Raw genomic sequence first — 72089 nt, 5'->3', positions numbered from 1 at the left:
CTTTTTGAAATTTTTTGCAGAAATAGACCCTGGGGTCGGCGCCGTAATATGTGGCGCCGAGATAACACGTCTTGGCGCCACAGATCACGGCGCCGAGGTGCCACGCACTCACAAGCAATCTAGTGAATCTTCGAACTCGCCTTTAATATTTTCGGACCTTTTTAGGAGACAATAATACTGTGAACCACATATCAAATATAACGGTAAGAATTAAGAACTAAAAATTGCATTACACAATGTAAACCATATGAATTACATCATAATACAACGTTAATGAAACACACATCAGACATGCAGTGGCATGGCAGAACCCGTTGCAACTACGGTAAACAGATTCTGAACTAAGCTAACATGCCTTAGGTAATTTAAAAAACACAACAAACACAACGATACAGCATGTCACTAGCACTAGGTAGTCTTAGTAGCCGTACCCCCATGTAGCAAACTGCGTTGAGCCTTCTCCGCAGTATCCACCCATTGCAGGTGGTGCAGGCGGTGGTGCCGGAGGGGCAGGGCCCTTCTTCTTGTGACAAGGGCAGTTGCAGTAAGGACTAGTGCATGGTTCATCCTGTGAAGCGGCAACATTGCTGGTATCATCATCTTCGTCGTCTTTGTTACCCTCGCTCACTTCCTCGTAATGGTTCACCTTGCATTCCAGATCAAAGATCTTTATCGAGGTACTCGATGAACTCATGAACTGAATCAATTGGTGCAGGATCGACCCACCTGGTAAAACCACAGTTTTCTGGAGCAAATGAAGACTGCAAAATAAATTTCATGTAAGGTGTCTCAATGAAGATAAAGAAATAAAACAACCGAGTATTACCCATGCGTGTGGGCATTTGAAGAAACGCCAACCGTCATCCATCCCGTCGGTGCACATCTGCACTAAGCAGTCATCACCATGTCTGCATTTTGGCCACGGTTCTCTACGGTTATCGTATTGTCGAAGAGGAGTTTCATTGGTAAATTCACTCTTGTGCTGTGGCGGAAACTCAAACACTGGTTCCGGAAAGGAATCAGGTCCAAGAGGCCCCTCCCATATTATGGGGTCTCTCTTTCTTCCCCCTTTTCCTTTCCCGAAACCGTAGTAATTCTTCCCGCTAGACCCAACTCCAGATATTGGGTATACAATGAGCTTTGGTGTTTGAGTGCTGCTGGGAGTTCACAAACTTTGGAGTATTTATAGGCGCACAAAGGTCTGATACTCGGAGTGTGGAGTGTAAATGCACCTGAAAACCTACATGACAACACAGTGAAGAGGCTAGCTGACCGAACACTGAAAAGGCTAGATTCAATTCTCGAACTGACTACTCGATGCATCTCTGTGCATGCAGAACATCTAAGTGTATGCAGACTCACAGCACTGCATCGCTGCCGCTCGGTCGATCGTGCCTAGATGCCGCCTTCCCCACTACACTGCTTTGAAGGTGAGCTGGTGTGGTTGCCGTGTTGTCACATCTTTTTGAAATGGTGAAAGGGCACTGCTATTGGGCTGTCGTCTTTTGTCACGTTTGTCTGGGCAAATAATGCGACATATGGGAAACCCATGATCGCCGTGTTGAGCAGTGGCAACCTGTAATCTCGTACTCGCAGCTAGATACACTATAGTCCCTATTTTGAGCTATACGATCGTGTCACGAAGTTTACTCTGTATGCGGTAGTCGTCATCATCGTCGGCGGAATCTCGGCCGCTAATACCTCCCGCACCTAACTTGTCCTTCATTAAATCACGGAAAAAATTCGCAAGAACTTCCCTTATTTCACGAGCATTATGGAACCCACAAACATAACAAATTCACATCAATAATATCTATAGAAAGAAATGACAAGTAAACTACCACAATCATAAATAACCATAATCCAAACAGTCGAAACAGTCCAAAATAACAATAGAGAAACAAGTGCCAACAACTAACCACCCCTACCATTCCGACCTCTCTTACGTTGTGCGTGTACGTGATATGTAGGGTAGCTATGACGGTCCGGTGGCCTCATGTCTCTGGCAGGGCGGCGTAACAAAGCCACAGGTGTATGCAAGTTGGGATCATCGTCCTGGGCAGGCGTAGCAAACAACCGTGTAAAGTCGTCCAAGGAGGCCGCGTCGTTGTCTTCAGACCACCCTACATATCACAAAAAAAATTTAAGCAACATTCAATAGGTGAATGCAATTTCGTACAAATTATACTGCGTACCCTATGTTTCAGGTGGTGGTGGTGGTGGTGGATAGGAAGAAGCTCATTCATATCCTCCTGTTGGCGGCATAGGGTGATACGAAGACGGCCCCGCTCCGGTGAACTGTTGTGATCCTGAGTATAAATAATAACGTATGAGCCTTCGACCATAAAACATAAACAAATAAAATTATGCACCACATATTTACCTAAAGTCCCTCCAGCTGGTGGCATAGAGGTAAACTGGGTTCTTTGAAATGGAGCCCCTTGCGAGGCACCTGGCCCTCCATAGGGCTGAGAACCGGGGTACCCGTACCCTATGTGGAGTCGTATTTAAATACTGCATATAAACATACGGATCGGTAAATATCACACCATACCTTTGTACTGTCGGTGGTATAAGGGAGGTTGCTGCCATGCGGGACCACAAGGAACCGACGTAGATGCTTGCGATGATCCGTAGGAATCTTCGTACTCCGTCCGCATACCAAAAGCCTGAAGGATGCCTCGGGCTCTATCACGTTGAGTGGTCCAGGCCTCGAGTTGTGCCGGCATGCTCATCGTAGACCCGCCTTGAATCCTCATTACATTCAGTGAGCAATCTAATTCAAGCAACCTACATGCCTCGAACTGCAACCAAAAAAACTTAGTATACAAATCTTAAAAGATCGAAAATGCCATCAACATTTACTCACCGCCCCAGCTAATGCCTCATCCCTGTGTCGTGCATAGCGATCCTGCGAAGTCGCAACATGCGGCTGTGGATGCATGTCGACATACGTCAAATGACAACGAGTCTTCGGTTCGTACCAGGTCAGGTACGCCCGAAACGAAGGCTTAGTGTGTGGACCGGTATCCTCAGCCAACTGCTCATCTGCATCATCCCACGCAGCCACCCATGGTTGTAATCTAGTGACCCACATTGTCGAGAAAGGATGTCCAGCCCTTAATAAACTGCACGTTAAATAGAAATTAGTTTCACGTTATTAGTACATGGGGACTTATACATTTTTGTTACCTATGATCGTGGCGCTGAACATGATCCAACACTGAAGACACAGGGAAAGACTAGCGTCGACCGAACTGCCTCATGACTCAATCCGGGCAGTGGGTCTCAACTACAACGTCGTACAGCAAAGCTGCAGTAGTCATCCATAGGCCCTGGTCCTGTGTGCACACCGAAGATATTCCAAGCGGTGCACATGCGGCTATAGCCGAAGGACTGTATGGCTCCCACACAATGTCTTCTGGGGTCAATCGATCAAATTCGGCAACAAGCTCAGGATAAGACCGCCGGGTCTGTACATGTGCCCATGTTTTCTGCAAAAATAAAAATTATGTGTCCATAAGAAAGATATTGAGGGAACAATATATGACCATAGTATGCATAGAATATAAATTTTATCGGGTCCATACCTGTCGAGACTACCAGAGAGTCCCCATGGTCGGTCTGTCGTCCTCCATGTCACCGTACATATCCGGATTGTACGGTGACTGGTCAATCATGGGACGACCGATAGCAATCCTCTCGTAAGACCAAAGCTGTAGCAGAATTGGGCACCCCGTTAGGATAGCATTCCTATCATTCTGCCGTGATGCTTTACAGAGTCCACGATATGTGCATGCAAGAACCGCTGAACCCCAACTATATAAGGGTATGGCATCCTCATCTGCATCGGCGATCTCCTGTGCGTAGGGCAGAAGCACCCTATCCACACAGTGGTCGTGTGAGTTGTTGAACATGATGTACCCAAACAACCACAGCAGATATGCCTCGAGTGATCTAGTCACGATGTACTCATCAGCATCGGCTGCCAACAGATCCGGCTGCAATGAAGTACGAACATTGAGAATAAGAAACACATGAGGTATTTCAAAGCCATAAAATACATCAACACATCGTTTTGTACGAAATTATACCTGAAACTGTAGGAGCCATGACTTGGAAGGGCTTTTCAACTGTGGGTGCTCATTGAAATCTTCAGGATCAATCGTGGTGGCAACACCTGCAAAACATTCCTCAAGATCCTCCAGCCACGTAGAAGGTACCACGCGGGGCCCGACAGCGTCTTCGGTGATAGAAAGACCAAGCAACATCGCAACGTCCTGCAGGGTCGGTGCCATCTCCCCACAAGGGAGGTGGAACTTGTGTGTCTCAGGTCTCCATCTGTCAACGAGAGCTGAAAGTAGAGACCTGTCTAGCTTCACCAAAGCACTCTCAGCAAGACGAGCCACAGTGAGAAGACCTGTCTCGCTCAGCCTGCATCATACAGTGCACAAATGTTAATACATTATATAACGAAATGTATAACGGATAAAAATAGAAAATAGACGACATATCACCTAGGCACCCATCGTGGGTCTACAGGATCCAACTCTGCAGGTGGACGTGGACGCAGCACGTTTAGTTCTTGGTGCTGAACCTTCGCAAGGAAGGACCGGTGACCCGAGTCTATTGTTGGGTCCAGCAACGCAGGAGTACCTCCGGCCATACTTACCACGTAAGATCAAAACAATACAATACAATCAACACACATCTAAAAATTTCTAATAGTTCCTTATATTTCCTAAATAATTTCTAAGATTTTCTAACAGATTTATAATAATTTCTATATTTTCTAACAATTTATAAATTTTCTAATATTATCATGCAATTTTTAAGATTAATTAATTAGATTGCTAATGTACTATATCAACGCTAATCACTACAAGTAACTACACCTAAATGTACACTAATCAGTCATAATAATAATTAAACTGATTGCTAATCTACTGTTTCAACAAAATATTTTCTATAATTTTCTACAATTTTCTAACATTTTCTACAATTTCTAATATATCTACTGTTTCAAAAAAATAATTACAACATAATCTATTTACAAAATGTAGAAAATTTAGTTACATACAGTCGCCGGCTTGAAAATCCGGCAGGGCTTCGCCGCTTTGCCTCTCCCTCACCCCTCCTCTCCTCCCTCCCTCTCTTTTCTTTTTTCTGGATTTTTAGTGAGGCAAATGAGGGGGGCGAGGGAACTTACCACGTAAGATCAAAACAATACAATACAATCACACATCTAAAAATTTCTAATAGTTCCTTATATTTCCTAAATAATTTCTAAGATTTTCTAACGATTTATAATAATTTCTAATATTTTCTAACAATTTATAAATTTTCTAATATTATCATGCAATTTTTAAGATTAATTAATTAGATTGCTAATGTACTATATCACGCTAATCACTACAAGTACTACACCTAAATGTACCACTAATCAGTCCTAATAATAATTAAACTGATTGCTAATCTACTGTTTCAACAAAATATTTTCTATAATTTCTACAATTTTCTAACATTTTCTACAATTTTCTAATATTATCTTGCAATTTTTTTGATTTTCTAATACTTCTCTAATAATTTTCTAGTATTTTCTAATACTAAATCTAACACTAAATGTACTATATCAACGCTAATCACTATAAGTAACTGCAACTAAATGTATCACTAATCACTCCTAACAATAATTGAACTGATTGCTAATCTACTGTTTCAAAAAAATAATTACAACATAATCTATTTACAAAATGTAGAAAATTTTAGTTACATACAGTCGCCGGCTTGAAAATCCGGCAGGGCTTCGCCGCTTTGCCTCTCCCTCACCCCTCCTCTCCCTCCCTCCCTCTCTTTTCTTTTTTTCTGGATTTTTAGTGAGGCAAATGAGGGGGGCGAGGGACAGCCAACACCTTATATAGGGTTTGGGGGGCCGGTCGCCCCGCAGGCGGGCGGCCAGGGCCCGCCGCACCTCTGCCGGGCGGCCTGGAGGGCTGGCCGCCCCGCTGTCGGGCGGCCAGTCCTCCAGGGACCTCGGCGCAATTTTTTTGTCGACTTTTTTTTGCAGATAAGTCCCTGCCGCCCGGCAGCGGGGCGGCCGAGGTATATTCATGTAAATTTCGAACACGAAAATATATTTTTGTAAAAAATGAAAATAAAAATAATAAAAAAAACCGCCCTACGCTTCGTTATTAAAATAAGCACTGCTAGTCCTGTAGTAGCTGTTAATGGCATAGACCTTGCAACAAGAGTAAGCACTGTCTGAAGAGACCGTCCCCGAAAAAGCCTCTTTTTTTTAATTACACAGTACAACTCAGGCACTCACAAAATATATATATATATATATATATATATATATATATATATATATATATATATATATATATATATATATATATATATATATATATATACTCGCACATCTATGAACACACGTATGCAAATTCTATCTCTATGAGCTTATTCGAAGATTGAATCGGCGAATCCTCGAAATTGACAAAGTCACAACACCATTAAATCTCAGAACATTCGCTTCCAAGGAAAGTCAAACCCAAGACCTCAGATACTACCGAGACTCTTGCAATCACTAGCCTACATGCCCTTTTGCCTCCTAAGCTTCGTTGCTCTTTTTGCAGCCTCGAAAATTTCCTACGAAAAAGAATCGGGAAGAGATAAACAGAGGACCTATTTGTCGACTTCTCCGGGTTAGTTTTTTGGATATGAATTATGAACATACAAGGTTGAACGGGTTTAAATCTTCAACACCTAGTAAGCCGGAGTAGAAGTGAAGCGACGCCAGAAGATCATCACTAAATAAATTACGTCACCTCCATTCATCAAACCATCACGTTCAAGCCTGAACACGTCATTAACCTTTTTTAAAAAAATAAAAATTTGATGGGAAAGGCTGACCACCCCTACTTTCATATTACGAAGATGCAAATCTCAAACCCGGATTGGATTGCAAAACATCATTAACAGTCGCAATAATGAGGACATATCAAGTGCAAACCAATCTCTTCGTACAAATCGTGCAAATTTCAATCTGGACCACCAGATCAACATCCAAGGGGGATTGGATAATTTTACAATTAACCGTTCACCTCTAATCATATTTTTGCAAATCTCCCTCCCACTCTCCCTGCGCACCCCCTTGGATGTTGATCCGGTGGTCCAGATTGAAGTTTGCATGGTTTGCACGAAGAGATTGATTTGCACCTCATATGTTCCCCACAATAATATGTGTTTTCTACCCTTTCTCCTAGAATAAGATAATTAATTTAAACATCATATACTTCAAAATGAAGATATATGGTATAGAAATATTTGTGCTATACCAAACATCCATTAGTTGGTATCCTATTTGATTTTGTAGACAGAACAAAGAAATGCTCTCTCTCTTCCTCTCTCTTCGGGAAAAGAAAAACATAGCCAAATCATGGACGCATGCACTGTTTGGGCCGCGTCAAATCAATCCAGCTCGCAGGCTTGCCATTATCCCAAGCAAGAGAAACGCCCAATTATTTATTTTCTAGATAAGAACACCTCACTTTCGGCAGGAAAAATTGGAAATAACATGTTTTCCTCGTACAGCAGGCAAGGGTCTAGTCAGCACTGGCAGCTTTTGACGTGTGGGCTAGGTTGCAAAGTTCAAAATTACTAAAAAAAATTCCGGCACCTGCATGGAGAATTAAATCTAGACGAAATAAAAAAACACATTACACAGTTTGCCTATAAATCGCGAGACGAATCTAATAAACCTAATTAGGCCGTAATTAGACGCTAAATTGCTACAATAATGCTACAATAACCAATCTCTAATGATGAATTAATTAGGCTCATTAGATTCGTCTCGCGATTTACAGACGAATTCTGTAATTTATTTTGTGATTAATCTATATTTAATACTTCAAATGTAAAAAAATATTCTTTCAAATATTTTACACAACGCAACTAAACAAATCCTACACCAAATTGCCAAACCAAGTTCAACGCCCTCGTGCCTACCTGCGCAGGCTATTTTAAATTTCAAGAAAACGTGGCCTGTCATCACCCCATGGACTGATGGACCCCTGGTCTCAGTGTTTCACATGCACACGCCACATGCCACATTTTCTGTCTCCTAGCCTTCAAAATAAAAGTATATGTATTTGTCATACGCTTATTCAATATTCAAGTAGGGCCACTTTAATTTGTGTATCAGCCCTTCCAACCCATGTAATGGGGACGTGGGTTCCCGATCTTCCGTCAGGTTCTGGATAACTCTCGTTGTAGGCGGAGTGAGACACACCGATCCGGCTTCAGATCCTAAGACCCGAATCCAGCAATCTTAGCACCACAACTCCTCTGGTTATCAACCGTGTCACAACCCGGTTGACCTCGCCAAGAAGGCTAATCCCTGCAAGCGCAACGAAGAACACAAACAAGAACTTGAAAGAAACGCAGCTCAAATGAAGTGACTCTGCAGATCAATGACTAATCTCACGAGTTGGGGTTTCACAAACCGATGAACGGCGTCAACTGTTCTTGACAGAATGAATCTAAGCAAAACCCAACTAACCTAATGGCGGCTGCTGTGTATATATAAGAGAGAGGCTAGGGGGGCGGCCAAGGGGGTGGCCGGGCAACCCTAGGGAGTACAAGGCCTTCGGGCCCAAAAACTGGTGTCGCTGCATCCAGGCAGATTCTGGTCGTCATGTTGTTTCGACGATTCCCATCGACTCTGAGCGTATTTTGATATGGGATCAGTTGGGTTAGAAAGCTTATCTCCTTAGCTTTCCAACGATATATAGAACGCCCAAAACGGAGCCCGTATGTGGCCTGGGCGTCCGTTTTCGTGAGGCCTGCTCCTGCAGTCCGAACCGGACTCGCGAATAAAACGGACTTCAATGTGGATTGGGTTTTGAACTCTATCTTCGCTTGGGCCTTGGTCATATACGTATTGGTCATGTCCTCATCACCATGTGTATGGACCTTTTTGTGCTACAGGTAGTTCACCCATTTATATGTAGGATAACAAGGAACAACCCGTGCTCCAAGTTAGTAATTTTAAGAGATACAATTGTTACAAATTTAGGAATAAATGTGGAGGCCATAACTAACTATTTGAAATTGCTTTTTTTTTCCTCTCACTTGTTCATATTCAAACACAATATTTACAAAGACATATTTTCTATCTTTATCCATCCGTGATATGCATTGGGTACCAATTACTACATATGTTTTTTTTTTCATTTTGAATCCACCTACATGTAACTTCAACATGTGTCTATATGAAACCTTAGCTTAAGACATTTGTTTAACATGAAAACAGATGTACTCATCCCTTTCTACATACATACATACATACATACATACATACATACATACATACATACATACATACACACACACACATACACACATACATACATACATACTATATGAGTAACTTGGGGCTTTTCTAGTAATGACATAGATAGGTAATTTAGGTGTATATTCAGAGTTACTTTATAGCATCTCAAGTCCTTTCTCTGTATGACATCAATATAAAAATAAAACTACCGTTATTGGATTTTTTTTAGTGCTCCAACAGTATCCGACCCCAATTTTTTTTTACTGGTCACCAAGAACCAGTCCCTTCCCCCTAAAGAAGAGGAAACACCTCCCCTCAAAACCCATTTTCCACAGTAATCTTGGAGTGTGGGATATTCTCGTGCGGCCCAACCTCGCATATCGTCACCCATCCTATGCAGCGTGAGCGCCGGTGGCTTGAGCTGCTCCCACCATCTGAATGGCGCCCCCCGGTCTATAGTGCTCCATCCCATACCCATCACGTTGTCCAAACCCAAGCGCCTGCCCTATCCCAATGCTACCTCACTATAAGTTGCTCGCCGGGGCTATGCATGCTCGCGTTGGTGTCATTACCCACCCCGACACACTATATTAAAGGAAAGTAGTAGGAAAGAAGAGAAGAACCGGTGACACCGAAGGCCTGACATGCTGCGGGAGTGAGATATGGTAGAGGGTATGTTTAGTGGAACGGTTGTATAGTGCCTCCTCCCACGGCCCCCCACCCAGCCACCTCCCTCCCCCCCCCCCCCAAAAGTGCCAAAAAGGTTATTGGGGCTCCCTAAAAAATTATTGTCGGAACATTAAATGGGAGCTACTCGAGATGTTATTTGATTATTTATAACAATGAACGGGGTGGATAAAAGATAATGTAGATTGATATTTAGAAAACTAATGTACGACCGGCCGTATATTAGTTTTTCTATTTATAACAATGAATGGGGTTATTTATTTATCTAGAGAGCCGGCAATAGGTTAGGCCTACCATCTGACTGCTCATTTTAGGGGAAGTTTCTAATCACGGTTTTCTATTTTGGTAGTTTCCCCACTCCGCCCAAAATCTGTGTCGCAGAATACACGATTTCAAACAAAAAAAAAGATCCGCAATTTCAATGTCGAGCATCCAAATCAAAATCAGGTGACACAGTTGCACTCGTTTCAATATGAGCTTCAAAACAAGATCACACACCACTATTTTTTAAAGATATAGTTTTGGTGTGAGAAAATATTTTTCAGTGTATTCTAATTTTCTTGTGAATTTTACAAAATCTGGTCATCATTTTACAAAATGTTGTTTGACTCGCTTGAGTTTAGTTAAGTGTATATTGATGTTGATATTTAAAAAATAATTGGATGATGTGATTAGAGGATGTTAGCAAGCAATTGTGTTGGGGTAGGTGCATGTTTAATTCATGATCCGTAATAGATAACTTTAGCAAATTAATTCAGCATTTTACTAATTTATGCTGGTATTTTTCTAATCTACATAAGAAATTGATATGTATTTAAAAAATATTGTTGAACATATGCAAGCGACGTTTTGTTTTGAAGGTCTTTTCGAAAGAAATACAGTTGTGAACTATAACTTTTTTGAAGAGTGAGAGTAGTAGAAATGAAAAATGCTTCTCCATAACCCCCCCCCCACCCCCCTCATGTGATTGTGGGACCGGAGGCAACTGGGAAGCTAGATGGTCAGATGGAACGTACGGCCGGTCTGTAACTAGTCTTTATCATAATATAATGCACTGGTAAAGCATGAGTAGAGCCCCATCGGCCATCGCCATATGTACCAACCCAACACCCCAAGTTAGACTGAGCTTTTGTTCCATTGAGTACGGATAGGATGGTGAACAATGACGAGGTGTTAGCCTAAATTACCTATACTAACAAGATATTCTGCTGATGTGTTGATTCTAGTTTGACATGACAATGTATAAAGAACATTTTTACCCGGGTTCGAATCCTTGACTCAGAATGGGTGCTCGCTCTTTCCTAGATTTATTCTAGAATTTAACCAAAGCTATTTCTCAATTGTAGGTGACGTACATATCGATAGCCAGGCGTCTGTAGTGAGTTCGTCAATCTCGATATCTATCAGCTCAAGCTCTTACAGGTGCTCATGTAATTAAGATTGCATGTGAGTATTCATAGAGGTAAGTGAGTGTCTAGAATAAATGTGTTGTTGGTACATAATGGAAGCTAGAAAAAAATTTATGGAGAGGGACAAAGAACAAGAGCTAGATAATGAGTTCCTCATAGTGGATTTTAAAATTTTTGTAGGCAAACTCATGAGATCTAATTAGTGATATTAATCAAGGGAAAGAGTCTAAATTACTCCTCTGAACTATAGCCGAATTCCGGATAACCCTCTAAACTATTGTTTAGTTCATTTTATCCTCAAAACTATGTTCTTTGGTTCAAATTACTCCATAATACAATTTGTCTTTTTCACTCCCCAAGCATAGGTGGAGTTTTAAGTTGAAATTTTACCTCTATTCCTTTTTGTTTGTCATTCGGGAAACATAATCTCCTCACAATCAAGATTTCCTAGCGACGTTTAAAAGGGATGGAGGGAGTATGTTAGAAAAATTCATCATTATTTTTATCATTATTTTGATAGGTTAGTATATTTAATAATAAATTAATAGTTGGAGTTCAAAATTATATGAAACATAATGATAAAAGAATCGTTACAATTTTTTTAATATGCACTGTGATATCCTGCTACCCTGCAAAATTTGAAATTAAAATTCTATTTTTGTAGAAACAAAAAATAGAAACTTTAATATGTGGTAAAATAAAGTAAATGACATGGGTTAGGGATAAATTGAACCAAGTTATAGTTTAGGGTATTCAGACTTCGACTATACTTGAAGAAAGTAAATTGAACTTTTTCCACACATTGGTGGTGTTCAACCATTTCTTATGACTTATTAGGTGGCACCAAAGTTGCAAATCAAACCGATTTTACTCAGGCTCAAGGTCAGTACAGGTATGAATGAATAATACCCATATGTCCGTATGTGACATGCTGGGGCCTTTGGTAGGCAAAGCACTGTCATGGCCTTGCGCTGTTGGCTTAGTGGTGGGGCGCCATCCACCGTCCATCTTTTCCTGGCCCGACTACCATACAAACGTTTGCAGTGGGTTCCTGCTCTGTTTGCCTTTTTCCCTGCCCTTCCAAAATTGCATGGAATCCACCTGGGGGAATCCAAGACCAACCAAAAGACCTTTCATTTTCACACCTGCACATCACCTTCCTGGCTTTCTATCTTGAACTTGGACGTACAGCTCAATAATTGGTGCTTATTTGAGTTGAAAGAACCAAAAGTTGCAGGGTTTCATACTTTTATGCAAAAGGCAAACTCACCGAATCCGCTATCCGACATATATAGAGGCGAGTTCATGCACTGATATGCCCACATATATTGAAAAGTACTGTAATGTCGACATCCCTGTGTTCTACAGAAGATGAGTAGTGTTCATGCCCACTATATGTGAGCATCTGCGTGTGTAATGTATTTTCCAAAAGAAAATAAGTTCTTATGAAACATAGTCTAAATAAAGTTACTTTAGGTGATACTCCTAGAATTTAAATTACTAGTACTCCTATGTCCCTATCAGATTCTTCCTAATTATATTCTTTTTTAGTTGCGGTCTTGTGAATAGATAACTCTAGACTCGTAGCTACCGAATCTGTAACTGTAGATTGAGTAGGCAGCTATAGGTGGTATATTTGGCAATTAGCGACATGAGATTATGATGGTGACAATGGAGATTCTGAAATCTTACCTTATCTAAAATCCAAAGATATCATCTCCTACGAAAATGAAAAAGGAAGAAGATAAACAGTTAGTGGCGCACAGAATATACTAATTTGCAAATAGGAAGGCGGTCTCCCAATTGGCAGCACGCTGATTCGTTTCCATACAAGGATGATTGATGAGTTCACCGTCCTGTGAATTTTGGAATCATGGACATTTAGGATTGAAAGGATAATCCTACAAAAATGTTCCAAGCACTCGCGATAAGATCGTCATTCCTATTTCCATACCCATATATAGCCCCTATGCCCCTGTTACAATTGCTAATTAAACAGAGTTGCAGACCTTTGTTTCCTCCCCCAAATAATATATGATGAGACAACTATTTTAATTACTAGCTGCAAGAAGAGAAGATGGATGTACACATTAGCACAACAACTTTCACACTAGCTGCCCACCCTTTTGTTTGTTTAGAACAAGAATTTCATAAATGGAACTACTATGGCTCCACTGTGTGTGTGTCAAGTTTTTCTTGATCTCTATTTGTAGAATTGAACTTTAAAAAATATCATAAGTATGTGTAATTTCTTTAATTTAACTTTAAATCTGGTTTACTTTATTTTAAAATTTCTCGTTTTCTTATGATATGATGATAAAAGCACATATCAATAAACTTAAATCAGCATAACAATAAATTTGAATCAATATATAGTTTCAAATGGAATCTATTGACGAAAAAGTTTCTAAAGAACTTCCATGATAAAAAAGAGAGCCGTGTGAATTCAGGTGCTGCACACCTTCCACCCTACAGTGGGTACATTATTATCTCAAAATAACCCAAAGGATGAAAATTCTATGGAACTTAAAAAAATTCACAAAATACATTAAGACTTGTGCGAAAGTTCATCTCAGAAATGGAATAGATATGCTTTAAACATGTGATATTTGACATATGGAAAACTTCCACGTTTTCCGTGAGCAAACAGACGTCTTCGGTCTTCCCCAAATATTTTTGTTCTCCAAAGTCCTCTTTTATACCCAAAAACTAATTTAGTGGGAAGTTAAGGAAACAAATACTGTATATACCCCCCTGGCCTCCGTTGAATTCTATAATTCACACCCGCACCTTCCTCTTCTTCTTCCCCGCCTCGTCGGTTATAAATACCCTCGTCCCCTTCTCATTTCCTTTCCCATTAATTTCCTCCGCTTCCGCTCCCTTTCTCCACCAAATGAACCCCCGAAAAGCAGGATAGGCGAGCCCCGGAGGAGGTAGGCTAGGGTTAGGTTCACCGCTCCCCCGTCGCCTGGGCGAGTGGCGAGATGCCCGCCCCTGGCCCCGCTGGCGCCGCCGCCTCACCGTCGCCGCTGCCGCCACAGCTGCCGTCGCCGTTCGCGGAGCTCGTCAAGAGCCCCTCCGGCCTCGAGAAGGTCGTGCTCCGCGGCTCTCGCAACTGCTGTGTCGAGGTACCCGATTCGGCCTTCCCCACCCCCGTCACACGGGACGCCTCGCCGTTTTGTCTGGTCTGATGTGTGCGCGGAGTGTGTAGGGGCACCGTGCGCGCGGGGTTGCGATTCGGTTGGATTTGGGCGCCGTCAGCGCAGATCCGGTGGGAAGTCTGCTGATCCGCGCGGGGTTTGGGCGGAATTGATGAGGTTTTTGGTGTTGCGGTGTCTGATTTTGCCTCGCCGTGCCCTGTTCCGGTTGGATCATTATCGGCGCATTGCATGATCCCCGCGTTGCGGGCTTGGAATCGAGGGAGTTCATAAGTTATAACCGTTTTATGTTGTTGTTAGGAAGTACCGTGTAGCCCTGGGAGGGGTTGTTGTGATGGTTAGTGAATAGTGACGCTATGCGTGATCAGAATAGATAATGCTTACTTATTCGGGTTGGAAGAAATTTACATCAGATGAATTCGGATGTATCCTAGTTATCTGTACATTAACGGGCAACAGTTTTATTCCTTATGTTGTTGGTTTGCTATAACTTGTTCTTCGGACCAAGTAATGCCGAGTAGTCGATTTTTTTCCCCTGGATAGGATCTGTTTTTAGTTTTGATACAGGAGTGAGCAATTTTGTTAATTGGGTCGCATATGTATTAGACATAATCCTTACTGTTGCTTGTTTTGGTTATTCCACATTGATGCTTATATGACACTATCCACACACATTCCATAATATGGCAGCTTTACCAAATTGTTCATCGAGGAAGTAGTCTCATATGTTTTTGAAGTATCCATGTATGTAATTGTTTGCCAATTAAATTATCTATCTGAATCATATAATTTTGGATGTACATAATCTAAATCATCTTATAATCAGCATTTTAGATTAGGAGTTTATATGCTAAGGTAACTTGAATATGACAGTTATGACTTGCTGATGGTCTTTACATTAGTATCAACCAATTGTAGAAAGATAAAGGGCAGCAGCAAGGAATATAGCAACTGTGTACAATTTGTAACTAGTTTTACACTACCATTTGCATAACATCTGTGTCCTTTTTCTTTTTTGCCATTATCAATTTGTTCTAGTAACTCTAGATGATTAAATCAAGTACTGTCTATTCTTAGGTCTATCTTTATGGAGGTCAAGTAACATCATGGAAGAATGACAACGGGGAAGAGTTGCTTTTTCTCAGCAGCAAGGTACATGATCCTTTTCGTTGTTGCAGATGAATTTATCAGCTGGTACTTACATGAAAAAATCGTGTTGTTCTTCCATTCTTTAGTGTTGGAAGTTGAGTTTATGTCTCGTTTTGATCTGCTTAGTTTTTTTTGTAAGGTGGAAGCTGAGGCCAATTTGATTATTGTTTAGCTTTTGTTTTTTTCCTGTATCACTGCAGTATCTGACATACTTTCATGCCTACATGTCATCCTTAATTCCTGAACTTTGAAAGACATAAGCAATTCAACTTTTGCAGGCTATTTTCAAACCTCCAAAAGCCATTCGTGGTGGTATACCCATCTGCTTTCCCCAAGTATGGTAACCTTTATTTGTAATGGCTTCATGCGTGTTCAGAAATTGACTGGCCCTCACCAAAATGCACCTTGTAATGCAGTTTGGAACTCATGGAAATCTTGAGCAGCATGGGTTCGCAAGGAACCGGTTTTGGACCATTGACAATGACCCACCTCCTTTACCAGCAAACCCTGCTATTAAAGCTTATGTTGATCTGATTCTAAGGCCTTCTGAAGAAGATTTAAAGATCTGGCCTCATAGGTTTGTTTTGCATCACATGATGATGACTTATTTTTATCCCTTAAATCCTTAATGTATATAGTTCACATCTGATTGATATTTCGTTTACAGTTTTGAGTTCCGCTTGAGAGTTGCTCTTGGACCTTCTGGAGATTTGAGTCTCACCTCTCGAATCAGGAATACCAACACTGATGGAAGACCTTTCTCTTACACATTTGCATATCACACATACTTCTCTGTCTCTGACATAAGGTATTTACTTGATGTTTCTCATTTTACTTCTCATTTTCTTTTGAGTATTTGGTTTCCCTTGAACTTTTCTATTCCATGCTTTAGGATCTCTTAAGTTAAAGATGGTGATTTGTGTGTCATGTAATGTTTTGTGCACTTGTGTGACCTTTTTTTTATCCATGTTACATGGAAGCCTGCTAGATGCCAATGTAACTTTTGAATTAAGACAAAGCAGATACATATATGTGTTCTCCATACTTGATATGGTTGTTTCTCATAATTGAATGCTAGCCCCAATACAGTTGCAACAATGTCAGGTTGCGATGGTAATCCTGCATCTGTTATAATGTAACTCACATTGAGAAACTAGGTTCTGCTTCTATATTTATTTTGGCATTCAGAATCTTCTCATGAATGTTTCTATCGGAGACTTGTGCTGTGGCTGTTTTATTTCTTACTTGTGCTTAATATTGTATTAGTGAGGTGCGTGTTGAAGGGCTGGAAACAATGGACTACCTTGACAACTTGAAGGCAAAGGAGCGTTTCACAGAGCAAGGAGATGCTATTGTTTTTGAATCGGAGGTAAGTATTTAGCTCATGTTAAACACCTATAATTTCACCTCGCATTCAACTAATTTGATGTGTTCATTGTCAAGGTTGATAAAGTTTATCTTGCTGCACCCTCAAAAATTGCAATAATTGATCATGAGAAGAAAAAAACATTTGTTGTGACAAAAGAAGGGCTTCCAGATGCTGGTAAGCTTTACTTAATGGCAAATCTTTTTTCTTTCTATTGAACCGATTAAGCATGGTTGCTGCAAGATGCATCTATTAAGCATGGTTGCTGCAAGATGCATCATTCTCTTTCTAATGTGCTGTCTTCTATAGTTGTTTGGAACCCCTGGGACAAGAAGGCTAAAGCTATGCAAGATTTTGGGGATGGAGAATACAAGAACATGTTGTGTGTGGAACCTGCAGCTGTTGAGAAGCCTATTACTCTGAAGCCTGGTGAAGAGTGGAAAGGAAGACTTGCCCTCTCAGCTGTCCCTTCCAGTTACTGTAGCGGACAATTGGATCCATTGAAGGTGCTTCAGTGCTGAGAAACCTCATTTTCTGCGTCTTGTACAGGTGATGTTATGTTTCTGCTATATAATAATTTGGATTCATTGCACTATAAATGCCAGCGTCACCTGCTAAGGGGATTTTTATTTTGGTGAGACTCCATGAAATTCGAACATTTTGGCCATGAACAGGAAACATGTTTTTGATCCAAATACTGGTTTTATTGTAGTATTTTAGGATAACTAGTCTAATCTGGCCGCTTGTAGAAAGATAAAAAGTTGCTGCCATCGTATAAAGCTCCCTGTTCATGTACTCGTAGCCCGACATTTGAGTTTTTACCTTGGCCTTCTTTTCCTATTTTATGTGGGTGACAGGTGGGTCCATGGTTTCCAGATAAAGAAAAATCAACTGATTCTGGTTGGGGGTTGCAAAAGCCAGTCCCCAAAATGCATCATTAAATACACTAGCAGTAGGCTAGGAGCACTAGTATCAAAGCAGTTTTTTACATCAAAACTTCTTATTTTGAATTTTCATATTTGGTCAAACCATTTGATTGAGATCCTGAATGAAATTACTGGAATTGGCAATGTTCAAAAAAGCGCTAGGCGGTATCTAGGCGGTGACCCACCGCCTAGGGATTAAGCGGGATTAAGCAGGATTAGGCGTTTCAAGGCGTTGTTCTAGGCGGTACAATATAATACGTATACTTCACCATATACTCTAAAAAGAAAAGAAAAAATAAGGAACTAGTGGGCTTTGAATGGAAAAGAAAGATCCAAAACAGCCCAAATAGCCCACCAGCCCACCTCCCCCACCTTATCTTCCACCTGTGACCCATCGTCTCCCCATCACCTGGTTCGACGCGACGACACCTCTCCCCGTCGTCCTCGCCGCTCGCCCCTGCCTCCTCTGCCCCGCCGCCCCTACCTCCGCCGCCGCCGAGGTTCGTCCCCTGCCTCCTCCTCCGCGCACCTGCCTCAACCTCCTCCGCCGCCGCCGCGCCCGTCCCCTGCCTCCTCCTCCGCCGCCGCGCCCGTCCCCTGCCTCCTCCGCCGCCGCTGCGCGACATCCCTGCCTCCTCCGCCGCCGCAGGCCTCCTCCGCGCACCTGCCCCCAACCTCCTCCTTCGGCGCCGCCCATCCTGACCTCCGCCGCCACCAAGGGCGCCTAGGGGACTGCCTACCCCCCTAGGCCAGGCGGGACCCCTCCGCCCAGCGCGTAAGCGCGCTTAGGCGGCCGCGGAATTCCGCCTTTTTGAACATTGGGAATTGGTAAAATTTGATAATTCTGGTGGCAATAAAAAAAATTGAAAAATGGTATTTTAGTCCCCGCCTGTTAGATTTTATCTGTTGTTTAGGCTTAGAAGTTATCAGGGGAGCAGTAAAGTGAAATTTCAGTTGAAATGTCACATGGCTGTTGCATAATGTTTTAAGTTGCACTTGCAAAGGAGAGTTCTGTACGGTAAAATCAGCTTTTGTTTACACAAAACAAAGTTGCAGATAAGTTGTCATTCTTACTTAGGAATTTGCATCAAAAGTCTGCCACATAAGTTCAATGATGCCTGATTCTTGAGTTGGGGAGACATGTACTTTTTTGTTATGGAGCTGCTTGCCTACCTACACAGGCAAAGGCAAACAAATCCCTATGTTGTTTGTCTCCTTCACCTTGGAATAACCAGGAAACCAAATTTATGGCTAGACTTAGTTTTGTAACTTTTGTAAATTGTAGTGTTCAAATACGACTACCAAGAATTGTTTGAATTCCTCCTGCATGACAAGCGCACGCACCACCAATGAACCGCAAATTTGATCACTCATGAATTATATACTTCGTACTGCTAGATAGCATCTATGATATTTGAACATCATCATCCTTATCATGTGGTTGATTTTCATTCTGCAGGAGAACTTCATTGCCCTTCTTATTTGATGCTGGGCTGGCGTCAACGCCGCTTCGTCCTTTTGCCATTTTCATCCCCCATATTTCTGTCCTTTTTTTGTATCTAGAATTTGAGTTGTAGGTTACTTCTGAATAACAGACTCTACCAGCTGCTTTGAGCTTATAATGGGATCTCTCCTCGACGGTGAATGATATCGGTGGACACAATACTGGCATCGGTGTTGTAGTTTCATAAATCATTGCTGTGCTGCCTAAATTCCCTTGCGTTTTGTTCGGTGCTTGCCTACCTTTGACAGTTGATCATCCTTGGGATCTCTGGGATCATCAACCTGCCTGTGGAGGACGGCATCCCATCAAGTATAATTTCATTTCCGTTTGTACGTATCTTTGTTTTTTTTCTGAGGTCAGTGTGGTGGATTGATTTGGTTTGTGGTTTAGGAGGGCGTAGGGACAGACAAGTTCCGTTTGGCTCTTGACACCGCACCCGTAGATCTGAGATTTCCTTTCCTTTTTTTTTTTGAATCGGGAGAATTTCTTAAATTGTTCTGCAAAATTGGATGCACCCGAATACCCGATGGTGGTGCAAGTCTTGCGGTACCGGGGCCAATTGGCCATTTTCGTTTTTGTGAGGGCGTCTGCAATGGAGAGAGCTGGTGGCAGGGAATCACTGGCCCCGAATTGTGGACATTTCCCAGTGTACTTGATGTTGAAGATCACAGGTTGCTTTCTGAAGGATCCAGCGCCCGCCTTGCTATCAGATGCAGATTTTTAGCGTGCTCACGCGGTGACGCCCTCGTTTCTCATGTAGGTAGTGATTGGAATGTGGCTATGGGGCCGGACAAAAGGTGACGAAGGTGAGAGGGAATCCAATTCCAATTTGACCATGCTCGAGCTCGATTCTGCCTCGATGGAGCTCGATTCTGCCTCGATGGAGCTCGATTGAGCCATACTCGAGCTCCATGGATGGAGCCTCGTCAGAGATCGATTCAGCCTCTCACCGTGCAGCACCTGCTCCGGGACAGCAGCAGCCACCACCGTTTTCCTAGCGCCCGTGCGACGGCTGCATAAGGGCGCGGTCGCCGCCGCCCGCTGTCGAGGCACTCACAAATCCCATGATTCCGTCGCTGCTACTTGATCAGCAACGGCTAGCGGAACCACCGGCTGTGTTGAACCAGTGGTCAGCCCTGGCCCTGGCCCTGGCCCTGACCCTAACAAAGCGCAACCAGGTTCACGAGCTCCGAAGGCCATCTCGATGTGCTTCGCTTGAATCGAGTGATATTAGCCATGGCAGATTTCAGAGAGAGGCAGATAGCATAGGAGAATGGAACAAGCACTAGAAAGATGAAGATAGGCAGCAAAAGGATAAAAACAACCTGTGGGTGCCTATGAGCAATAGTTGAATCTAACGAATAATTAAAAAAAGATGCCAGAGGCTACGTATCAAATTAATAGATACAAAATAAAATACAGACAGTGATTTCCTTTTTTATACTTGCAACCAGTGGTTAGAACATTCAGAGCATGAAGCAACAGAAGAATGGACGTCGGAGAATGAGAGAAATAGGATGGTAATTCCATCTTCAATCAATACAAGGTCATCATATTGTTGACGCCATTCAGGATCAACACACGAACGCACTCGAACGTGCGGCGCGAAGAGGCAGCAGGCTGCAGCGCCTCCTGCGTAGACTGGTCAGACCGGTTCATTGGAGCGGTCAGACCGGTCACCGCCGGCAGATCGGTGACGAAGCCTACGAACGTTAGCCCGGGAAGACCCGTCGGGGCAGGCGCACGTAGGGTTGTTCTAGGGTCGGCAGGCCACCTAGAACGCCCTCAATCGACGTAGAGACGACGGAGAAATAGCAAATAGTAGATTGGAAAAGCTAGGGCAAGAGAAGTAAAAAGATAAAAATTGTATTGATTTGATCGATTGGATACCCTAATCGGCCGTGACCCTTTATATTTATAGAGTGGGGTGGACTTATCCAGCAAGAAATCCTATTACAGATCTAAATCTACAAAGAGTTCTAGTTATACTCGGATTCCAGGTAGACCGGTCTGACCTGTCAGACCCACCGGTCAGACCGGTCGGTGTTGCCAGACCGACTACATGGTCCAGACCGGTCAGACCGCTCTCAAGCACCGGTCAGACCGGTCTGTTCGACCAGTTCCAATTTTGGTCGTCAACATATGCCCCCCTGTTTTTTGGTGATGCTAGCATGCCAAAAAAACAAGCCTCTGGACCAAAATTGTCTAAGGACGATGATAAATATGCATCGGCCATATTTTGTTCTAAGGGCGATAAATTCTATCGGCCATATCTTGCTTCTTTTTCAAGCTGATGATGAAACAACTTGCTTAGGCCTCCATACCTGCTTCATGGTCACCGATCTTGCTGGTACAACCTCTGCTTGCTGTTCCATAGACTCCTTCTTGCGCATCCGCTGCAGCCTTCTCTTTTGGGTGTGAGACAAGCCTGAAGGGCACCACCTCGGCTGTAAATACTTGTTGTCTTGCTTTATGTCTTTCTCACCCTCCTTGCTGCAATCAGGTTTGCTTTTGACCAGATTATTGCTAGCAACAATCAGTCTTTGAGAGGCACCATAACTTTGATATATAGAAGAATATTGAATAAAATATAGATATATATAAATTTTACTATAATCTATAGGTGTGTAATAGTACGGATACGACTAGAACCATAGAGCAATCGGCCCACCAAATGAATATGGCGCAAAAGCATTATTACCATGTTGAACATGAGAAGCCGATTGCTCACGATGCTCCGATGATGGATTTGTATCTTTAGCCTGATCTTGTCGCTTCTTCTGTTTCTGAGTAGCTCTTTTCTCCTCATATTTGGCCAAGAGTTGCTTGAAACTCGGCCTCTCCTTTCTGTTGTTTCTGGAATTTTTTTTAGAAATCCCAGATGGACCGGTCGGACCGGTCTCCAGACCGGTCTGAGCAGATCTGGCATCCTTCTTCTGTTCTTGCCCCCCGAGCGCTGAATTCTTCAATGAATCTTTAGGGACCTTCTTTGCTGGAGCTTCCTGATGAGATTTTGAAGGCTCAGACCTTTCTTCACCAATAATTATATTTTTTCCTTTTATTGATTCGGCTTGATTTGGCCGAATTAACACTTTAGGATTACTCAATTCAAGCACATGTGTATGTGCAGGGAAAGGATTCTGATCCACCTTCATTTGTGGAACAATTATTCGGCCTTCGTTAACAGCCGATTGAATTTGCCTTCGAAGCACATTGCAATCATTAGTCGCATGAGAGAAAGTATTATGAAATTTGCAATAAGCTCGCCGCTTTAATTCTTCAAGCGGCGGTATGACATGCGACATCTTGATGTACCCATTGTTATATAATTCATCAAATATCCTCTCACATTTGGATACATCAAAAGTAAATCTTTCTTGCCGATCTTTATGAATCGGCTTAAGAGAACCGCAAATGCAAGGTTTATCATTAGAGGACCAAACAAATTCAGCGGTATAAACATCTTTACCTTCATCGTCCGAACAATTGGAATCACACCCGAGCACATAAACAGGACGATTAAGTTTTTCATTGGGCTTTTGAGAATCTCTAGCTTCTTTAGCTCGGCTTTCATTAGCCAGAGCCTTTTGTAAGACTTGACTAACATCTAGAAATTCTTGTCCCTCTAGCTTTGCTTTATGAAAATCAAGTAAACCAGCGAAAGCTAGATCAGCTAAATCTCTATCAGAAATTGTCAAACTATAACATCGATTTCTAGTATCTCTAAATCTTCTAATATACTCAAAAACACCTTCATGTATCTTTTGCTTAACCGATGTGAGATGTGACAATTTCAATTCAGTTTCACCACTAAAGAAATAATCATGAAATTTTTGCTCTAAATCAGTAAAAGTGAAAACTGAATTGGGTGGCAATGAAATAAACTATGTAAATGCAGCACCCGATAGAGATAAAGGAAATAACCTCAATTTGTAAATATCATTAGTGCTATCTTCACCACATTGTATAATAAATTGACCTATATGCTCCAATGTAGTTCTACTATCATCACCAGTGAATTTAACAAATTCAGAAATTTTAAACCCTTGAGGATATGCAACATAATCGTAATTCTCAGAGTATGGCCTTTGATAAGATCGGCATTTGGCTTTAGGCTCTATACCAAAAGTTTACCGAAATATCTTAATCACCTCCTCTTTGATACTACCTGATCCAACATCATCGGCGTTAAGCCGATTTGTGATCGGTGTACTACTAGGTTGAGCAAAATTCGGCGGTGTGGAATGTCGCAACGAACTTGCTGCCCCATATGGCACATTGGCATGAGGTGATGCATTATAATTAATTCGGCTTTGCTGATTAGCCGAATTAGTCACAATAGAATTATTAGTTGGAATTGCCGAACCACGAATTGTCTTATCGGCATTAGATGTAGACGCATTATTACCGACAGACTTCATGCCAAGATGTATTTCAATTCGGCTAAAACGATCATCAAACATATCATGCATATTTTGACCAATAAATTCCAACTTATTATTCACATGAGAAGAAACAGCATCATCTATAGCATTAGCTATTTCAGAATTAAGAACGGGTTGTTCGCTCTCATCGAATTTTACCTCAAACTGCGAAGCATCGAAGTCGGCATCCGTCGTGACCTTCCCTTGTCGGTCGATGGAGAAGTGCGAGATGTACTGCTTCATGGCTTCTTCCTCCAGCTTCTGGATCTCCTTCTCTTTCTCCTCTCTGATCTTCTTCTGGATGTCATCAAGAGCCTTCTGTTGTTCGGCCGAAAGTTGCTGAACAGTCGGCCTTTGTATGTTGGCGGCATCAACATCGCTAGGTTTAGGAATTTTACCGGCCATGGCAACCGATTGACTCTTTCCCTAGCGGAGTCGCCAAAAAGTATGTCGCCTTTCGGGATCAACACAGGAACGCACTCGAACGTGCGGCGCGAAGAGGCAGCTCGCTGCAGCGCCTCCTGCGTAGACCGGTCAGACCGGTCCCTTGGAGCAGTCAGACCGGTCGCCGCCGGCAGATCGGTGACGAAGCCTACGAACGTTAGCCCGGGAAGACCCGTCGGGGCAGGCGCACGTAGGGTTGTTCTAGGATCGGCATGCCACCTAGAACGCCCTCAATCGACGTAGAGACGACGGAGGAACAACAAATAGTAGATTGGAAAAGCTAAGGCAAGAGAAAAGTAAAAAGATAAAAGTTGTATTGATTTGATCGATTGGATACCCTAATCGGCCGTGACCCTTTATATTTATAGGGTGGGGTGGATTTATCCCGCAAGAAATCATATTACAGATCTAAATCTACAAAGAGTTCTAGTTGTACTCGGATTCCAGGTAGACCGGTCTGACCGGTCGATGTTGCCAGACCGGCTACATGATCCAGACCGGTCAGACCGCTCTCAAGCACCGGTCAGACCGGTCTGTTCGACCAGTGCCAATTTTGATCGTCAACACATCATACCCTGCATCCAAACAAACAAGAGCTTCACAATACAAGCTAACTTAAGCCAACCAGATCAAATATTTGCAACTTGCATTGATTTAGCCTATACATGATCATCTGTTGGGTCGGGTCGGGTCACTTCGGGTTTGGGGTCAAAAAAAAAATTGGCCTATGCCCGGCCCATGACATGGTCGAGTCGGGTTCAGGTCGGGTCGGGTTGGCCGGCAATTTTGTGTGTAATTTTCGGATTGGATCGATTTTTTTTAGTTTCGGGTCAAATATTTCAGCCCGTACCCGACCCGTCACTTGGTCGGGTCGGGTTTTTTTGGCGGGTTGGATCGGGTTTATCGGGTCGGGTGGCCCGTGATCAGGTCTAATTTAGCCTGGTGAAGACTGACCTGGTTTAGTCTTAGTCTGGCTAGAAACTAAGCCAATCATCCAATCACTACCGTAGTGCTTCCGCACCAGTGTTTCTACTTTCTTGTGGAAGCACTCGTCTTGTCAGCTGATGTTGAGGAACGCAATATTTGCACACAATAATTTTTTTCCTTCTAAGATTAGTGTAAATGAGGATGACATGATCATGTTATTAAATTGTATGATACATTAGCAACTTTGCTCACTTGACAAGCTCTCTATAAAAAGAGGGAATATGATCATTTCATCCCATAAAATCCAAGGGGATCAGTTATCAAGCCCCACTGAGTGACTGCGTTCAATTTGTTGTTGGTCAAAACAACATGCTTATTCCACATTTATAAATAGAAAAGCTATTTTCCTATTTGTTACTTATGGCTTGTTTCTGCTTGCTTTAGGCTCCTAATGTAAAAAGTAGAATTAGCGATGGCAATTTTACCCGCGGGTACCCGATCCGACAGATGAGTGTAAGGGTATGAAATTTTACCCGCAGATACGAGTACGAATATAGAATTTTACATGCGAGCCGCGGGTACCCAACGTTGGGTACCCGAAATACAATAAATAATCTAGTAAACTCATATCATTCGCAATTTTTATATTTTATTTTCTTGTGATTGTATGAACTACATAGACGAATAATAAGATTGTGTGAACTAATAAATGTGAAAATGACATTGATATTTTACTTATATTTGTAGTGAAGTGTATGATTAATGTTGCATTTTTTAGATGAAATACTTAAGTAGAATTAAACGCATTTACTTACTTACAACTACAAAATAGATGTTAAGAAAAAAATGTACAAAATAACCGTTCAGTTCTCTAATTAACTAATGCTTTGTGTTTGCTTGTATGGATACCAAATTCAAAATGTACTAGTCTATACAACCGAATGAAAGGTTATTTATGCTATTATTAATATAACTGACGGGTACCCGAAACCCGACCCATACCTAGTGGGTACGTGTACGGGTGTAACATTTTATCCACTAGCCTTTGCGGGTATGAGTATGCCTTATAGTTTAAGATATTGTCACGGGCGGGTATTTACTCTACTCACACCTTAGCCAAACCGTTGCCATCCTTAAGTAAAATGCATCGCCAGATATCTTCAAATTTAGCTCGGGGTTTTATCGAGATTTCCAAACTTTTCACATATCAAATCCTTAAACTTGCTAATCATATCACATGAGGTAAAAATCACAGTTGCTTAAATATAATCAAAAAGTTATATAATTTGTTCCAATACAAAATTATATACACAATAATACGTGCAAAAGAAATTCATAAGAAATTTACTTGTTACAAATATGGTTAAATTAAAAAATTATATGAAAGTGTACAAAAATGAAACTCATATGACAAGATTTTTATAAGTGAGAAGAAATAAAAAGGATAAATTTAGGAGCAAAAATATTTTAGCAAAAAGTTTTGAAACAAAATTTCGTAGAAAATATAGAAGTTGAGCATTACGAGTCAAGTTTGAAGACTGGCGGTGCATTTTACTCTAATGGAAATACAATATCTTCCTTTAGTCTTTGGCTAAACATAAACTCCGCGTGTTCTTTGAATATGTGGTGGCAGGTGGCTACACAAGTCTGGATCTCTATTGCAGTATCACAACAGAATGTACAGGCACACCGACGCGAAAAGAAACATGGTTGTGTTTAACGTGTTTACTGCCGTCGTTGCTCCTTTGGGATCTTTAGAAACTTTGGATAATCTGTGTTTTCAGTAGTGACAACAGGCTCGGTTTGCAACAGCTCTTGAGATCCATGATCGCTTTCTTCTGAACCTCAGAAATATGTGGGAAATCTGACATCTGTGAACCTGTAGTCTTGTTCTGATGATCTGTTGTTTGAACTGGAGTGGGCATGTGTGTGTGCTTGAAAGAGATACTCCAATTCTAACAATGGTGCTTACACTACGGTATGGCCAGCAGGTCAAGATAACAGGTGCTGTCCCAAACCATTTAGAATTAGCGCTCGGTGAGTAAAATAGAAAAAGATTAAATTTCTCGACCGACGCATACTATGCTATTATAAAATACATATAATGTATAATATATACAGTTTATATGCTAATTAATATATATAACAGTAAAGGGGATTATTCAAACAAATCAAATTTAAAACTCAAAAAATTTAAAATCTCGAGTTACTATTCACAACACTATTCAAATTCGTGGCACTATTTAAAATACTAGGTACTATTCAAATTCAAAATATGAATAGCAAAATTCCACTTGCCAAGTGGATGAGCCACTTCAGAGGGTTTTGCTTAGAATGAAAATTCACATACTATTCTCAATAGTATTTAGGGAATATTTAGCAACTCAGCGAGCATAGCATTGCTTTCACACTACTGTTTGCAGCAGTAATGTATTGCTAATTATGTGCCTAATTCTTATTTATGAATATGAATAGCGCACGACCACTCACCAGGGAGTGGCTCTCGCACCCAAAATTCAAGGGTACAATTTAAGAACTCTATGCTTATATGGTGGGTGGAGCACTTTGCTTTTATGGTGGACATGCGTGATTATTATATGGGTAATTAGCGGATTATGAGTATGCAAGCGATTTTCGAGATCTTGGTAGGTTGGCGAGACCAAAAATTCACAGCCGGTCGTGCAACTATGCTTTGTGTCAATCCTACTTGGTACTCACCGCATGGGTCACTTGCTCGCTTCAAAACCTGTCCTGCCCGTTCTTCAAAGAAAGACTATAAAGAAAATATAAAGAAGGATTATGAATCAAAAAATAAATATGCCAATATCTGATGATGATATGTTGGATATTCGTGGTCATGGACAAGACCCAGAGTATTGAGGATCACATACTACAAAGGTTAAAATATATGAACTTAATATCATGCAAATATATTCCGTGTTGATAAAGTATTATCTACAAATCCTTCATGGGATATACATGCCAAAAGTTTGCTTGATGTCTGCGACATCAATCATTTGGGCATGGAAGACTATTATATACAGAGAATATCACATGAAGAAAGTGGATAAGGCAAAAAGAATAAACAGTAAATTCTACTGTAGCCAGGACAATTATTGAAGATAGCAGCACCGTCCAGCAGTCTAGGCAACAGTAAAGGAGAATAATTGAAGATGCCAGGTGTCCATATGCTTCCTCAAGCCAGAAGGCTCCTCCCATGTATAAAACGAGAAGCTAGACGCACGCACTCGACCCTGGACCAGAAGAGGAGAGAAGACACCGATCACCCCGAAGACATTCACCTCCACTCCACTTATTTAGTAGCCACTCCACTCTCATTGTAACATAGAAATAATGGAGCATGCTGTAATCGTCCTGCGCTTGTAAGGTAATCCCTAAGGTTTATGTAAGTGCTTGGGGTTTCTCCAAAGGGAAAGCCGTATGTAAGTTTGCTCAGTGGAAATGGATTAAGCTTTCCTGTGATTTTCCCCACTTTCCTTTAAGCTCGTCCATATGAGGCGATGTCTATATGCTAGGGACCCTAGAGGAGAAACCTCTGCGTTTGTTGTTCTTGTGTTAGCCTGGTAGCGGCGTTTGTAGAGAACCTTGTGTGCGCAGAGAATTGTTCCCTTCGAATGGAACTGCCTGAGGAGGCGATAAAGCCCCAGTCTTGTGTGTACGTGGCTGGGGCTAGTGAGGGAGAAGAATGGGCAGACCTGGTTCTGAAGCGAGCCAGCGACGCAGGCGGTGAGTATCGAGTAGGATTGACACAAAACATAGTTGCAAGACCGGCTGTGATTTTTTTGGTCCTGCCAACCTGCCAAAGATCCTGAGAATCGCATGCATACTCATAATCCACTAATTACCTGTATAATAATCACGCATGTCTACATAAAAGCAAAGTGCTCCACCCACCATATAAGCATAGATAGTGCTTAAATATTAGCCTTGAGTTTTGGGTGCCAGAGCCACTCCCTAGTGAGTGCTCACGCGCTATTCATATTCATAAATAAGAATTAGGCACATAATTAGTCATACGTTACTACTGCAAATAGTAGCGTGAAAGCGACATTCTGCTCGCTGAGTTGCTAAATATCCCGTGAATACTATTGAGAATAGTACCTGAATTTTCATTCTGAGCAGAGCCCTATGAAGTGGCTCATCCACTTCGCAAGTGGGATTTTGCTATTCATATTTCGAGTTTGAATAGTACCTAGTATTTTGAATAGTGCCACAAATTTAAATAGTGTCAATTGAATTTGAATAGTTCTGTGAATAGTAACTCGAGATTTTAAATTTTGCGAGTTTTAAATTTGATTTGTTTGAATAATCCCCTTTACTAGTATCAGAGCCTGATTATTAAATTTTGAATTCAAGGGAAGTTCATTACCTTATTAAAACAAAGGTATTTGTGAATATCTAAGATTTGCTTAAAAACGGAAACTTCAGAAGGTGAAATTAAATATTATGAGTTTAAACTAAGTAAAATACCAGAAGAATATAATACATCTATGTTGTGTGAATGGCCTGCAATTAGAGAAAAGGAATTTTATTTCATAAGAAAGATAGCTAATCTAAAAAGGATGGCCAAAGAAAGAGAGCTAATGATAAGAAATCTAAAGCGTTAGTAGTAAAGAAGTGGGAAGTAGAGTTAAACCTAAAAAGATTCACATAATCATAAAGGCAAAAGAAATCCATAAATTCTTAAAGATAATATTACGATAGATAACGCTTTAAATGAAGAAAAACAACTAGAGTCATAAGCTTTTAGAAAGTTATGAAGATGAGGAAAATAATGCCCAACAATACAAAGATTTTATAGACACTTTAGATGATGCAGGTTTATATGATTTAGATAATGCTATGGATGCATTAGAGATAAATACTGAGAGAATTAATATTTCAAGAGAAGTGAAAACTGAACTAATGGATCAAGTAAAGGGGATTATTCAAACAAATCAAATTTATAACTCGCAAAATTTAAAATCTTGAGTTACTATTCACAGCACTATTCAAATTATACAGACACTATTCAAATTAGTGGCACTATTCAAAATACTAGGTACTATTCAAATATAAAATACGAATAGCAAAATCACGCTTGCGAAGTGGATGAGCCACTTCAGAGGGCTCTGCTCGGAATGAAAATTCACATACTATTCTCAATAGTATTCAGGGAATATTTAGCAATTCAGCGAGCAAAGCGTCGCTTTCACGCTACTATTTGAATGTATTGCTAATTATGTGCCTAATTTTTATTCATGAATATGAATAGCGCGCGAGCACTCACCAGGGAGTGGCTCTGGCACCCAAAATTCAAGGCTACTATTTAAGCACTATCTATGCTTATATGATGTGTGGAGCACTTTGCTTTTATGGTGCACGTGCGTGATTATTATACGGCTAATTAGCAGATTATGAGTATACGTGCAATTCTCAGGATCCTTAACAGGTTGGCGAGACCAAAAATTCACAGCCTGTCGTGCAACTATGCTTGGCGTCAATCCTACTCGGTACTCAGCGCATGCGTAGCTAGCTCGATTCAGAACCAGGCCTGCCCATTCTTCTCCCTCACTAGCCCAGCCACGCACACACAGGACTCAGGCTCTACCGTCTTCCCAGGCAGTTCCACCCGAAGGGAACACTTATCTGCACACACACAAGGTTCTCTACAAACGCCGCTATCAGGGCTAACACGAAAACAACAAACGCAGAGGTTTCTCCTTTAGGGTCCCTAGCGTAGAGACATCGCCCCATATGGACGAGCTTAAAGGAAAGCGGGGAAAATCACAGAAAAGCTTAATCCATTTCCACATAGCAAACTTACGTACGACTTTTTCTTTCGGGAAACCCCAAGCACTTACACAAACCTTAGGGATTACCTTACAAGCACGAGACGATTACAACAGGCTCCCTTATTTTGTATGTTACAATGGGAGTGGAGTGACTACTAAATAAGTGGAGTGGAGGTGAATGTCTTCGGTGATCGGTGTCTTCTCTCCTCCTCTGGTCATAACGCACGAGCATATTTGCTAGTAAACACTAACAAGAAAATCAGCATTGAAACGACAAGAAAATATGCAAATGGCAACCAGATATTGCACAATAAGTGAAGAATTCTTCGTGTTTCTATGAAAAACAGAGAAAGCCGGACTTTAACAGACTTCTTTCTTCAATATCAAAACTGAGAAAAACCCTTTCTGCTCGGACTTATTTTCCTGCTACATTTAGCTTGCTTTGACTGAGTATGAATTGATCGAGATGGACAGTTTGGGGTTGAAAGGAATGATTCATTCTAGAAACAAAAAGATACAGCGTAGTCCTATGTAAATATAATGAAACTATATGTTTCTGTAAGAACTCTATGAGCTGACAGAAGAAGCGAAGGATTTACAGATCGGGCACCAGTTCTTTTGCCCAAGCCACTGTTGAATGCAAGTGACATGGTAGTAGTGCTTGCATGCCATCTTGGCCACTTCCACACCAGAAAAATACTCCTCCTGGAAATATTACATCAAAAGGAAACGACAATAAGACGCCACTTATACTGAATATGTATGTCTCTAAGATATGCTGTGCCCAGGGGGCAAGTATTTTGAGTCTCAGTAACCAGCTATACAGCAGGCCACCCTCGTGGTAGCTGGTTTTCAGTGTGATTTCAGTATTTCACCCCTAATTTTTGTAATGCAGTCCTTGATAATTTTTTTATTTATGCCAAAAAAACGTCTTTTTTTTAAAGTAATCCATTTTCTTTCTCCAGCCAGGGGTACAACCAATAGAAAACTTCCTGTCGGTAACCATTATAGTATTCACTGATACTTTCTGACTGATAACTATCCTGTGCTCAAGTGTGTTTCACAGTAGTATCATTGTGAATGCCCAGACTAAAGTTATTCTTTCAGAAATCCAAATGGGTAAACCTGAATAGCTTCCGAGCACCTAATGCTACTTAGATGGTGCATTAGCATTGTACTTTGATAATTTACATCTACCAACGCTAGAACCACGGTATGAAAATAGTTGTATATTTGAACAAATGGTTACAGTAAGGAATGTAGAAAGTAATCTAATCATGCCGTAACAGTATATGAACATACCTGACATATGATGCATTTGAGGTCACCATCTTCATGGATTGTTGAAGTTGTGGGCACATAGATGCTTCTCTTCAAACACTCAGAAAGTGCACCATCTGAAAGGCCAGTGCTTACAGTACCGATTCTCTCCCCAAGAGCAAGTAATTCCTATAGCATAACATATTCTAGTTGATCACAAAACCCCCCAAAAAATGCCAACATTCTAAACGAAATAGATTTGATAAATTTTTTGAATATAAATATGGATGTGGGCTTCAGTAAACATTGTCAGACTGAAGAATATATGTACCTCATAAGACATGTCATCAATGTCCATTCTCATTCCCCTATGCTGATCGTTAAAGACATAGTAATCTTCAACCTGCAAGGCATAATGTCATTACTAAGAACACACTGTTCAACATTACTGGCAACATGAGTTGCCTCTGTCATCGTCTCATTAACATCACTCATTGAGAGATTAAAAGACAACCAAAGTACTAACTACTAACTCAAGGAATCAGAATAGTCAGAACACCAATATTTCCTATACAGAGGTTAAGTGTAGGAAAATGGCGGAGGGGTCTTTGAATTTTGAAATGGTAATGATGAAATTTACTGATGGACAGTGCAGCAATTGTATACCATTAAGGTCAGAATTTGAAACAATGTATATAGTAGGTTGACTAGATACCGCACCACCCTAGAAGGTGCCCATAGTTTAACTATTTCAGTGAATGCAGAAGAGCTGCATTTCTGATGCAGATATATCTAAAATGGGTGGATAATTAACAATGTGTATGGTGATATGTATAAGAAAATGTACCTCTGCACTTTCATCCATATCAAAGCGCCAGTATTCATTGGAATCATCCAAACTATCCTCCAATGAAGATACTGGACCTCTCTGAATTCCACTCCTGTGTCTGAACAAGCTTCGAGAAAGAAACCTGCCTGACGGATCTTGGTTGGAGTTTCTTGGCACATCTTCCCTAGTAGTTCCACTACTGTCTCTGGTTCTATGCATCCTAACAGCTTCGGCAACTCTTCCTCCATCCTTTCTCATTCTCGAGGCTGGCCGACATAGCGATCTTGAAATTGATCGGCTACTGCTTAAGGAACCAGAGTTGGATGTGTTTGATGGTGATAGGCAGGGACTACTCCCTCCACTGAACGAGCGCTTTCTTGATGCATTGACCCTTTCTTTCAACCGGGCAAGTAGATCACGTCCGGCATTTTCTCTTCTTCTTGGTTTATTACCAGCCTCACTAAAAGTACTTGCTGCATTCCTGCTGGTGTTTCCATCATAAGAAATACTTCCTTGAGGGGACATCCTGTTGGATTTCCTCAAAACATGTGATCTCTGAGGACCTGATGTTTCCTTAGTTGTCTTGTGCATCTTCCTGTCTTTGTTCGGGAAAAGCTTACTGCTGCATCCAAGTCGTGTACAACATGCACTGGCCTTGTGGTGCGGACTTTCCTCCCTGAAGAGAAGAATTGAGCCTCCTTTGGTGACAAGAAGGCCACTGGCTGTTCGCCTTCCCATGGCTTCATCCATATCAGATATTCAACTGAAATAAGAGGCAGATTGAATTACTGAAAGTTGAATATTTCAATGTCAGCCAGGTCATAATTAAATTTAATTGATGACACAAAACTGTTTTAAACAGATTAATTACAGTGGGCAAGAGAATGACACATTGAGAGTTCGAGACCACACATACTATCAGCATACTAAAATCAGGCATCTTACCTGTTCATATGACAGAAGATAATAATGAACTATATATAATTTGAGTCTGAACCTACTAGGCACACGAAAAGAGTGCAAATGATGCATAACCAACAAAGATAGAAAAGGGATGCTCTTAAACCTACACAGTTCAGCACACAGGAGTATCTGAGCAATACTGCTTTTCGTGTCCAAAACTTGCCAGCATTAGCAGGAAGAATAAATGACTTGATGAAACAAGGTATTTCTCTCGTCGAAACCAAGGTATCAAAGAGCCCAGGTCAGGGGTCACATATATAGGAGCTGAAACATAAAAGGTAGCAACCATTGACCAGTACTTGCTGAATTTTGCTTGCAAGAATAACATAAAGACTGCCCAAACTTGTGCAGCACAACCAGAATGACATTGACGTCTACGTGCACACAATTGGGCAGCCTAGCCTAATCAACTCCATTGTCAAAAACTACCTTTCAGTTAGGTAAATCCTAGGAACAACTCTACATGTGAATTAGGTACTGAGGTGCTTCCTACAACCGTGAAGCTTATGGGAGGATGAAAAACCACCAGAAATAAAGTTACTGGTAGCCTGGCGCCCCTTCCCTCCCTCCCTCCCTTTCTAGCTGACATTATTGCCTTTGCTGAAAGGTGGATCCACTTATACCCACACTAGCACGCCAAGCCAATGCGGATCAACGATTGCGACGTGATCCGCAAAGCACCTGATGTATCCCCAAACATGTATGATAACTTTACATCTCGGCGCCGGAAAAAAGACCGATGTTAATAAATAAAGTAATAGGGAAACGCAGGATTATGCAAAGGCTGGAACTATAGAATGGCAGAAAAGCAGGGGAAGTCCTAGGTTCCAATGAGGGTCAAAGGATGGACAGGAAATAAATGGGAATCAAACGAACAAACCCGTAATTCTGGGATTATTCATGAGCCCAAAAATATCCAGGGAATTCCAAGGCATTAACCGAAATGGATCACCTGTTGTTCCCGCATCCAAGGGAACGCGGAGGAACAGCCGTCGTCTCTTCTCCCGGTTGCAATTGCGAGCCAGAACAAATTTCCGTGGCCGGGACGGGAGAAAACGAAACCAAAGAGAGAAATAAATAAAGCGGCGATCGAAAGAGAAAAAAAAACAGAGACCGATCAATCGATCGAAGTGTCCGCCGCTGTTTCGGCGTGCGTGAACCAACCCTCCCGGAATCGCCCGCCCGACAGGAACAAGGAGAAAACAGGCAAGCAGCTAGACAATCCCGATCCTGCCGATCGAGACAAATCGATCGATCGCCGGGAACAAAGGAAACCCGTCGTCGTCCAATCAACTAATCTGATCAATTGGGATACGACAGACGGGGGCATCCACATTCGTCGTCCCCCTTGGAACCCACCATCTGATCAATCAGTTCCTCCCCCCGGAACGAGCACAGATGCTTTGCCTGCCGATTCAAGGCGAGGGCGAGAATGATCGGCGGCTGAAGAGAAGAGCGCACGTCCGTCCGCCCGTCGTTCGTCAATCTCCAGCGGCAACCACTCGCCGAGGAACCTTCGAGGGAGTGGGAGCGGAAAAGGAGGGAGAGAAATATCCGAACCTTCTCCGTCGCGCCGGGGCCTTCCGCCTTCCTCCTCTCTATCGCTCCTCCTCCGTCCTCGGCGAGGAGAGAGAGACGAGCCAACCCAGCCCAATTTAGAAGAGCGAGAAGAGAGAGAAGAGGCGCCTTCCCGTCGTAGTTGGCCGCCATCAGATCGGGGGAGGAAGAAGCCAAATAAGCGAGGGCGGAGGCGCGCTCGGCGGCGGCGGCGGCGCTGGGTGCTGACTGAGCATCAAGGCACGCCCGCTGACAGGTGGGGCCGGTGCTGACTGAGCACCGAGGGGCGCTTGCTGACAGGTGGGGCCTCCCGGGCCCACAATCCGGTGATCGATGAGGTTCGAGGGCGCAGACGGCGTTGCGGCCACGTCATGCGGAACAGGAGAGGAGGAGAGGGTTAGTGGCTTAGTGCTGTGCGAGTGGCACGCATACCTCTCGCATTTCGTCTCTTCTTTTCTTGGATTTCTGTAGCACATCTAAGCATCTGTTAATGTTAGTTGTGAATGCAAATGTCTTCTAATTATGTTAGTCTTCGGTCAGAGCAACGATCATGGCCGGCATTCTCCCATTTGATTTTGATCAGAATTCAGCCACGAATTTGAAGGGGGGAAAATAAGGAATTCAGTTGGTTCGTCGTTTGAAGATGAATTTAAAGGACACAAAAGGTTTGGCATGCATTTTCAAAGTCATGATCACGCATTTCATAGCAAGTCAATATCCTGTAACAAGAGATGATCAAAATCCAAGATTTTTGAAGATGAACTTTCAAAATCAAAATATTTTTGTAGTACATTAGGAAAAGATTCCTAATATGATCATTTTCAATTGCTTGAAAATCAAATTATGGCCATTTTGGGCCTTGTCTAAACGTACAATCGATGTGGCATGTGTACTCCGTCAAAGAGCATAGGGCCCACACGGAGTCAACAAGCGACCCGATCCATATTTTAGTGTTGCTTAGGCCCTGTTTAGTTCGCGAAAAAGTTTGGGTTTTGACACTGTAGCACTTTCGTTGTTATTTACAAATTAATGTCCAATCATGGATTAATTAACGTCGTTAGATTCATCTCGTGAAAATCAGTCAGACTGTATAATCAGTTATTTTTTTCAACTATATTTAATACTTCATGTATGTGTCGAAAGATTCGATGTGACGGGTACTGTAGGAAAAATTTTGGAAACTAAACGGGGCCTTACTTACAAATGCTCTTCATTCGAAACAGGACGGCCAGACTGACAACACACTACACCACTAGCATTACTATGTATATGTACTTCCCGTCAACGAGTTGGTTATATTTGGCCGTCTCTGGGATGTTTCTTTCTTGCTTCCATTTGGACTCCCGTAGCTTTTTCGATATTTTTTTAGACATTGGGAAACCGGCCTCAGCTTTTTCCATGTTATGTATTACTACTCATCATGTCCACTAATTCAGAGGTATGCAGATGGTCAGATCAGCTTTAGAGAGGGTGATGATGCAATGAGAACTGGTGTTGACGTTACCAGAGAATGTAATCAGAAGGGAATTGTCAAATTTGGATACAGCAACATGCTCCTAAAACTGTTTTGAGTTCGCTTGCAAATTGGACATGGTCAAACTGATGAGATCTACAGTGGTTGTGTGGTTTGGGTTCATGTTCATCTCCTGGACTTCTGGGTTTTGCATCCTCCAGTTCCCGATGTGTTTTTGCAAATGTGCTCCAAATTTTTCTAGAACTAGTACAGATGTACGTACCACAGCCACATATTTAATTTTCTTCCATCAAATAACAATATCATTTATTTTCCTTCCAAAAATAATACACATCTTTCTTTTCCTTCTATTAATAATGTCAATTATTATTCTTTCAAAATAGATAATAACACGAATTATGGGTGAATGCATGTGCAAAGAAAAGAAAAGTGTGTGCTAAAGGAAAAGTAATCGCGGCTGCAGGAGGTGGATATAGAAAATTGCAGGTGTAAAAAGTATTATGATTTTGGTGGAAAATATTTACGAAACCAATCTCTCCCTCCCTTTCGTACTTTTTTGCCTGACAAATGGGCCTCCATGAGGAATATGATGGATCTAAGTTTGGTGAAAAAAATTTCAATTGTTGCAACTTTTTATAAATAGATAAATTTTACTCCCGGGTTTTTGTAGGCTGCAGTCTCGCATGGTGTCAACTCCTCGGCTCCTTTTTGGCAGCTCGAGTAGTGCACTGAATGATATTTTTACTGAATTTTTTTGGTGATACTAAAAATTGATTGTTCATCTCAAGGATAATCATCAGCTGTTTTTCTGAAACAGATAATCATCAGCTGTCGGGAAGGTAAAAGACGACTAGACGAGCCTTTATCGCCCAACGTCCAATAGAAACTACCAACAAGCTAGTCAGTAGTCAGTCAGGTCATTCTGTACCAATATTTTGGGCATATCAGGGCTACGGAGGAGACTATTTCGAGCCCAATTAGGTACCAAAATCATTCATTCGCATCTTCCTGCTCATCTGCGATTCCTATTCTGTTTCGAGCCCAACTACGCCGTCATGAACACTTGACACCAACAAAAATATGGAAATGGTTACTGCTCAGGAAAAGGGTTTTTCACTACGTTGAGGAAGCCCATGGGCTTGATTTTTGTTGGAAAGGAGAGGCCCACTACCTACTTCGAATATCACCGCAGCCTTTGCAAGCGCTTACAAAATTGTAATCCATCACCTCAAGCGCGTCAGATAGACCACTATGAAGAATCATCCCAATAAATTTCTGGCGTCAGATCTCCGACATCAGATCTATTTTCTTTTCAGGAAAACTTTTTTCTTCACAACTTTCCTTTTTCGAAAGTTACAGCTTGTAACAGCTTGTAAATACAGCTTTTAGGCATGACTTTTTACACACACCTTGACTTTTTATACAAACCTTTTGAAAGATAAATTCTTATCATAACTTTTACGGTACATACAACTTTTACAGATACAATTTTTCCGTATAAGTTTTTCCTAATGACTATGCTTGAAGAACAATTTTTAGCACAACTTTTATGATGCATACAATTTTAATACATAGATTTTTTTTCAAATAATTTGTGGAGGACAATATTTTCGCACAACTTTTGTAAAGTTGTTACGTACAAGCTTATCTACAATCCTTGGTATATTTTTTAGAATGATTTTTATGAATACTGGCAAGAGAACTACATAAAAAGAAAGTAAAAAAGGGAAATCTGAAAAGGAAAGGAAATGATAACACCTGCTACTATGGAACCTAATGGGAAAAATTGAAATAAAACAGAAAACAAAGGAATACTTGAGCCGTCACGTGGGAGGGGGAGACACCTCTATCGCGGCTGTCACGTTGCACGCGGAATTCCATTATGGTGATCGCGCGTGAGAACGCTTCCTGGTGCGCGACGAGCTCTGCGCGCTCTCCGGAGTCCAGACTCCCCGCACCCACGTGAGTCGTGACATTAAGGTGTTTCTCTTTTCTTTTATTATACCTTTTTTCATTACATTCCATAAATAATTGTGCTATCATTTTTTTCTTTTCAGATTCTTTCCTTTTTTACCTTTTTTCTATCATGTGTCTAAGTTCTCTTGATAAATTCTTATAGAAGTTGTAGAAAAAAGTATATAGTTATATGATGAACTTGTACGTTAAAAGATTGGGCAATAAATCTTTCTGATAAAGTTAACACCATAGAAATTGTGCAAAAAAGTTGTCCTCCACAAGTTATTTGAAAAAACTATGTACCATAATTTTATGTATTGTAAAAGTTGTGCTAAAAAGTTATTTTTTGAGAAGGTGAAGAAAGAATTATACGTAAAAGTTATGATGAGATTTTATGTCTCAGAACATGTGTGTTATAAGTTATACACAAAATTATATTTACAAGTTATAACTTTCCAAAGAAAAAACTAATTGATTTATACGCGTAACTTATGCATAACTTTCAAGATATATACAATTTATACGCGTAACTTATGCATACAACTTCTAAGCAGCATTTGATTTATACGTATAACTTCTCCCTCCTAACTTGTTACATAATAATTTTGCATAATTTTTATGATGGATATAAATTATACATATAGCTTTTGTTATAACTTGGATTCGAATTTTATTGGATAACTTATGTATATCGATTATGCACGTAAAGGATCCACATGAGTACAAATACTAAATGTTCCTATGCCAAAAGAAAAAAACTAATTGAATGGAAAAATGAAAAATGAAAAAAGAAAAGAAAAGAAAAAAAATCAAGTACGAACCTGTTGTGCAGTGGTGCGGCGGAGTGGGGTGCGATGCGATGTGGGGCACATAGACCGGACCTGTCATCCGTCGCTCGCTAGGATGGCTCGGGACGAGCGACCACGAAATTGGCGGCTGACTACCCTTGTGGACCGCACACCGCAGAAGCTAAAAGGGGAAAGGAAATATCACGAAATCCAAAAAAGGAAACTTTTGGGTATTGTCGGAAATTGATTGTTGGTTGGCCTTCTGGAGCGCGTGCGCTAACTAGCAAACCCCCGTTGTACGCCAAGAAGCGTTGTACCGGATTGGATTTGCAGTCATCCCTGTATGGGTGGATTGCTGTCTTGGATGTGCTACCGGAGGCTCTAGGGAAATCGGAGAAGAGAGCACTCATTTTGGGTGGGTTTACCACTTATATGCCTTTAGCAATTATCCTCTCCACACTTGGCTACCCAGCGTCTACCGTAGGCATAATAACTGGTACACTAGAGGTGTGTCCTTCCTGATCCTCTCGTAGGGACCCAGGACAAGGTAGGCCGAATAATAAGGTAAGAGAAGGAAAAGAGATGAGCAATATCCATAGAGGTCCCCTATAATTCACGTAATCGCTGGGGATAGCGTTAGCAGGGGACACGGTGAGCTGAACTATCAGAACTAGTTCTTTACAACTCGTGTCCCAAAGCTCTTAACCCCTTCCTCTTTTTGCTCATCAGAGTTATGGTAAGGGGGAGAAGGGGAAAGGCCCGGCCCCTTTCCCCAATCCCTCCCTTATGTTTAGGAGCGGGATCTACCCAAGAATGATCTGTCGGTGTTGGGTACAGATACCCTTTTGTTGAAGGTCGTTCGGGTTTTTTCTGGGAGTATGGCATGGGTTACATACTTTAGCGCTTGGTATGAGCCTCGTGACTATCGATGTGGCTGAGAGCCCTCACAACCCAGTCACAACGACGCAATTATCAGCAGCGCGCTCTACCATTGAGCTAATAGCCTGTCGTGCGGGCCTCCCAAAGGGAGGCCTGCAATCCCCAAACCAGGCCATAATCATAAATGGCAATGCTGAGGTGGCGTAGTCAGCCCTACAGGGTACTGCTGACCTTGTACGATCCCTCTCGAATGGAAAAATCCAATTCAATGAGGATTTGGTTCACCCCACACGTACCCATCATGGATCTCTTCCCGGGGCATCCAAAAGGAACCTTCTTCTCCTCAGCCATTTCATTTTGGATTAAGAAGATGTGAAATCGTCCTTCTCTCGATAAAAACAGTGCATTATGAGGTGTAAAGTGGGAGAGAGGGGATGTGGGCTTGAAGTAATTACCCTTAACCGTAAGGAGGGGGATGCCTAAGGCTAGGCTTTGCATTGCATGAACCAAATAAAGATCAACCAAGAAGAAATTGAATTAACAGGGGGAGAAGGATCAGATATATGATATTTGCTTATAGTGGAGAGATGTGTCGATTTCTGTTCCTGAATCTGAATGAGCTGAATGGACTTGCTCCTCTGGATAATGATTTCTCTTTCGCCACGGCTGCAACAGTTGCCACGTTCTTCTTTTCCCCGGTTACCTCAATTGCATAACGTTGCAGGACGATCAGGAGAACTACCTCCCTCCTCCCAAGATCAGCAACTGTCATATATGCCCAACAGATTCCTCGGTTAGCATGGTGGAAGAATAACCTCACTTTCAGAAGAAACCCAGGGCCCTTTAGAGCTGGGAGACTGGCACCAACTAGTGGACAGATGCAGCATCAAATGAAGAACTGTCAGAAGAGAGAGATGCCATGAGTGGACCGAATTCATATGAGACACATCTAAAGTCCAAACTAGCTAGCATGCTTCGTGTGACTATCTCATACGTAGCTTGGTAGCACCCAGCTCGCCAGCAATGACTTCAACGCGCAGCCGCGTACTGTGACTGCGGCAACGTCAGCGGCTTCGAATACACCAACGATCTCGAGGTCAGCACCTCAGTCCTCAGCAATGGCGGCTCTTCATGGTGTACAGCTGCCATACGTACGTGTATTGTCCTCTTGTTGATCACTTGATCTTTTCCTTTCGAAGATTGTTCATGTCTTCCAATTTCAGAAAGAGATCAGCTTTTGCATTGCCCGTACGTGTATTATGTTTATTAGTTGCTTTTTGACTCTGCTAGAAAAGGGGTTAGAGTTACGAATTTGTTAAGGTATACTAAATTTTTTTCTGAGAGTAACTCTAATAACATTAAACATGCTATCTACTTGATTTGGAGAGAATCAGGAATGATTTGGAGATGGAATAGGAAAGAAAAATGATGAGCATATGAACTTATCATGCCTTGCAATGACAGAATGACACAGCAGAACAAATTGAAAAGAAAACCAACTCTCACATAGCTTAAAGTCCAACAATTTTTCTTAGAGATAGCATATAAGCGTATAACTCAAATAAGCTAACAATCATCATATATACTACCTCCGTTCCAAATTATAAATCATTCCAAGAATCTTGGAGAGTCAAACCATCTCAAAGTTTGACCAAAATTATAGAGAGAAACACAAAAATTTATGATATTAAATAGGTATACTATAAAAATATAACTAACAAAGAATCTAATGGTTTCTTAATTGGTATCATAAATATTATTACTTTGTTATATAAATTTGGTCAAACTTGAAAAAAATTGACTCTCCAAAATTTTTAGAATGATTTATAATTTGGAACGGAGGGAGTACTTAGTTGTACCAAAATAGGTCATATTGAAAAAATTAAATTATTTTCTTCTCATATTGTAACATAAAACGCTGGTGTAAGAGTACCGAAGGACCGCCAATAATGTCAGCATTGGGACCGGGATAGTTGAGGGTGGGATAGATCGGTAGGGGGAGGTGGCCAGTATGGGATTGCAGTGAAGGTACCATCAGGCATCAGCCATCGATGAGACTGGCAAAAAAAAAAGCCGTGCATGTTTTGTGCGATGTTATCCGATTGTCACGCGCTCTTCTTCCATAAAAACATCTTAGTAGGACATGACAATGAGTGAGCTCCTACTCGTGGAGTCGTGGTTATTTTTTTTTCGGTTTCAACTTGCACGTGCCTACAAATAAAAATCACTAAAAACGTTATAGTATCATGGCTATTAACCGCTACGGATTGTTCTTATCACCAACCGCTAGCTATTAACCACTAATATCCAACAGATTAGGTAAAAAATCTAACTAAATGAAGAGGCAACAGACTAGGTAAAAAAATAAAGAACTTTCCAAAAGGTGTAGTAATCACACCAGTCTCTCCCTCACCCTCTACCTCATGGCTCCTGTGAAGCTCCCGTGAAGCTTGACGACGACTCCACTGTGGAACCATCGCCGCCGCCAGAGAACACATAGAAACTCCAACCACCAGGAGAGGACCCGACCACTCCACTTCCGACACCAGCGAGGACCCCGGAGGGGAGGGACTGGTCCAATCACCGTCGAGGCCGCTACAACAAAAAATAATTTACCTCGATTTTTTCAAAAACCTTTAAGACGGGCAGAAATTTCGACTCCAGTCATTTTTTATTACAGATTTGCAAGATGTAAGGCGACTTATTTTCTGTGTTTGTGTAAGTCGATCGTTAGAGCGTCCGACCTGTGGGCAACCAGTCAGTGGTTTTCTCTATCAGTGTCAATTGTTGTATGTGAACTATGATGTACGCTGAGTGGGCTAGGTATCTGTTTGCTTATTGTCCATTCAACCAGTGTGTCGATCCTCTCTCTCCTCCTACCGTTCCTCTCCATGCCCAATCGCCTCCATGCGCCCTCGCCGAGAACCCACCCGCCGCCCCGTGTGGGATTCAGATCCTCTACAGTCCGGCGCCGCGACGTGTGATGCCCCTGTGCGGTCCCTCCACTAGCAGCTCCTCATGGCCGTCTCAGCCTGTTCTGTCCCCACCTCGGCCGAACTCGGGCCTCCTCGCCGCCGTCGGCGTTGGGCCTAGAGATGTGTTCGAGGTCGAGCTCTTGGAGTGTGTGTGTGTGGGGGGGGGGGATCGCAGGACATCGGTAGCCGGAGCATGGTGGGGCGTCAACTCCATCGGTCACGAGTACGCTTTCTCGTCAACTTCTTCTTTGTCTCCCCTGTTCTCTTGTTCCTCTCTCGCGAGGAGCAGTTAGACTGATGGGCTGGGATTTGTTAGGATTCGAATCGAGATTGTAGTTGTTCGATTGGGTCTTGAAGTTGTTGAATTGAGATGTATGGGGCTTTGATTTGAGGATTATCTATTGGTTAGGGTTCTAGGTTCAGGGTCTTAGTAGTTGTTGAACTGAGATCGACGAGTGGGGTGTGAATCGGAGACCTAGGCTGCTGTGTCATGGACCTTGATGGCAATTAATCTCCAGAAGTCAGGTTTCAGATGTTGGGGATTCTCTTCCCCTGTGTCTGTCCATTATTCCCCATGTTATTTGACGAGTATAAGTCCTATGGTTGTATCAGTTGCCCCCTTATTTTTGGTAATTTGATCTTTGCAGTAGTAGATTTGTTGTCTATTTGTGTTAGATATGAGATGTACAAGTGAGTTGCACTTGCATGTGTGCTGCTAGGGTTTGTTTGCTTATCCTTACTGACTCTGCATAACAACTATGACATGCATTGAGTTGGCCATCAGTGTCCAGCAACAATATGTCTCCATTTCTCATTTCTTTTGCTAGTTTAGTGGTGCCAATTTTTTTTGTTAAAATTTTTCCAAAACCCGCAGTAATTGTATGATTAAACTAGCAGAGTAACAACATTCATTAGTGTTGTGATATGTAATTCCATGTCGTTTTGTGATCGACAGCATGGTTGATTATTTTGTGAAGTTCATATGTTGATCCTCGGTGTGCAATGGTTTTTTTCTAGGTGAAAACTAGATATAAATTTCATACTTAAGCATCATCATTTATTTATTAGGTAAAATAGTATAGTAGGCAAAGAAAAACTCTTTTTCATGCACGTCTCTGTAGTTGTGATATGTGGGACATATCTTTGTGAAATATCTTAAGAGCATCATTCATAAAATATGTTGTATATGGCTGTAGTCTTTTGACCTGATGAAATTTCACTTTCATTTTTTTAAGTTGTACATATCATACTAGTCTCTGGTTGCATCTTGATTTAACTCGATATAGTCACCATGTTAATTATCTTGAAGTCTTGTGTAGTATGTTGGAACATTATATTTCTTGTTTGATTACCTGAAAAAAGTCATAATCTAATCTGTTCTTTTTTATGTGGATGTTTATGTGTTGAAAAAATCATTCTATCTGTTAAACCATCATGGTTATAACGTGGCAATACTTATGTATGTTTGCTTTAGGAAAATCAAGTTATGCTGTTGTTTCTTAGGTTATGCTGCTGTGTGTTGAAAGACTCATTGGTATGCTGCAATCCTTATTTTGGATCGACATTTAATGTTGATTCTGATACTTTGAAAGATAACTGAATGAAAGCAACCTTGTTCCTGGACGCTTACTTCAAAATTGTTTTTTTACTGTTAACACACTTTCGTGTGTTGTTTGTCTTGTTTTCTATGCCTTTAGAAAGGCATCACCGTGAGCATAAACATATTTCTATGTGCATTTAAATACTCTTTTACTTATGTTCAGGATGTGCATGGATCTGTTTGCAAGGTGTGCACCTCTCATTGCAATTTTGGTTAGGCTTATATGTGATTTTGAATCCTGAACACCAGAAACCCTAAACCAGTGCTTGTGATGCACTAACTGATCTTAAATGTTGTATTTAATTTGTCCAGTTTCAATTTATATTTTAGCCACCTTATCACCTCTGCTTGTAATGAACCATCATTGGCCTCAAATATCTGCAGTCTGATAGATGTTGTCAAGGTTGTAGTTTTATTAGCCTTTTTATTTTCATTAGATTAGAATTTATCAGAAAGGGAGCCTTGGCGCAGCGGTAAAGCTGTTACCTTGTGACCATGAGGTCACAGGCTCGAGTCTTGAAAACAGCCTCTTGCAGAAATGCAGAGAATGACTGCGTACAAAAGACCCAAAGTGGTCGGACCCTTCCCGGACCCTACGCAAGCGGGAACTACGTGCACCGGGCTGCCCTTTTAGACTAGAAGCTACCCTTCCCAGACCCTGCACAAGCGGGAACTACGTGCACCGGGCTGCCCTTTTAGACTAAGTTATCAAGGTCAGAGTTTTATCTGCAGTCTTACAGTTTTGGGTTAGAGGAAGTACCAGGTGAAGTATGTTTGCCATCTGTTTATCTCCTACCCCTACTTGCATTGGCATGAAATATCTGAAATGTTGTATTTAATCTGTCCAGTGGAATTTGATATTTTGCCAAGCTGCAAGCTGCGTGTAAGCTACCTACTCTTATTCAACTGAAAACTGTTATCTATGAGAAATATTGTCAAATAGACCATAGAATTTGATGTTTTCTTTTGTTCAGCTATCAAACTTCTTAAAAATACACTTGATGTCTCTTGTTTTATTGTTTCTCACAATTTTTTGTGTAAGTAAAAGAGCTTTTTTGCAAAACTTATTGCATATCTATTATTGTTGCTATTTTTCCACCGGAGAGTGTCCCTTTCTGCAGCTAGATTTTTTATATATATGCTAATTAGCAGGCTATATCTCTTAGATTAGCCCCCTCTGGATGACTTCAAGGTCTGCCACTTATCTAGACTAAGCAATTCATTTTCATCTAGACATTTGTTTCATCCACCAGCCTGCAAGCTAACATGTATTTGATTGTTGGTCTAGTAGTTTATAAGCTAAGGAACTACTATATCTAGTTTTTTTTATTTGCCATCTATGTTTGTGATGCTCCATCTTTCACTTGGATTGTCTGCACTCTGATCTGAAATGTTTCATTTAATTTGGTCAGTTGTAATCTATATATTTTTTCCATACTTTGCTTTTCGACTGCGAGTGGGGCTTAATGTTAACAAATACAACAATGTTTAACTAGACTTGGATTGCTGTGATATATAAAGATTGCTTGCAACCTCACTTCCTTCTCAAATTGTCATTACATCCAGTGGATCATTTACTCTATTTTGCAATATATAGTTATCCAATGGTTCATATAAAGTCTTCTTATATATGCTACTCTCTGACTGAATGTTTTTCTTCCTACTTGTCATATCCCTTTTATTGGTTATTTGGTTTACTCATTCCCGATTGAAAACTTCTTTCATTTAAACTTTGATCTCCAGTCTCGATATGAGCAATCAAGTAAATATGAAAATATTTCCTGAAATTTTAGGATTGTTATGCTAAAATTACATCCTCATTTAGTGTTGTAATTTTGTAGTTTGTTACTATAAAACATACTAGTCAGCAATACTTCACTAGGATTTTCTATGCCAAATATACGCAAGTATTTTAGTTTCTCCCTGATGTGTTACTTTCTAGGATTGCAGGAGTGGAGTTGATGAGTTGAGGGAGGGAGAAATCAGGTGAAGAACTTCTCCTTCGCTGCAAATATTCATCAAAGAATTTAGTATGCTTTTTAATGTTACCTGGACATACTTTGGGTTTAGAGTTTTGCCTGCACATACTTTAGTTTTAGAGTTTTGCATTTTTGTTTTGGTTACCATAGAAGCATTTTTTAGAGGCTAATGGATTATTAGTTTGATATATTAGCCCTTGTTTTTGTTCATTAGTAGTATAGTCTTATATACAGTATTTGTTAATTGTGATTGTTGATTGTTTACTTATTTTGTTTAATTAGCACTCCTGATCAATGGCTAGAAAACTACTAGTAACTTATTATAGAATTACACCCTGACCCTCATTTAATACTATAATTTCCTAGTTTTAGCTGTAAAATACGGCATATTGTATGCTATACATGTGAGAAGGTAGAGGCTCAAGCTTTTTTTAGAAGGATTTCTTTTTCTTCTCTATTTTTACAGTGCTAGCTTGGTGTGTACTGATCCTGAACCATAATACTAACTCTTATGTATGCTATACCTGTGTTTTTTGTCTTCAACAATTCAAGCACTATTGCTTCACCTACCTTGATATTTTTTTTGCGCCTGCAGTCAGGTTTGTTAAAGTTGCATTCATGATTTGCTTTTGAGGTTGCCCCTTTGTGCGTACTGATTTGTGGTTCGATTGCGAGGTATGTGGCAGATTCCTTTTTTCTACTCTTGTGGCTGCACATGTTTTCTGAACGTGGATGTGTCATAACTAATATGTTACTTTATGGAATTGCATCACCAGAGTTGATGAGTTGATAGAGGGAGAACTCTGGTGAATAATTCCTTTCCTGCAAAGATTTGAATTAGCATTTTAGTATGTTGTTAAAGTTACAAAACCTTAACTAAAAACTGTTAGCAGTAGGTCTAGTTTTCTATGAGTCGTTGTGAGTTGCATAAGTCTTTAATTGGGGTCATAAAAATCCAGAGTTTCTTGTTGAACTGTTCATCTGTTTATTTGTGTAATATATGTCTTCGATCTTCTCTAAATTAATATATGTCTTCGCTCTTCTCTAAATTAAAAGAATTTCACGTTCCTAACTTTTTCATAAAAGTTTCACTGAGTGCTAATTTGATGAAAGTAACTTTGATTTTCAACTAAATGTCTTGTTTGTAAGTGTCATAGGGAAAATTACACCCTTAGTAAAATGACTAATGGCATCCTCCTAGCCTCCTAGCCACTTTTCTACTTGTTAACACTCAGAATTTGACACCACTAAACCTTGGAGAGTGCAATTAACCTGTTTCTTAGCTTGTCTTATCTACAAAATTAGACTAGACATTTTTTTTGCGTACTAAATTGACCACAATAATACCCTGCTGCTAGGCACTAAGCACTAATCATCTGTTGATATCATGCAATAAATACTGGACATCGTTACTGTAGAATGTTTAAGTTAGTTCAACAGACTTTGCGATGAAAGTGTTGCCACCTCTACCTCCATAGACCTATATTCATTTTGAATTGATTTCATGTAGTTTCAACAATGTAGAAAATAGGGCAATCCTTTCTGAATTTGAGTTAGACACAGACTTTGCCATGAAAGTGTTGTCAACTAAATCTCCATAGCCCTGTATTCATTTTGAATTGATTTCCAGTAGTTTCAACTGCTGATGTTATAGAGATTGCACCTCTGGTGTGCTGCAGGTACTGCAACCTGCCTATTTTAAAGACTCTGATCAACATGTTTTGAATGGTGACCACCCTGATCCAAATGTAAACCTCCAAAGCTCGGTTTAGGGATAAGAAATTCCATTTTGTAAGGTTTCTTGGTGTGCAACAAGAACAACTGTCGAAGCTCAAATGTGTTTTGGAGTTCCTTTGTTCTGGGTAAACACTACATCACAAAACAACATAATAAGAATAACTTTATAGGTTGTGTTCATCTTCTTAAACTTTGGATAGTCTTTAATGCCTACATTTCGAAGGGAAATATTGCTTGATAGGGATGGCTAAATTGCCTCCCCTAAGTATGTGAATCTAGTGTTATGTGGAGTCAAGTTCTCGGTACTAGGATTTTCTTTACATGCATTCTTATATGTATTCTTATATGTGGTTGCTGATTGGTCATTTTTTTTGTTAATTATCACTCCTGACCAATGACAAGAAATCTATGAGTACACTTATTCTAGAATTACACCCTCATTTATTATTGTAATTTTCTCATTTTTAACTGTAAAAAATGACAGTGCATGCTTTACAAGTGAGAAGGCAGTGTGTCAAGTGAGAATTACACCCTCCTTGTAATTTTTTGTTTGTATTTTTTTGGACCTTTTGCATATGCTTCAGAATGCACATTGTGTGCATGTAGGGTATCTCTTGGAACCAGCATCAGATTGGCTCCAAGCATTAGAAAATTAGAAAAATCTGAATCCTTAACCTGCATTGCTTCTTATAATTGTTTCATAAAGTAGGTCGGCCCATTGCTTCTTATAATTGAGTCTAAGCAATAGACAGATAGTGACTCGGAACTTGATTTTTCTTCTTCAAATTTTGAATTGGGAATGATTTCTAGACACAAATGCATACAATAACTTCCATATGTTATTACCGATCAGTGTGCAACATATGTCTATATGTCCGTGAATTGATATGTTATTTATTTGTGTTGGATTTGAGATCAATCTAGTAGTAATTTGCACTTGCATGTGTCCTGCTAGGGTTGTGCACATCCTTGGTGACTATCCCTATCAGTTACCCATCAGTGTGCTGCATCGATCTGTCTCCATATCTGATTTCTTACTGTTTTCCTAGTTTAGTGATATTAATTTTTGCAATGAAAAAAAATCTAGAACATGCAAAAACTGTATAATTAAGCTAGTAATTTTGATTAGAGTTGTGATTTGTCATTCCCGGTTGTTTAGACATAGCATAGTCGATTATTTTGTGAAGTGCAAATGCTGATCCTTAGTGAGCAATAGTGCTGTTTTATAGGTCAAAATTAGATATAAGTTTTACACTTGGCCATTATTGTTTAATTGAATTTAGGCAAAAATTGTATAGCAGGCAAAGAAAAACATGTCTGTTAAGTTTCCTCCAACTCCTTAAATATGTACCATATCTGATAGGCCTGAGGCAGGCTATACTGTTTGGTTGTTTATATGCATTTATGTTAATTAAAGGCTCTCACTCTCACCATGTTCCTGCAATCTGTAAAGTGAGACTATTCTGAACCTACTTTGTTGAGCATATTTCTTCTGCACTCCAATTTCTATTCTAAAACCCATCAATCTTGAAAGTAATATATTAATGTTAGGAACGCTACTTTTAATTTCAGTTTTGTTATAGAATAATAGATAACTTATACTACAATTATATGATTATCTAGTATTGTAATTTCTTTTGTTTGTTAGTGTAAATATGCTAAAGTGCATCACTTTACTAGATTTTTGTAAGAGCCATATGAGGAACTATTGAGAACCTTTCAGTCACAGAAATTTCGGTGTTTATGTCCTAGTGGTGTAAGGGCATGGTGATTCAGTATGCTTCCACTGGTGGGCTTCTTTGTCATTGATTTTGACAAATCAAGTTTGTTATTTCTCAAAGGTAAGCTTCCAGTTCTGTACTATTTGCTATCTCCAATACTTATTTGCATACTGAATTTTGTGTAAACATGCATGACTTGGTATTGCGCCATCATGACTGCAGTGCTGATATATTGATGTTTCTCTACTCTAGTGCAGAGTAATCTGATTGTTCTCTTTAGAATACATTGATTTCTCTTAATATCTTGTGGCTTGGTTCCCTCTCCATTTGTATGTTCAGACTTGAGATTGGGTTTGAAAAGTCACTGGAAGAGATTGGGTTTGAAAAGTCACTGGAAGTACATCTTATTCAGTCATTGAAGCATTCCACAAAGTTGGCTTCCTGATACAGAATATACATATCCAAGCTAGTGCTCTAACAAGATTATATTATTATACCATGCTGTGCAATTTCTCATATGTAAGTACCTGTGCTAAGTTAACTAGTATTCTTGTGTATCTTGCCGTGTATTGAAAGAAAACACAATCTTATGACCCAGATGTGTATACTTCTATTTCTATGCAAAGGTGTTCAATATGTTATGATAAGTCACTCATGTGTCATCATGTTTCAACTAGCAATACGATTCTGAATCAGACATTTCTAATGTTAGAAGCTTAGTTGACTTGCCAGTCAATCACCATAGAAGGCATTGTGTTATATTAATTCTACTTTAGATTGACATGCCTCCCTAAATGTTGTTAGCAGGTCTAGAATCGATCACAACTTTAGTGTGTGAAACTAGTCCATAGCAATGTTGTAATATTTCCAATTTATTTATTTATTTATTCAAATTTTGAATGCCAAATACTTGTAAATTTTGGACAGATAGTGTGCTACTATCATTTTTCAATTTTTAAGTATGTAAATTTTGGATAGACGGTGTGCTACTGTTGTTTTTATTTTTTCTAAGTAATGTGAAATCCTTGTGAAAATTGAAAGATAACTGGTACAATGAGTCTAGGTCTATTGGGCTCAATGTTCTATATAGCTCAAAATATCATAACAGGTCTGTCAACATACTGATCGGTCAGATGACCTGGGCACACTTACAGGGTATATAGCGGGCCAGGCTGCCATATATACACATCATGAAACTGTTTGTGTAGGATCACTAAAAAATTAATCTAGACTGTTGGATTTCAATCCAATAGTTCAAACGGGGACTTACAGGAAGTCAGCTTTCAGTCACCAATCCAACAGTTCAAATGGTGCTTTACAGGAACCCAATTTCGAATTTACTTTTAGTGGTCTATGGATCCTTGGATGACATCCAATGGTTCAGGATAATGACTTACACATAAGCAAAAAATAAGTCACTCGTAAAAAAGATAGTGACTTACACATAGCTAAATGTAAGTCAACTTACAAGGAGACAGATCCTTTTTATTAATGGAGATAGTAAAAAAGTCGCCTCGTAAAACAAATTAATAGAGACGGTGACCCTTAAAACATTTGGCTCGGTTAATATAGATTAATTGAGACAGTTCTAAATCAAACGCTTTGGTTAATTGATTAACCGATGCGGGAACACTATAAAGCCCGTCTAAAAAAATACCGAGATCCAAACAGGCCTAGAAGGCCGTTAACAGGCTTCCATATATATGGCTGAGTTAGGGTTTCTCTCTTTCTGTCATGGGTCTCACTCTTGTTTCTCTCCCTCACGGCACACCCCTCCCCTTCCTTGGTTAACTTCGAGCGGCGCGGCGGTCCTTGGTGGCAGGTCGCAGGACGCGGCGGGCGGCAGGACTGGATCGGTGCGGCGGAGGGGGTGGCGGGTGCAACAACTCTAAACCCGTGGATGGGCTTGGCAGGCCCGTGGATGGGCTCAGCGGGCTCATTGACAGACTTTTTTTTTATTTTTTATTTGAATAATCGAGGCGGGCAGCAAACCGCTTCAGAAAATAGATTATTTACCGTGACCTTTCATTCGAGATGTTTACGAAAACTACATCATTTAATCGTTTTTGCCAGTCTCAGTTAGGATTTTTGTAGCAGTGGGCCCTGCTGGGATGCCGGTCACCGAGCCCACCATGTCCCTCTACCCTCCTCGGCCGCTGCGCCCTCCGTGGCCTCGAACCTCATGCCGGCCATTTGAACTGACGCTTCACACCATATATGGCCGTGTTTGGTTACAAAAGCATGAAAATTTTTTTCACCTTTGATCACTAATTTAGAGTATCAAATGAAGTCTAATTACAAAACCACCTCCACAACCCCCGTGTAAATCGCGAGACGAATCTAACGAGGCCTTTGACCGCGTGATTAGAGGATGGTTACTGTAGCATCAATGTAGCAAATCATCAATTAATTACCGTCATTAGATTCATCTCGAAAAGTTACACCCGTCTCTGAAAAGGTTTTGCAAATAGACTTCATTTAGTATTCCATGCATGTGAGATTCTCTTCTCGAAAAACGTGCGCGAAATTTACCAAACACGGCCTATATACTAGGCCGTTGTTCCTGCGAATCGTCGAAGCCTTAGGCCAGTGGTCCGAGTATTTCACCACAAGAGTGGATGCTTTGAATCGACAAGGCCTTACACCACTACAAAAGTGTACTGCGGCTATTCGTCAGTTGGCTAATGGCAGTGCGGCGGATCATCTAGATGAGTCTCTGAAGATTGGTGAGACAACTTCAATGGAGGCGATGAAGAATTTTGTTGAAGGTGTTATAGCTGTCTTTGGTGGAAGATATTTGAGGCGCCCTACTGTACAAGATGCTGAGCGTCTTCTCAAAATTGGTGAGAAGCCAGGTTTTCCTAGTATGTTTGGTAGTATTGACTGCATGCATTGGCACTGGGAAATGTGTCCTACTGCATGGAAAGGCCAATTTACTCGGGGTGATAAAAAAGTTCCAACGATAATTCTCGAGGCCGTGGCATCTCATGATCTATGGATATGGCATGTATTCTTTGGAGTTGCCGGCTCTAACAATGATATCAATGTTCTGAACCAATCTACTATATTCCTTGAAGAATTATAGGGCCAAGCTCCTAGAGTCCAATATATGGTTAACGGGAAGCAATACAACACAGGTTACTATCTTGCGGATGGGATATATCTGGAATGGGTTGTATTTGTGAAGTCGATATCCATGCCCATTTCCGACAAGGACAAGTTGTTTGCACAGGAACAAGAAGCCAAGAGAAAAGATATTGAACGGGCATTCGGAGTACTACGCCGTCGATGGTGCATTTTGAAACGACCAGCTCGCTTGTACGACCGTGGTCAACTTGAGAGAGTTGTGCTAGCTTGCATCGTACTTCACAATATGATAGTTGAAGACGAAAAAGAAGAAGGCATTGAAGAAAACCTTGATTTGAATGAGACTCCTAGTACAGTGATTGTTGATGAACCAGAATTCTCCCCGGACGATTACGTTCCATTTCAGAGAGTTCTAGACAAAGATGATAAAATTTGAGATCGTTCGGCTCATTTACAACTTAAAAGGGACTTGGTGGAGCACATTTGGAACAAGAACGGGCTTCGTCGAAACATATCTAGAGATTGAAATATATTATATGTAATCATTTCCATATATATTTATATGTGACTTTATTTTAAAATTGTACGGACATTAAAGTTAAATGAATCATATCCTAGCATGTTGTTTCACAAATGGTTACATGGTTCACATGGCATATTTGATCACACGTTCACACCACCATTCACCAATTTAATGCTATAATCTGTCCATGAAACTGTGGTGTCATGGCAATGTCAATCTCACGTTGCAGTCTTGGTAATAGTGTCGATGACACTTCCAATGACCGGCCTTACATGCAGTTGTTTTGGACGGCCGCCGTGTTTAGATGACCGGAGCTACTATATAAGGATGATACGATCGAGCAAGTTTATTTGTACTTCCAGCTTTGCATCGGCGACTTACATTTTCCACATGACGAAGATCACCGTGCAGTCGTCCAAGGCCGTTAAACCCGACTACGGCGGCGGCGACACTCCGGCCACCGCCTTCGTCCCGCTCACCGTGTTCGACCTCATCAGCTTCGACGACTACATGTTCGGCGTCCACGCCTTCCACCCGCCGTCCCCGCCCACCGCCGCCCTCGAGGCGGGGCTCGCCCGGGCGCTGGCCGAGTACCGCGAGTGGGCCGGCCGGCTGCGCGCGGACCCCGCCACCGGCCGCCGCGGCATCCTGCTCAACGACGCGGGCGTCCAGTTCGTGGAGGCGGCGGCGGCCGACGGCACCACGCTCGCGAGCGTCATGCCGCTGCTGCAGCCCACGCCCGAGGTCCGGCGCCTCCACCCGAGCGCCGGCGGCGGCGGCGACGACGACGGCGCCGGGGAGCTGATGCTGGTCCAGGTGACGAGGTTCGCGTGCGGCTCCCTCGTCGTGGGCCACGCCATGCACCACGCCGTCGGCGACGGCTTCGCCATCAGCCGGTTCCTGGTCGCGTGGGGCCAGGCCACCCGCGGCGTCGCCATCGACCCCGTCCCGGTGCATGATCGGACGTCCTTCTTCGTGCCCCGCGACCCGCCGCGGGTCGAGTTCCAGCACCGCGGCGCCGAGTTCAAGAAGCCACGCGAGAGGAAAGACGACGACGCGCGCAGAAGCATCGACAGCGGCGCCGGCGACGAGGTGTTGGTCCGGCACGTGCGCTTCAGCCGCGAGTTCATCTCCGAGCTCAAGTCCCGGGCGTCCGCTGGCGCGCCCCGACCCTACAGCACGGCGCAGTGCCTGGCGGCGCACCTCTGGCGGTGCGTGACCAGGGCGCGGGGCCTCGGCGGCGGCGGCGGCGGCGGCGGCGGCCGCGTCACGGCCCTGCACCTCGCCGTGAACGGACGGGCGCGGATGCCGCGGGTGCCGGAGGCGTACACGGGCAACCTCGTGCTCTGGGCGCACCCGGCCACCACGGCGCGGGACCTGCTGGCGGGGCCCCTCGGCCGCGCCGCCGAGCTCGTCCGCGCGGAGGCCGCCCGCGTCGACGACGCCTACTTCCGGTCGTTCATCGACTTCGCGAGCTCCGGGGCCGTGGAGGAGGAGGGGCTCGTGCCGCCGCTGGCCGACCCGGAGGCCGCGGCGCTGGGCGGCGACGTCGCGGTGTACTGCCTGCTGCGGGTCCCGTTCTACGACGTGGACTTCGGCGGCGGCCGGCAGTTCTTCTACACGCCGGGGTACTACCCGGCGGAGGGCGTCGTCTACATCCTGCCGCCGTCCCCGTTGGGCGACGGGAGCGTGGAAGCGCACGTGTCTCTCTTCAGCCGCGCCATGGAGACCTTCAAGGCCTGCTGCTTCTCGATTGAGCACCACGAAGCACTTCAGGATCAGTAATTAAATTAATAATATACCGATGGCCTCTGCATGCTTATTAGCATCATGTCGGCCATTTGCTTCATTATTATTATTACCAGGGCTGTAGCCCGGGTCCTGGTCTAAAAAATCAGGGTGTGTTTAGTTGGTGAAAAAATTTAGGTTTTGGTATTGTAGCATATTTCGTTGTTACTTGATAAATAATGTCTAATTATGAATTAATTATGTTTAAAAGATTCATCTCGTGCTAATCAGTTAGACTTTAACTATGTAATTAGTTATTTTTCAACTGCATTTAATGATTCATGTATGTATCCGAAGATTTGATGTGACGGGTACTGTGCAAATTTTTTTTGCAAACTAAGGTCTTGTTTAGATGCGAAGCGTTTTGGGTGTAAAGTATTATAGCATTTTTGTTTGTATTTGGTAATTATTGTTCCGCCATGAGTTAACTAGACTTAAAAGATTCGTCTCGCAAATTATAGTCAAATTATATAATTAGTTATTTTATTTAGCTATATTTAATACTTCATGCATGCGTTCAAAGATTCGATCGCTGTGTTCGCTTGATTGTGGCTGATGGCTGGTGCTGATTTATTATGAGAGAACAGTACTGCTGACTGCCTGGTAGCTGGTGGCTGGTGCTGATTTAGTATGAGAGAACAGTACTGCTGGTTGGTTGGCTGACAAGCCAAGCGAATATAACGGATGTAATGGAAAATTTTGTAAAGTTTTGAAATTTAAAACTTTTGAACGTATCTAAACATTGAGGCGCTGTTTAGTTGAAATGCAAAATTTTTTTGAAAGAATCTTACTAATTTGAAGTACTAAATGAAGTCTATTTACAAAACTTTTTACACAGATTGGTTGTAAATCGCGAGACGAATCTAATGATGCTAATTAATCCATGATTAATCCATAATTAGCAGATGATTACTGTAACATCATTGTTGCAAATCATATGTTATGTAGGCTTATTAGATTCGTCTCGCGATTTATAGCCCATACATGCAAAAAAATTTGTAAATAGACTTCATTTAGTACTATATGTATGTTTCGAAACATTCGATGTGATGTTTTTTTGTGGGTTATGAGGTAGGGCCTGACATATACAGGGCCTCAGTGCACAGAGCTATGAAAAGATGTAGGCTGTGTTTAGATAGGAGGAAAAGGTGGGAGAAAAAGTCACATCAGTCACTGTAGCACACTGTATCACTTTTCGTTTGTTTGTGGTAAATATTGTCCTACCATGACCTAACTAGGCTCAAAAGATTCGTTTCGCAGCGTACATCAAAACTATGCAATTAGTTTTTTTATTTAACTATATTTAATACTCCATGCATGGGTCATTTGCTATATTTAATGTTTCGATGTGATAGGGAATGTGATGGAAAATTTGGAAAGTTTGAGAATTTTGTGGGAACTAAACACACCCGTAGAAAAAAGTGATATTATGACATGATTGATTTGGCTGCTCGGGGCAGGCCGGCACCGAGAATCTCAGAATCCAATTGCACAGGCGAGTGTCCTGGCGACCGCCCGACTCGGCTTCACGTGGGTGGCCTGCCAACAGTTTTTATTTTTTTAGCCAATTCCATCCTTGTGCGTTAATCGGACTACATATTCTCTGCATATATGTATAGTACGTATAAGAGGTTAGTTGTCTAATTTACAGTCTATATATCCTACTCGCGAGAGGCCTCAGCCACGTACCCTTATGTATTCGAACTACCTTATTCTCTTTCTTTTTTCCTTTTTCAATCTTTTTTATTACAAAGTAATATTTCATACAAAATATGCTAAAAAGTTATCTTGACAAATTGTATTTTTACAAGCTGTATGATGAACTTATATATTAAAAAGTTGTGTGAAGAAGTTTTCGTGCAAGTTATGTTCAAATTTATCATTTTAGTAAGGAGGCTAAACAAAGTTTTGTGTAAAATTTGTACGTGTCGTGTTAGAAAAAATGTCTTATACAAAATTGGTTGGAAAAATTATGCATAAAAGTTAAAGTATCGTAAAAAGATGTGCTGAAAAATTATTTGAAAAAATGTCAACCGACAGAAGAAGTTATACACATATTATAATAATTAAAGCCTTGTTTAGTTGTAGTTGTAAAGTCTTTGAAATAGAATCTTTACACATTTGAAGTATTAAACATAGACTAATCACAAAACTAATAGAACTCGTCTGTAAACTACGAGATGAATTTATTAAGACCAATTAATCCATCATTAGCATATGTGTATTGTAGTAATTACTATTGCAATTTAGTGTCTAATCATAGCCTAGTTAGGCTCACTAGATTCGCTTCGCAATTTACAAGTAAATTATGCAATTTATTTTTTATTCTGTTTAGATTTAATACTCCATGTATGTAAGATTCTCTTTTGATGTGATAGTTTTGGAATTTTGAATTTTGTAATTAAACAAGATCTAGCTTTCTAAAAGTATAAAGTTTTGGAGAAAGAAATTTTTCCAAAAAGGAAAATCATCCACTGTCGGATCGAGAGCTGGTGCCTGGTGACTGTTTGGACTACGGAGGCTCGCGAGGGGCAGGCCCAGGCGCCCAGCAGAGGTTCTGTGTTGCCGTAATGCACGCCAGAGAGCTCTGGGCTTTCACGTGTAGCTGCCAAATTTTAGTATTCCTTTTATAGCTACCATTAACAAGAATAATATAAAAAATAATTTAAATGATTTCTAGGAAAATTTTTGCGAGAAATAAAATTTTTGCATAAATATTCAAATTACAGCCCACAATTATTAGATAAAATTGTTTATTTTGCTCCCTGCAAGACTCTGTACCATCGGTGTGGGCTGTAATTTGAATATTTGCCAAAGGTACGGACTCTTGCATGGAATCATTAAAAGGAGACAGATACAATGAACGCCAATTGATTTAAGGCATGATTATCTATACTTGGGTGTTAAGCCACAAAATAACTGTACTAGTAACTAAAACTCTATTGGCTAGCTCTAGAAGGTAGGTCCAGCACGAAAGGGAAGCTTTCTTAGCTGAAAGTCTGAATCTACTGGCATGAACAATCTGAATAGAAGTGGCAACAATATTTTCCCAGCCTACACGCCCCCCCCCCCCCCCCCCAATCATTTGAGTGCTGCTGGAGTATCATAGCTAGAAATCAAACCAAATATGATTATCATGCAAGATCAGCTAGTCGACTCCCTCAAAAATTCCCTCGCTGGTGCCATCCCATAAGCCATCTGCAAGATCAACATCAAGCATAGTATTTCTTAAAACCAATCAACAAGTAAAATATTTTTTCAAAGGTGCTGGATAACTAAAGCATGGCTTGCCTTTAAATGGAGTTCATGCAAGTTTTCTCTCTCAAATCTGTCATATTTTAGGAATTAGAAACTGCCTAGCCAGCAGATCATATAGTGCGCAGAAATTGGTCTAATAATTGACATGGCAGCAGATCATGTCCAATTGGTCTAATAATTGTTCAGAAATTGTAGGCATGCTATGAATCACTATCTTTGACTTCCAGGATTTTGGCACAACAGTTTTCAGCTCCAGTGGATACTGCAGCAGAGAATAATGTATTGAAAAAAAAACGTATTTGACTTAATCGGCAATTCTGCATGGCAAATAAGGAAAAATATGGGCAGTGCCCCAACAAACAACATTAAAATGACAGTGAAACAAATTGAGATTAATTTTACATTAACATGTTTGCTACAGCTAGAATCTATATGTTTACTGGCAGCATTTATCCTACCTTGCTATACTGTCAGATTTAGTCTTACTGAATATCTAATAACATTTGCATACATCCCTCATCCAAGCCATCTCTACCGTAAGAAGCATGTCAAGCAATTGCACTACAATATGCTTGAAACAAATAACCCTTTTATCCTTCCTGCACTGCTTTGGGAAAAAGAATCTGACACTCAAGACGAATTTCCCGGTGCATTTGATTCCATAATGCTCCAAACTGGCTGTGAAACTTATCCTGAAAACACACTTTGATCTCAGGAAAAAGAAAATATGGATACCGATTCCATGCCTCTCTTAATGCTGCTCGGCTGTCGATTAATTTTTTTACCAGTCTTCATCTTACTAAGAAGGTCTCCAACTTTTCTGTGGATGACAGGCCCCAGGACAACAGATGGTGACAGTGACAGGAACTCCCTAGCTTCCTTAAGACATGGCAAGACATCCCCCTTAAGCAAAGCACAAGCAAATACCTTTAACCAGATGGAGCCATCATTCACAGGTAAATTATGCAGGGGAAGTTGCCAATTATGTCGAGAAAAGATGGGACGGACGAAACAGTAGACTTGATCCTTTTTAGGATCATAATACATTTCTCGATCTTCCAATGGTGCAGAAAAGGTGCAGAGAGAGCTGGCATATTTCACAAGCCAGGATGGCTTCACACTAGTTACACCATGCATGTATGGTCTATTTTTATGAACTAGTTCTGAGTAAACTACAAAGTCTGGGGCAATTTGGCCAACAGAAGATCGGTGGAGATATATTGTATCACTGAGAGCACAGGATTGGTACTGAACAGCTTGAACCTTCCTCACATATCTTGATGATGCAGAGAATGTATGAATCCGCTTTGCAGCCCTATCAGCCCACCCAGCACATATGCCTTCCCCTAGAATTTCCTCTTCAATGAATTGCATTGGTTTTGTGTCAGATTCACTATTCCAAGCCTCTTCAACATCCTCAGAACCCCCAAATTTCCAAGAAAATTTCTCAGAGCATTGACTATGGTGAAATATTAATCGAACAAGTTGCTTCCTCAATTTTGACATCTCTTCCATTGTTTTCAGATGAAGTGAGTTCACTCTACAGAATTCCACTGTATTTTCTGACAACTCGAACAACCGCAAAGCATGAGCAATGGTTAAAGCATCACTACTAGGATTGATAAATTTTGCATGGGAATCTCTCAACATGGCCATGAGTTTCTTCTTCTGTCTCTTTCTTTCTTGTTGATCCTCATCGTCTGAGTCTGAGTCTGAGTTATGTTCTTTTGACTCACCACTAAATTCATTTTGCATGAGGAAAGGACTAGGAAAACTCAAAGCAGATGCAGAAGCAGCTGCAAATCCCAATATGAAGTTTGGTCTGGCAAAGCCTGACTGACTATTCAAAATTTTAATTATTGTCAGAAGAAGACGAGAATGCCGTGGACTCATGGGGTACCGTGCCATAGCCATCCCCAAGGGTGTAGGTTTGCCATGGCTATCAAGTGCTTCCAACGTCTTCAAGGACCTCTCCGCTTCAACCAAACTTTCCGTGTTAGGAGGCGTAGGGAAGGGAAATTTTGACTGTAACATAATCAGGAAAGGTAACACATCAGAAAAATAAGAATGAAAAGGTAACTACATATTTTTATGCAGGAATTGTTGAACTTATCAATAGCTATTGCACATCAATAAATATGAAACAGTATTGCATAAAAATTAGCTCGAAATGCAATATATCCAAACAGGAACATAATATAATAATCGGAAATAACTTGTAATCACATTACCTCATCAATTCCCATAAACTTGAGCATCAGCACAACTCCGTCGACTGGAACTTTTTGAATCTCAGGTTCAGAGAACTCCGGGAATAATTCATCTTTACCGTATGCCGCAGCTGAGTAGAGACGGTAACAATGCCCAGGACCAGTTCTTCTAGCTCTCCCAGCACGCTGGGACGCGGATGCCTTGCTAATCCACTATATTTCATAATTCACCATCCCAGTAGCATGATTGTAGTTCTTAACTTTTTGTTTCCCAGTATCAACTACATATTTTATGCCAGGAATTGTTAAAGAGGTCTCTGCAACATTTGTTGCAACAACAACTAATCTTTCATCCTCAGGAATATCCTGAAATACTTTAAGCTGCTGCGAAGCTGGTAACATTGCATATAGTGGTAAAACCCGAAGCTTACCATGTAAAACAGACATACGTTTTGTGCATTTACTGAAACAAGGAACGGAAGGAATTGACTCTTCTAAACTTGTAGCATCACTCGATTTCTCAACACCTCCCTGTACTTTTGGTTCTCTTGATATAGCCTCAAACGACTCCTTCAGTACAGATGAACCCTCAGCACCTTTCAAAAATTCTAATACTGAACCATCCTCTTCTTTGGTTTCATAAGTATGACAAAAATCATCCTCACTGTCAGTGTCCATCTCATCCTCTGTTTCAATATCAGAAGAATTTACATTTGTCCCACCATTCATCTCATCTTCCTCATATGAGCGAAACATGTCATCATAGGCTTCATACATATCCTTCTTGTCTACTTCTGGGAATAAGCTACTCCCATCTCCCTCAACTTTTTCAGGCTGCTTATCAGTATGCTGCTTGGATGCTCTTTGCAATTTCTTGCATAAATGATCGACTTCTTGTTGGCCAGTAACAAAGACAAGAATTCCACCTCGTGGAAGTCTCTTGTGGATTGACATAACTTTTTTTACAAGCATGTCCTAAATAATCATCATGGGTCCTCTTTGAGAAGTGAACTGTTACTGGGAATTGACGTCTTTAAAGCTGGCGGGATCACATCAAACAATCTTCTGTTCGAAATGAAGTCCTTCAGTTGCAAGGTAGCACTCATCAGCACAACTTTCAACTGATTAATAACATTTTCAGGATTGATGAGCCCCAAACGTAATTTGTCCAGATGCTCAGCATGCAAATTCTGCCATGTACATATAAAGGTTAACAATAGCTATATTTTTCCTATCATACAGATGAAAACAAAGCAAACATTAGCATGCAACCTTGCGAAGCTTTACAACTCTAGATAGCATCCCAATAAGTATATCTGTGTTCAAGCTCCTTTCATGCGCCTCATCCAAAATAATCACAGAATAGCTCTTGAGCAGAAAGTCACTCTGGAGAAGACCAGCAAGTCATGTGATGAGCAAGATTATCACAATTATGGAAGATGATATTAGAAAAACATGCGACAGGATTAATTTGGTGTCAAAGCTAACAGCTTGTATGAAGATTAAGCCTCAATAGAGTTGTTATGCTGGCTAGTGAACATGACAAACCCTTGACAGCTGCGACCTTCAAAGTTAAACCAGGTGCACTTCAGGCAAGGTTAACCCTTTTTATCACAAGTTATCATTGTAAACAGTAAGTTGACTCAAGAAAACATGGCTCGTGCCAAAATAGACAAGGGACGAACAACCCAGAGAAGTAATCAGACACACAACCTGGATCTCTCGCAGCAAAATGCCATCTGTCATAAACTTGATGGAGGAGTTACTCCGTACCGACTTATCATGCCTAACTTGAAAACCAATTTCCTTTCCCAGCTTAAGGCCTAGCTCATACAAAACCCTCCTAGCTGTGGCAAGAACAGCAACACGTCGTGGTTGGGTGATACCAATAATACCTTTTCTGTCAACTCGATTGCTTGTGCCAAAGCCAGCTTCATACAAGAACTGCAGAAAACAGGTGACAATGAGCAGTGATTACCAGGAACACTCAGCTTAAAAGGTTAGGAAACACCATGTCTTTGAACATCCTCACCTATGGCACCTGAGTGATCTTACCACAGCCTGTTTCTCCACACAGAATTACAACAGAATTTTCATAGATGGCTTCCATAATTTCCTGTTCCATCATTATTATTGGGAGATCCCTCCTTGCTTTCTCAACCTTATATGGCCTTGATACTGGTACTACAATTGGCGGATTGAAGCACTCTTCTACAACAGTTTCCTCCTGTATCAGTTCTTCATCCTACCAAAATAAAAGGGTTATGAATGAGTAAACTCTGATATAAGTACAACAGCCTCTGGATGCAATGTCACTAGGGAACAGGTAAATCCAATATTTTACAAAAAATCTTCTACCTATGTTACGAAGATACGCAACTCTCCTGCGTGTTCGAGAAAAAAATATTTTACAAAAATCACCTAAATGATGAGGTGAACAAAAACATGTAAAGATGTAGTTCACCTGCATATCAATCTCCTCGCAAGAGGAACTTGGAACACTTGGTTTAATTGTTGAATCCAACACGTCAAAAAGATCTAAAGTCCCTTCAGTTTCTGGTTCTGGATTGCTCATCCCAATATCTATCATTCGCTCACATTCCACTTCTTTCATTGCATCATTCTCTATGCCATTCTTACTTTTCCTACCAGTCAAATTTCTGCTACATTGTTTTGCATCTGTAGAATCAAAAAATTTACATGGGAAAACTTCCTCTGAAGCCTCACTGCTTCCAGAATCTTTCTGACAATCATCTTTCTTTAATAACGAGAGTTCTTCAGGAACCACCAAACCTGCCCTGGAGAACTGCGCAGCCCACCTAAGTTTATTTTTCAAAGTCTCAGCCTGCGTTAGAATGAAAGCCTATGAAGAATTTACATCTAAACTGAGAAAAGTAACAAATTTGATGGTGTCTATTATACTTGACCAATAGTGGCTGACGCATGCAGCAGCGAATATTCATCAATTGAAATCTTATGATTCCTGTCATGCCAGACCACAATTATGTACAATCATAAGAAAATGCACACCATTCTGGACAGAATAAGTTGAGATCAGTGTACCGCAAAATCTCAAAGCTTCTTGCCTGCAGTACCCTCTTTTGCTTTTCCTCCTGGAAAATTCAGTCTGTCATTTATAGAGACACTCAAGGACCATTTATCAACAAAACAAACACTAGCTAAAGGAGGCTTACCTCCAATTTCTGCAGCTTTTTTAGCTTAGTCTTGCTTATCTTTGGGTCTTGTCTGTTTTTCTTACCATTCTAGCAATACAGATGTTATGTAAGTCACAAAATCACACTGCTGGCCACACTGAAAATGAGAAATAGTTCCCAGATGAAATTTACAGTACCTTGGCTTTCCCTTGAGCCTTGTTCTTCCTCTTGCAGGGCAAAATCAGAGCGTTGGTACCGTCCATGCTTCGATTACAAACAGAGTAAACAGCAACCATAAACAGTCCAAATCAGATGCAAATAAGGGGCAACCGACCGAACAAAACAAGATACAAATTACTGAAATTCATGAATTACCTCGCTGCTTGCAACGTGATCGGGGCCGTGAAGGTGCGTGAGCCCTGCGCCGGTTTCCCTCCCGACCCTCCCAACTGCGCGCGCCTGAACCCTAGGCGGCCACTAGCGGCTCCGACTCTCGGGAGGACGGCCAGGCTTTCCGAGACTCCCAGGCCCAGGCGGACGCAAGCTCGAGACGGGGCTGTGAGCCCGTGAAGGAGTTTGGGTCGGCGGCCGGATGATAACATGGGCCGCTCCGCAGAAATGGTTGCTGAACCATGGAAAAGAAGAGGGGTATAAGGCTGTCCACAATGGCAAGAGCAAGAGCAAATTTGCTCTTGCCTCGTTTCCCACGCCCTCTCTGTCTACAGTGCCAAACAGTGCATCTACAGTGTCAAACAGTAGATTTACTCCTCCATTTCCTCCTATCGCTGTGGACGGTCTAAGACTGTCCACAGCGAGAAGAGCAAATGAAGGAGCAAATGTACTGTTTGGCACTGTAGATGTACTGTTTGGCACTGTAGACAGAGGGGGCGTGGAAATCGAGGAGGAGATGCTCTTGAGTTTGCTCGGCCCGTTGTGGACGGGCACTGTAGATGTACTGTTTGGCACTGTAGATGTACTGTTTGGCACTGTAGACAGAGGGGACGTGAAAATCGAGGAGGAGATGCTCTTGAGTTTGCTCTTGAGTTTGCTCGGCCCGTTGTGCACTTAAGAGGTTCTTTGGCCTAGGCGCATATCCGCGGGCGTGGCTCGCTTCGGATGATGATTCGCAAAACATCGCTAAGCTAAAGGATCGCGGGTGCCGGCATAATAAGCTGTAATTAGACCCATGCTAGGATGTACTATTTTCACATATCAACACTACTTAAGTGGAGAAAGATGCACGCAAAAGGATAATGATGTCACGTTATTCATATGCATGTAAATTTAAAACTAAAAAAAGCTATAAGTATTAAAATAAACATCCAAATTAAATTTGGATTCCACCATTATCTTTCTTATGACAACAAAACAAGACCACAACTTGCCTATGATTCTACGATATTTTAAAAAAAGTTTTTTAAATACTCAATAATGTATTTTGGCTACAGGAAATATATATTTTAACAACACAAACAAATGATTGTTTTCTATGAAAAAAAGTTAAACATAATGAACAAATAATAATATACAACAACCAAAATATTATCCATCGCGAACATTTGATTTTACAGGATAAATAACAAAAAATGTATATCGCGAACAAATGAATCAATATCAAGGAACAATTTTAATATACAGAGCGAACAAATATTTTGTTGTTGCAAACAAATTAGTTACATGCAATTAAATATTTTACATGAATAAGTAATACATAGTGAATAAATAAGTCATCATAGTAAATAAAATTAGCAATTAACTAGTCATCACGGTGAATAAAAGAGAAGCACTGAAAGAAAGAAGAAAAAAAGGAGAGGACTGACGGCACGTGCCAGCACATATGTACGGAGAAAAAAAAGGAGCGTGCACGCATGTAGAGGAAAAAAGAAAATAAGCTGCAAACATGCATGTAAGTGGACATGTGTGGTTAGGGGCGGGCCAAGAATTTGGAGGGTGGGTATTAATTAACTATGTCACATTTTTTTTGATAGCCTAGATTAAGGATTCATGACCAATAAATCAAACACTAAACAATAATTCTGACACAGCAATAATGTACCAACTAGATGATCAACAAAACCATCCTCACCAGGAAATTTACCGCTATCTTTGAACAAATAGCACACAAAACAAAAGATTAGAAATCACTCAATTAGCAATTAGCCCTTGTTGTGCTCTTGCTATTGCTCTAGTAATTAGAAAATTTCAAACCTGTGCTTGTGCTAGAGTTCACTAATCAGTTCGCTGTTCGCCCTCACGGCTCCCTCTCCCCGGCCGCCGGGCGCCGGCCGGCCGGACGGCCCACGCCGCGTCGCGGCGTCGGCGTCGCCGACTTCGCCGCCGCGCAGCACGGCAGCGCCGCAGCGGCCGCGCCCGTGCCCCGCGCCCCCGCTGCTTGCTGCCGCCTCCCCGCGGGCCCGCGCAGCCGCGCCGGCGCCGCCTCACCGGGATGCGCGGCCGCCTAGGGTTCCTGAGCTGTGAAAGCGTGAGGCGTGAGCGGTGAGAGCGCGTGAGAGGTGAGGCCGTGCCCGTGAGGGAGTCGAGGGAGAGGGAGAGATGCAGGCAGTAGGCCGGAGGGAGGGATGGGCTGGCCGCCAAGTGGGTTGGACGCGCTGGCTGGAGGGGAGGGATGCAGGGAGCCCGGCTGGGAACGCTGAGTTGGCCCAATTTGCTTGGATATAGCTTTGTCTATTTGGTTTTTCCCTATATATACATGGTATACATTATATACTAAATTTTTCTCTCCAAAATAATGGGTATTCAACTGAATACCTATGAATACATGTGGGCCCACCCCTGTGTGTGGTGTCAGATCATGCACGGAAAGAGAAAAAAACAAGCCGCAAACATACATGCAAATGGACATGTGTGGTGTCATACCATGGAGAGAGAAAAAAGAAAATTATGAGGACATCACCATGTTGGACACGCTCAAGCCGGCCTTATCACCAAGCTACGAGTCATCGCCAACTTCGATTGCGCGTTCGGTTCGGATTCAGCCGACAGCCCTGTACTCAAACGGCAATACCTCCTTCATACGGCGTCCAAATAAGGTGTTCTCAGATGCGTTGGAAACCTGACGACGAGGCGCTTCTTTTGGTTCTGGTCTCAACACCAGAAGTTTGTGGGTCAGTCTATGGGTCCATGACAAGGTGCTGCGTCACCTGTTTTGGGCCGAGCAGGCCTTTGTATCATGTCGGGCCTTAAGCCCAAGTTGTGGACGTCCCCCCCCCCCTCTCGCCACTGCCAGGGACTACGCTTTTTCAGGACTCACCATCAGCGGTTCAGTCAGTCGCCCTCCCCATCGTACCACAGGCACTACCTTCAGAGGGAGGAGGAGGAGGAGAGGAGTCCCGACCACCGCAGTCGATGCAGCCAGCAACCTCAGCAGTCACGACTTCAGATGCTGACACCTCTTCTGCTGACCCGCTTATGACTTCTACGGATTCTCTTCCAGGCAGTGCCAGCACGAGAGCCTCCAGACAGCTACACCTCCAGTTAGCTCGGACCCGCAGCTCCCGTCCGTCACCGAGAGTTCTCTGTCCGACGACGACGACGACCTAGACCGCTTCCTCGCCGTGCCGCGACAGCAGGACCCATAGCTCGCCTTTTTGGTGCTTTGATGCCAAAGGGGGAGAGAGTTAGGGGGAGTTAGAGTCAGGGGGAGGGTAGAGCTAGCAGAGCGATCGTAGATGCCAGGACTTGATTGTTGTATCTTTATTAGCTTCTAGTTTATGGACATGTATATTTGACTCTTGTACGTGTTGCTCTTTTATGACATGTCTATGGATTCTGTTCGAGCCTTCGTGCTCTTTGTGCTTTTCTTTTCGCGCGTTAATCTTTCTTGCTTTACTCGTTTAAGTTATTGTTTGTGTTGTCATCAATCACCAAAAAGGGGGAGATTGATAGCATCTAGGCCCTCAAGGTATGTTTCGGTGATTAATGACAACCATTATTGTGACTAATGAGTTTGTGTAGCTTAATGAAATCTTATCGCTCATTGGATCATATGTTAAAGAGGCCCCTAAATTTCATCATTCAAAAAGGCGATCCTGGTATTCAACTCAAGTATATAACAAGACTAAGGATCTTTCTAGTCCTAAGTGTCGCAAGGTTGAGAAGGACACTTAGATTAGTATGGGTTTTATAGTTTTGTAGAGATCGCACTATTAAGAGGGGTTAAGGCCAAGTAACTTGAGCATGGACATTGTGGCAGAACCACCTGAATTATCCCGGCTCAAGTGCGCAGGGCATCACCATAAAGGCAACACTAGCTCAAACGCACTTCAAACGGAACAATTCTTGGTCTGTCGGGTAACGTCCCGATACAACCACCGGTTCTCGGATCGAACAAGCATACCCCGCACGAAGGCGAGTCCAGAGATATTACAACCACAAGTTTTGCAACACAGGCATAAAATGATTACAAACCAGTTCTAAAATATTATTACAAGTACAAACTTTTAAAAAAAACAGTTATACAAACCATAACTTTAACTTCAGAGTTTGAAAGCAGCGGAAAGAGACAACGATGGCTACAACACGTCGCAAAAGTATACCAAGCTAGCCCAAGTAAGGTATCACTCGTCATGGTCATTGCCGGCCGAAGACGAATCCCACTCTACAGACCAGCCAGGAGGCAAAGAGCAGGGATAGGTCAAACTAGCGACCTGGTCCTCAAGACTCATACCTGAAAAAGGGTATCAACAGCAAGGCTGAGTATTCTAATACTCAGCAAGACTTAACCGTCAACGGGTATAAGTAGCCCACTATAGCTAGACTATGCAAGGTTTGTGAGACTCTGGTTTTCCTTTTTGCTGAAAAGCAATAAAGAGTAGATCCTTACTTTCAAGTTTTAGCTTTCAAGATTCTAGTAGATTAACCATTCTATGTAAGCAACTACTATCCAAACATGGTAGAAAAACTAAGCAAACATCAAGATTAATAAATAATATTGTTGCTCTTATTACTCTGTGTGGCAAAGGGATCAAGCAGTCTCATTTCATCGTGAGAGGCGGACGATTCTGAATCGAAATTCAACCTTGCAAGGCAAACCTAACACACACGTTTGGAACACCGTCGGGTCGTTTCCAAACAACCGTTGACCTTTCTTTCCGGCTTGTGGATAGGAACACTCTCCCCGACTACAGGGCTCCAAGGTCCACCCGTGCCCGGTCCACCCTTGTCCCTCGAAGTCGTAGTGTTGCACAACATAAAAATAAAACCTATCTCTAAGAGAGAGTGTCAGGTATATCCACTCCCCGGTCCAATCGGCTACTAGGCTTGCCGCGTACCATATTTACGGCATGTGGCTAGTACTTTCAAAAACTTAACCACCGCTACCACACCCCGCGACCTTAGCAAGTTCATCAACACAGACGGGGTCTCACATAAAGTCATGATATCGATCACAACCCCGTCCGTCGTCCTTATATTGATAACAGAAAGTAAACAAGCAATTCCTATAAAGCTCGCGAGTGACAGGCAATCACTCGACTTTTACCGGTCCTATAAGCTTAGCAAGTAGTCGAACTCAGGTCTAGTGTTCAGTACATGGGTTCCTAGGATCATGCATCTAGGGTTTCAATTCAACTCCTAAGAACTGTAAATGCATAAACAAATAATAATAGTAAATGATAATAATTTGAAATATAGGTTATGTCCGGGGCTTGCCTTCTCGGTAGTTGCTAACTATTTCAGCTCTAGGCTCTTCCGAACTTTGGTTCGGGGCTTCAGTTAGTTCAGCAGTGTTCGCTTGAGCTTCGAGATCACCTCCGACAGATTCCGGGATCAGCTCGTACGTTCCGTCCGATAAGGCAGTCGTGTCTATATGTAATGCAAGAACAACATTATAAACATACATGGGCAATCGTTTATAGAGTAGTTAAATAACAAATTTAACTACACAAGGCATCATGATCAACAGCACAAGCAAGTTATACTAACTTCATAAAATGAGTGGTGGTTGATTCCTATAGCATTTAACTCAAGGTTTGCTAATTAAATAAACAACTCAGATCACAAATAGCAATAAATTTAGCAACAATTACCCTAAATAGAACATGAACAGACTAAGCTGCCCTGCAAAAATCATGCCAAGACATGTAGCCAATTAATCACAACAATTCTTTCATTCAAATAACACCTAGATCAAGCTTGAATTATACAGGTCAAACTAGAGCAAAGTAGAAGCTCAAAATTTAACAGGAGGTTGACACAGAAAAGGACTAGCTACTGTAAAATTTTCATGATTTTATCTACAGAGAATTAATTATGAGAAAATAAACAAAACAGAACAACAGATTATCAAGATTCATTTTTAGCTCCTGTTATAGCCATGAACTAAGGCTCAAACTTCCTGGACAAGCTAAGATACTCAAGAAGAACATGCATAAATATTTTCATGATTTATTATGAACAGAAACTATTTACCATAATTAAAGTCTACTAAACAAACATTAAATCAAAGAAAAAGCTACACATGAGAACTGATCATGAAATTTTTATAGAAAATCAAGTGTTACAAGAGTGAACTACCATAAAAGTTTCACTGCAAGACAAGCTTTTAATCATCATATAAGAAAAAAGATAAAACATTTAGTATTTATTTACCTAGTGACACAAAACCATTTATACAGCAAAAACTTTCAACAAAAGCCTAACATATTATGATTCTACTGCATAGAGCTAAACACAAGGATTCCAAAACATCAAAGTTTATATTTTTCTGAATTTCCTATGAATTTCTATGGAATTTCAAAGTTCACTGCAAAAATTACAAAGGAGTCCCTACTGGCACTATTCATATGAGTCACTGACTATTCAAATAACCCCCCGGCGTTTCTCTAATTTTAACAACCAAGTCCCTGGCCGAGTCAGAGCAGGGGGCGGTGGTTTGACCGGCCAAAACCGGCGACGGCGATCGCCTGCGGCGAGGGTGGGGTTGGGGGAAATGGAGAGCAGGCCAAGGCGGACCTCCGGGTGTACTTGGAGCGTCGGGTGAGGGTCGGAGGAGGGCGGTCGGCGGTGGACGGCGGTCTGGCGGCGGTCTGCAAGGCGGGGACGGTGCTCCAGTGGACAAAAGCGGAGGAGATCGTGCCGATGAGGACCAGTGAAGCAAGATGAAGGTGTTGGTGAGGTCTATTTGGGTCGAACCGTGGCGGAGGAGTGGCTCCGCGGCGAGCAGGGCGGCGGCGGAGCTCGGCTACGACGACGAGGGGGTTCCGATGG

At 41.6% G+C, this 72089-nt stretch overlaps 3 protein-coding genes, 1 long non-coding RNA gene and 1 pseudogene across 5 annotated transcripts; 3 read left to right on the top strand and 2 right to left on the bottom strand.

Moving 5' to 3' along the window:
* The first annotated feature begins 14287 nt into the window (after positions 1–14287).
* On the top strand, positions 14288–19865 carry LOC120678757 (putative glucose-6-phosphate 1-epimerase). Its single transcript, XM_039960072.1, has 9 exons — positions 14288–14558; positions 15666–15740; positions 16016–16072; positions 16154–16314; positions 16405–16545; positions 17004–17106; positions 17181–17280; positions 17413–17652; positions 19489–19865. Exons 1-8 carry the CDS (start codon positions 14415–14417, stop codon positions 17622–17624), a joined length of 993 nt encoding a protein of 330 aa, XP_039816006.1. The 5' UTR covers positions 14288–14414; the 3' UTR covers positions 17625–17652; positions 19489–19865.
* Positions 19866–31405: 11540 nt separating this feature from the next.
* LOC120679901 (E3 ubiquitin-protein ligase MBR2-like) lies at positions 31406–35931 on the bottom strand. 2 transcript variants are annotated; one of them, XM_039961558.1, is made up of 5 exons: positions 35736–35931; positions 33231–33975; positions 32715–32786; positions 32426–32572; positions 31406–31828 (listed from the first exon to the last, which is right to left on the bottom strand). In XM_039961558.1, the coding sequence occupies exons 2-5, from the start codon at positions 33960–33962 to the stop codon at positions 31691–31693; spliced, it is 1089 nt and encodes a 362-aa protein (XP_039817492.1). In that variant the 5' UTR covers positions 33963–33975; positions 35736–35931; the 3' UTR covers positions 31406–31690. The 2 variants fall into 2 exon arrangements, with proteins under 2 accessions (XP_039817492.1, XP_039817493.1); XM_039961559.1 differs by lacking the exon at positions 35736–35931 and adding an exon at positions 34283–34706.
* A 7761-nt stretch (positions 35932–43692) lies between these two features.
* LOC120680231 lies at positions 43693–51488 on the top strand. Its single transcript, XR_005677555.1, has 2 exons — positions 43693–47390; positions 47979–51488. It is a non-coding gene; the product is annotated as an uncharacterized LOC120680231 (long non-coding RNA).
* A 3338-nt stretch (positions 51489–54826) lies between these two features.
* On the top strand, positions 54827–56390 carry LOC120679568 (agmatine coumaroyltransferase-2-like). Its single transcript, XM_039961177.1, has one exon. The coding sequence runs from the start codon at positions 54842–54844 to the stop codon at positions 56234–56236; it is 1395 nt and encodes a 464-aa protein (XP_039817111.1). The 5' UTR covers positions 54827–54841; the 3' UTR covers positions 56237–56390.
* Positions 56391–59830: 3440 nt separating this feature from the next.
* LOC120678665 lies at positions 59831–65500 on the bottom strand (annotated as a pseudogene).
* Positions 65501–72089: the final 6589 nt, after the last annotated feature.

This window comes from Panicum virgatum, chromosome 6N (assembly GCF_016808335.1).
Source record: "Panicum virgatum strain AP13 chromosome 6N, P.virgatum_v5, whole genome shotgun sequence".
NCBI lineage: Eukaryota > Viridiplantae > Streptophyta > Magnoliopsida > Poales > Poaceae > Panicum > Panicum virgatum.
The sequence above is the reverse complement of the archived record's forward strand: the minus strand, read 5'-3'. Positions and strand labels throughout refer to the sequence as shown.

Bases quoted from the DNA above. Each gene is read 5' to 3' on its own strand.
- LOC120678757 (XM_039960072.1), top strand. From the start codon at position 14,415: ATGCCCGCCCCTGGCCCCGCTGGCGCCGCCGCCTCACCGTCGCCGCTG. The intron at 16,315-16,404 runs GTTTGTTTTGCA...TTTCGTTTACAG, and splicing joins TTAAAGATCTGGCCTCATAG to TTTTGAGTTCCGCTTGAGAG. The intron at 17,107-17,180 runs GTAAGTATTTAG...TTCATTGTCAAG, and splicing joins CTATTGTTTTTGAATCGGAG to GTTGATAAAGTTTATCTTGC.
- LOC120679568 (XM_039961177.1), top strand. From the start codon at position 54,842: ATGACGAAGATCACCGTGCAGTCGTCCAAGGCCGTTAAACCCGACTAC.
- LOC120679901 (XM_039961558.1), bottom strand. From the start codon at position 33,962: ATGGATGAAGCCATGGGAAGGCGAACAGCCAGTGGCCTTCTTGTCACC. The intron at 32,573-32,714 runs GTACATATATTC...GTTATGCTATAG, and splicing joins TTGATGACATGTCTTATGAG to GAATTACTTGCTCTTGGGGA. The intron at 31,829-32,425 runs GTATGTTCATAT...TAATATTTCCAG, and splicing joins TCAAATGCATCATATGTCAG to GAGGAGTATTTTTCTGGTGT.